Here is a 72,089-nt window from a genome sequence, read left to right on the forward strand (position 1 = left end):
ATGATAATGAATTTCAGTTGAAAAGATGGAAGACAAGAGGTCTCATCACGAGCTGACTTGTTCTTTCTTGTTATTTCTTGTGAATAACATTGTCTTTGGCTACTTACCAAGCTAGGAAAACGACCTTCAGTTAATTTCTAAGCCAATTTAAATGTTTCTAAATGAATTTTAATCTATATCTAATATATGGGACACAAGGATTTCATAAGGTTAAAAGGAATCCCTATTGAGGCTATAGATCCGTGTTGGCAGCAGGGGCCATGCCTATGGTATTAAAGTTAATTTTATACTATGATTAACTTGGTCATTTTTGTCTTTGCCTAAACTCATTATCATATCTCTTTGAGAATGGCTTTAAGATCCTTTCAATAATGTGTTTTGGAGTTCTATCTTTCAAATTTAAATATGAACAAATCCATTTTGTATCATATTGTTCAGCGAAGGCCATTTCAGACAGTTTTGGGCTAGACCATTTCATTGATTTACAATATGTGTAGTTCTAAGCATGCACTTTGAAGTTCTTTTAATTACAATTGAGGTTGCATTATATCCATCATAATTTAAAATTTGTATTGAAGAGTAAAATTAATTGTATCAATAGTTTATGAGTTGAATTACATTTATTTCGATATTGGAGAATGTGTAATGACTTGAGCTATGTATATATTGTTTGTTGGGCTTACGAATTTCCCAATTGTGGCATTTTAAAAGGTGTGATGTGCTAAAATAGAAGTTGCAAATATATATGTCTTGCGCACAATATGTCTTGCTATTTTGAGGTTTCACAATTGTATATGTGATGGGTTTTTCTCAGTGTGTGGTTCAAGGAATTGTTCAACTATTTCTCCAAGAAATTTTGAGGGATGGTTTATGCTCTATTTTTTAACACTTTTATCCTATGAGCAGTGACAGAGTATTGTTTCTAGATTTTCTTATTTTCTTATAAAGGTGTGAAACCTGTAAAGAGCATGAGTTGATTTGTTTGCAACTTTTATGGTATATTACTGTGAGTATTTGTCATAATGAACTAGAATGCACCTGGAGTATTCACTGTTAAAATATGATACATATTTTTTCCAACCTTGAACATGCTATATTAATCTTCCTATATTTACACAAGAGTTCAAGTATACATGCATTTCTTAGTGGTTGGAAATTCACATTTTCACATTTTGTGCCCTCACCCTTGAGAAAAGGATGACTAAGTACAAGTCTGAGAGAAAAAATGGTTTGTTTGTATAGATAACATACTCATGCTATGAGCATATATATAATATTTACTTGTGGAATCTACACAAAGATGATTAATTATAGGGTTGAGTGTAGATTTATAAATTAATTTCATTGTTTGGTGTTTTGCGTCATGTGGGAATTAATTTTGTGGATTGTTTTGGTTTTTAATCTTTTTTCCAATAGTTTGAAGTTGCTATGGTTTGATTTCTAATAGCTAAGGTTTAATTTTCAATTCCCAATAATTAGGATTTTCTTTTCAATTGTTGATATATTAGGTTTGCTTTCAAATGCTTTCATCAGCAAGATTGGTGTTGTAATAGACAAGGTTTTCTTTCTAATGATTTCTTTTGAGTGCAGGAATCAAATTGATAATTGTTTACAGGAATTTACAAGGAGGTTTGTGAGCAAGTTAGTATAGTAATTTGATTTGTAGGTCGCTTTGGGATTTCTCTAGCATTTCCAGTGTTGTGCCTCAAATTTTATGAAATCTAATTGGATGGACAATCAAATGTTAGGTAATACATTACACCTAACATTTTGGCGTCATTGTCAGGGAGGCACTTAGGGGATTGACCTTGGTGACCTATTGCAGTTTGGTTTTATTTTTACCTAGCTTCTCTTGAAAAATTTTGTCCTTTGAATTTATTTATTTACTGCACACTTTTTTAAAGGCTTTCATTTTTAAGATGTTTTAAGAACCCCTCCTATCTACACACTTACCCCTGTGCTAACATGATATACCAACTTTCTTATTGAACAAAAAAATGGTATTTGGAGGAATATTTCAATGAGGAGTTTTGATGTTGCTGCAGAGATATACAAATCATCCAATAACAAACTTACGAGTGTAGAAATTAGTGTTTTTCTTGAAAATTTTAAAAATGATGTTATTTTTCCTCTTAGTTCATAATTGGATGATTAGTAGGAAGAGCAAAAGAATGATAAAATTGAAGAACCATTGTTTATCTTTTGTGGAAACTGTAGAAAGCACTTCCTCAGAAAATATCCACTGAGCGACCTAAAAGTTTTCAAAATTTGTGAGGAGGGTCACTCAATAGAACATTTTAAATCACTGCCAGGATTACTAATGGTACTCAGAAAATCAAGTAAGGAATCGAATTAACCACTAGGTATAACTCAAAAACCATCATCATTTAATAATTGGATTAATAATTATTATCCTTAACAGGTTCCTCAATATATTTACAATCTTGCATCTTCATGGAAAAAAATTTAGTCCTCCTACCATTCAATACCCTACTTCATGGCCACAATGGACCTCTCCTTGTCCCTATTCTTCGAGTCATGCATCCCCATGGCCTCAATAATGGTTTGGAGCCTCTTCCCTAGGGCAGTATTTCCTGCAAAATCAAAAACAACAACTACAATTTCCACTCAATGGATCATTAAGTTATCGTCCTTCATGGTCCCAGTTACCTGTGCAACCTTACTTTAATCCAAACCTTAGAACCAATCCTAATCCATACCTAGACCAATCCAAACCCTAGTCCACACCCTAATTTAAACCTTAACTCTAATTCAAATAAGGAGGTTGCACAACAATTTAAAACATGTATTCTTCCCATTGAATCCCCTGTTGAGTTTAATAATATATCTTCGAGGTTAGGGAAAGGGGTGATCTTGGAAACATATCCTATCCCTACAAAACATTCACCCTAGGAAGATATAATTCAAAGACCATCGGAAGAGAAATCTTTGACTGGAACTTGTTATAAAATTGTTTTGAAACTCAAAACCCTAGAATTTCCCTTCATCATTCTTGTCAATATGAAAAGCAGATATTTGAGCCCAAAATTTAGGGGTTTTATTTTTTCTTTCACGATGTTCCTTATGCCTCCAAGAGAGTGATTATTAAGATGTGGATTATTTGTATGAGTTGGAAAAACATAAATATGTGGATCCCATTGAAGCACGGTTTCAAATAATCATTAGCACATCTTATTCCTTCATTATCCAACAACTCTTGATATCATATTCAATAAAGTAGTTGGTTGCTCAAACTCTGTTAGTGTTGAAGTTTATTCTTTAAAACTAAGTGTGAGTATATTGAGCATTCTGCTATGCACATGGCTACATTGGAAGTACTCCTACACTTGAAGGAGATCTTCCTCTCTCTAAATTAGGGTAGGGTAGTATAGGAGCAATGAATAAAAATGCCATCTGAAACAAATTTTCTACAATAGCACTCTTGAAACTGCAATTCCTAAGGCACATTATTGAAATTATTATCACTATGCACTCTCGTCGTAAGACTTGTGAGAAGAAATTCACTCTTAATGCCTCATATTTTATGAAGTGACTTTGATTATTGGTTGAGATTATTCATTGGGTCAGTTGGGGGGGGGGGTTATTGTTATGTTTAATACTTTCCATTCATAAGCTTAAAAACATGCTTCTGGCCTATTCATTCTAATAGATTGTCATCCAAGAAACCTTTTCAAGTTTCTCTTCAAATATATTGACGAAAAGCCTCCTATGGTGGATCACTCTTATAAAACCCTAATGAGCTCTCATGAGAACCATAACACAATTGACTCAAGGAATATTTTGGTCATTATCTGAGATGCATTCTTTAAAATGAGTCTTTAGGGTAAAAGGACAAACCAATAAATATTAGTCCAAAAAAAATTCACTCCATCCCGTGCTCTTAAGGAGCATATTTACCTCCCCGCCTATTAAGCAACCTATCTAAGGATAATCATAATCAAAGATTCTGTTAACATAAAAAGGATTAATTGAGGGATAAGAGGGCTCATTACGATCCGACCTCCTATGATCATGGGTTCTAATGAGAATGACATTACCACTACTAGTCACCAAGGTAGAGTAATGCCTTTCAGTTCAAAAGATGGAAGACAATAGTTCTCATCATGAGTCAACTTGTTCATTCTTGTTAGTTCTTGTGAATCGCACTGTCATTAGTTGGTTACCAAGCTAGGATAATGGTATTTAGTTAATTTCTAAACCAATGTAAATGTTTTTAAATGACTCTAAATCTATATCTAATAGATGAGACACATGAATTTCATATGGTTAAAAGGCATCCCTGTTGAGGCTACAGATGCTTGTTGGCAGCAAGGGCCATGCCTGTGGTATTAAAGCTAATTTTACATTATGATTTACTTGGTCCTTTTTGTCTTTCCATGAACTCATTATCATATCTATTTGAGAATGAATTTAAGATTCTTTCAGTAATGTGCTTTGGAGTTTTATCTTTCAAAAATATGAAGGTTTTCATGGATGTGGGACCTTTAGTGCAGGTGATTCACTTTGCTTGAACAAGAGGATCTTCATCTAAATGCTTGGGTAATGATAAGATGGTCATCCTGGGAAGGTATCATTTTGTAATATTTATTTTTCCCTATTTATATCCATTTTAATTCCTTAGCTTTCAAATAATGTCACATCTATTTATAATAATGAGGTTATTGAAAGTGAAGACCTGCTAATTTGGACAACTCTTGAGATGCTTTGTGGAAATTTTTATGGTTGGCTATTTCATGATAACATTGTCCTTGCAGTAAAAAAAAAATTAGCATTCCTATGGCAGCCCTGGCATCTGATTCTCTTTTGGATCGGTCTTAGTGAATAAAGGATCCAATACAAAAATTGAACCAACTTACATTATCCCTTTAGAACGGCCATATCAAGTAGAGGAATCTTTGTTTACACAAAGTTGTAGGAATATATTTGTAAATGAAAGGCAACCTACAAATGTTTCAATCTTGTTTTTTGCAAGGCAGGGACAATACAACAGTTGATTGGCTTGCATGAGGAAATGCAAGATGATTGGCATTGGGGGATTTCAAGCTTCCATTTTGTCTGGTTTTATATCACTTTTTGCTTAGAAATCCCTCATGATCTTGTTTAGTTTGTATGGCTATTGTCATCATTTTGTGAAATTTTTGTATGATAAGGTAAATATTAACCATTTAGAATATTTCCCTTATTTCAACAAGATTTAATGTTAAAATCACTATTAATGATGGTTTCGCATATGCAAGTTTAAAATTAGAATGTTCTTATGTGGGGTCACTATGTGGCCTGTCGATTACACTTGTCAAAGATAATTTTGAAGATTTGTTCAAGGTAAAATTCACTAAGTCTTTGGCTCTACCCGCACTCAGTTCAGTTCCTGCACCAACAAGGTGCTTCTTGCACAAATTTGGGGCTTTGATAGATTGATGCACTTTCAAAGAAATCTGAGAAAGGATTTTATCCAAAATGATGTTTTAACACCTCCACATGAGTCAAAATTCACCTGGGTCACATGTGTAAGTTTGTAGAAGAAAAATTGATAATTCAGCCCCAAATTTGCACGATTTTCAAACTTCCAACTTCCTCCTATCTTTTTGTGCAGATGAAGGTGGATTTCAAAATTACGAAATGCAAGTTTTGTTCCCAACATAGGAAATTAAGTAATAGGTGGGATTTTTTCCAAAATTCGCCACCATTTGGGAGATATGGAGGGTTCTTTGATGCAGTTTTGTAAAAAAAAAGCAAATTTCCAAAATTCTAAAGTTATGCCCAAATTTAAAAAATTCGTACTATATCTTAATTTTTCTGATTGGATGATGGATGAACCAAATTTCCATTGATGGAAAATGGTTAGCATCTAAGTTCCATCCTGTTTGCAAAGGATTGGCTTGTCTAAAGCCAAATTTGTAATGTAAAAGCTTATAAAGCTTAGATAAAAGGAAGTCATTCGATACCTTAAGGTTGTTGGTGTAGATTAGGAGTGAAATATATGTTTGGTGCTGGATCTTGAGCATCCATGATGTATAAGACTGAATTATATTTTCAATGCAAGAATCTTGTGTCAGGTTTTTAATTTTTGGTTTTTTATGCAACATGTGATCATGTAATTTGATTTATTTTAAAGAGGCAACAAGCTGGTTGGGAGGACCCCAAACCAACCTTGTCATCCTCCTTCTCATTTCCCTTATTTTGTGTTTATTTGGCATTATAGTTTTTATATTTGCACTTATCTTTTGGTATTTGAAAGATTGGTGTATTTAATTTTAGACTTAGTGGTTTATTCCAACGAAAGAGTACATGGTCTTTCTTAATTTCATATATCTGGATCTAGAAACAAGATGATAATAAATCCATTATTATAAATATTAAATTAAATCTAGGTAATTCTAGTTTGTATCATTTTGTTCTGTGAAGGTCATTTCAGACAATTTTTTGGTTAGAGCATTTAATTGATTTACAATATGTGTAGTTGTAAGCATGCACTTTGAAGTTCTTTCAATTACAATTCAGGTTGCATTGTATCCATTAGAATTTAAAGTATTTATTGAAGAGTAACATGAATTGTATAAAGATTTTCTGAGTTGCATTACATTTATTGTGATATTGGAGAATGTGTAATGACTTGAGCTATTTATATATTGTTTGTTGGGCTTAAAAAATTCCCAATGGTGGCATTTTCATAGGTGTGATGCACTGAAATAGAAATTGCAAATATATATGTCCTATGCACTATATGTGTTTCTATTTTGAGGTTTTATAATTGTATATGTGATGCATTGTCCCATTTTTATCAGTGTGTGGTTCAAGGAATTGTTCGATTATTTCTCCAATAAATTTTGAGGGATTGATTATGCTCTATTTCTTTAACACTTATTTCCTATGAGTAGTGACAAAGTATTGTTTCCAGAGTTGTTTATTTTCTTATAAAGGTGTGGAACCTGTAAGGTGCATGAGTTGATTTGTTTGCAACTTTTATGGAAGATTATTGTGAGGATTTATCATAATGACCTAGAGTGCACCTTGAGCATTAACTGTTAAAATATGATATATATTTATTCCAACCTTGAACACATTATATTAATCTTCCTATATTTACACAAGAGTTCGGGTATACATGCATCTCTTACTAGTTGGAAATTCACATTTTGTGCCCTCACCCTTGAGCAGAGAATGATTTAGTACAGGTATGAGAGAAAAAATGGTTTGTTTGTATAGATAACATACTCATGCTTTCCCCGGATGCGGGTGGCGGGACGGCAACAATGGGCATGCCACATGCCATGCATGGGCTGCCCCGTGTAAACATTACGGCCTCCATATGAAGGCCGTCAACCAGAACCTGAACCCACTGCTGCGTTTAATGGAGTTAATGGTGAGGGTGGTAGGTTTATGGGGCTGTACAGAGCACTTAATGCGCGCCTGTATCGAGAGCATGAGGCAGAGCATAACAAGAGCAATGGAGGTTGCAGGGAATGTATGTCGGGCGAATTTGGGGAAAGAAGGAATTGCAGAGAGCCGAGGCGGTGGCAGCTCCATCCGCTTCATCGTCGGGTGTCTGGTGGTTACTATCGCCGCCATAGCCTCTCTGGTTGCTGGTCCTGTAGCCGGAAGCACTTGGCTCAATTGCTGGGTGAGAACCGGAATTGGTCCACCTCGCCACCAAGGAACGGGTCTCAGAGAGGAAATTGGGCACCAGAGAAAGATTTGGGAGGTAATTGGTTCAGTCTTCGACTCCAAGCTCACCTGCACACACACAAGAGCAGATTCAGTTTCACCATGGCTAAACTCCGTCAGCGACAGCCGTGTAGAAGAAGTCCAGCTAGAGGCTCCTCCTCGCGAGCTCCAGCAGTGGACGAACATCACCACTGTTGTTGCTGCTACTGCCATCGAAGAGCCAAAGCCACTCCACTTCCAATCAGCCAGTTTTTGGAGGTTGGAAGTGCTGATGAGGACAAATCAGAACTTCCCTCCTTTGGCTCAGTGGTTTTCACATTGCCGAAGGCTGAGAGCTCCCCAGGGCTCAGTGCCCACATCTCAATTATGTTTACCAGAACTCCGGAAGGAAATGGGGAATCTGCCCCTCAAGACCCGCAGAAGATGCAAGAGGAGGGCAAAGGCAAAGAAATTGTCCATGGATTACCGGAGGCAGGGGAACATAGCTCCGCTTTGGAGCCACCAGCGTCTGAGGCTGGTCAGCACGAAACGTCTCCTCCGTTGGGGCCTGCTCCTCAGGGTATTGAAGACGAGACATGGCGCAAGATGTGGAAGGGTAAACCAGAGGGAGAAGGCTGGGCGTACATCGTGGAGGACAACAGCCTTGCCGGAGAAGCTGATGCCTTCGCGTCCCTTCCTTCTTCCTCAACACATCGAGAGGATCAAAATTGACACGGGTAATTCTCTCTTGCGCTTTCGTTTTGATGGCTGGAAGTGGTTGTCTACCTATTCGCCTGCTGTAATTTTGTTTGGAAGCTGGTCGGGTCTCATTCTCAATGGGTCAATTCTCAATTTCAATTTTGTCGGGTTGCTCAATCAATCCCATCTGGTAATTCGCCCCTGGTTATTAAGTCAATCCCATCTGGCGATACGCCCCTGCGTGGGCAGTAATGTTTTGAATCCTCCTCCTGAGGCTCCAATGGAAGCCCGCTGATGTTTATGTCTGGTTCTGCTTATATGGTCTGGTGCTGCCCCTGCGTGGGAGCGTTATATCAATGCCTGGTCTGTTTTGTTTTGTGAAGGCCTTCCCGAGAGGGAGACCTCAGAATTTGGTTTTTGGTTCCCAGCGAGCTCTCAGAAGCCCTGGAAGACTTGCCTCACAGTTTGTAATTTTCACTTGTACAGTTAATATATGAATTAGATAGCTTTTACGTAGAAAAAAAAAACATACTCATGCTTTGACCAGATCTATATAAATATTTTCTTATGGACTCTACACATAGATGGTTAATCATTGGGTTGAGTGTAGATTTATAAATTAATTTCATTGTTTGGTGCTTTGCATGATGTGGGAATTAATTTTGTGGATTGTTTTGGTTTTTAATCTTTTGTACATTAGTTTGAAGTTGCTATGGTTTTATTTCTAATAGCTAAGGTTTACTTTTCAATTCCCAATAATTAGGATTTTCTTTTCAATTGTTGATAGTTCAGGTTTGCTTTCAAATGCTTTCGTCTACCATATTGGTGTTGCAATAGATATGGTTTTGTTTCTGATCATTTCTTTTGAGTGCAGGAATCAAATTGATCATTGTTTGTAGGAATTTACAAGGAGGTTTATGAGAAAGTTATTATAGGAATTTGATTTGTAGGTCACTTGGGGCTTTCTCTGGCATTTCCAGTGCTACGCCTCGAAGTTTATGAACTCTTTGATTGACAATCAAATGTTAGGTCATAAATACACCTAACACTAGCCTCATAACTCTTGGAATTTTGATGTGACCTTTTGATTTCCATGAGACTTTTGGACTTGTCCTAATCACTCTTTTCTCCATATATGACTCTTGGACTTCCACATATTTAAATTTACAACATTTTCCAAAATTACATCATCATGTGATGACAAACTTACATGTCATAGAAATTGATGACTTGGACTCATAGTGAATTGTAACATGGAGTTATTCGAAAAGTGACTACACTACCACTATTTCTTCAATATTTGTAACAAATATTGCATTTTTATTTCCTTCTACCCTCCAAAGGGTCTCGAGATATAATGGAGTCTTGAGAGTCACTTTGATCATCCACATCCAACATTCATTCAATTGTCACATCATATGCCTTTGTTTTCAATGTACTTCCTTGGGCAAAATTTCTTGACAAATCTCATCACAATTATTTTCACTTCTTACTAAGAACACCTATAGATGTAGATCATTCATGGCAAGCAAACATTAACTCAAAAATATCTTAATCTATCATGCTTCATGAAAATTTTATGATTGTGGCTCAACAATGTGCAAAGGAGAATGAAAGATGCATTTTCGGTGCAGAGTGTAGTTGCAGGAGATAGGAGAGAGATTCACTACTCAATTAGACTGCACCATGCACAACTCCAGATGAGGAGGAGGCAAGGTGGGTGCAGGTCGCAGTAGCAACAGGCAAGGGAGCAGGATTGTCTACTAAAACTATACCATGCAATAAGAAGGGAAGCTAGGGCCATAAGGAGGGTGTAGGTCACAAGAATAAGGCACAAGTTTAGGCATCACTTCCCACTAGAAGTGTGCAGTTCACTACACTGGGAGACAAAGACTTGATTGGCGCAGTGAGGGAGGACAAGCAGCAAGGCGGAGGGTTTGCAGATTAGAATTGCACAGTGCACTGGAAGGAGAGAGAGATAGGACACAAGATGGTGTAGGTTGCATTTCTAGATTACAAGGAGGATATCTATTAGACCTTAGAAGTGTGTAGTGTCTTCTTCCTAGCCTAGAGGGAAAGCTTGCAAAGTCAGATAAATGGCTAAGTATAGAATGGTGAAACACGACAAAACACAATGAATAAAGAGGGAAATCAACAATAACACATCTAAACTCATCATAAAAACTTATATAGGACCCATAACTAAGAAATATACATCAAAAATCCAGTTCACAAATAATCTCCAAGTACAACAAACAAAGTATGCGCAATTGCAACCAATAAGTGACATTGTGTGACTAGGAAGTGTATTATGACTCGAAAGTGTGTTATTGCTACTCTTAGTGATTTGATGACACTTAGGAAGGAACACGAACACTTGAAACATGTGTAAAAACATGAAACAACATTTGAAAACCAAATGCGACACTTCACATGACAAAAGGTAGGATCCAAAATTTGAATATAGCAAAATTTTGGAGGGTGTTGTAGTAGTGACAACACTTGGCAACACACTGGCTGAAATTTAGATTATTTATATAGGGGGTATCTTTTAGTAAAGAGTTATCCCTTCAGAAAGTATTGATTCATCAATAAAATTACACAGGATTTCCCACTTAACCTGGTTATAGATGTAGTATCCACCTTTCCTTCCTTGGATTTACACACCAATAAAACTTTCCATTTTTCAATTGTTTCAAAATAGGAGTAGGCCTATTCAGTACCCAATGGAGTCACTACAAGAACACAAGAAAAAATTCGCTACCAGAGAGCCTATTTAATACCCCTGCAAAGTTTCTTGCTTCACTTCTCTGCGCAAGAAGCCTTTCTCTTCTTTCTCCCTTTATTTATTTTATTTGTAGAACAATGCTTAGGAACTTATTATTTCACAAGGGCAAAAGAGGAATCCTGACCTATTGAGATAAAAATAGGTTGTTCCTTCACAAAAGGTTATATATACCTCTGATATTGTTTTGCTTGGCATTGATTTTCCCCTTTCCCTTCTCTACTCAATTGGATTAGCATGTAAAACACCAAGTAAATTCAATACCAGTTAAGGAATCAAGATTATATAATAGATACAAGTATCATGGTTCCACTCAAAGGTTTCCTCTTTAATGTATCGTATTTTCCATCTGGACATTACTTAACGAATTTTCCCTAACAATAAAGGAGAACTAACAGATAGCTAAGTGTTGCAATTATCACAATCCCTATTCATTTAGCCACATAGGCTTTTCAGAACATACATACACTCTCACACAAGGTCTAATTTATGTACACTGGCCCAAAATAAAGGGAAAAGAAACAAAATTTGACGAGAACAAACAACACAAAAGCAAGAAAAAAACTTATACATAGGAAGGAACACAACCCAGGGCTACTACTAAAAATAATGCTTAAGATATCAACCATTGACGAGAAGAGAGTCATTCCTCCCCATTGACGGTGCTAGATCCGCCAACATCAGGGGATCACCTCGGTATAAGTCCCAACTAGACCTCACACCATTTGGTGTGGGAGTCCCATCTGGTATGATGTCCCGTTTCCATTGTCTAAAGGATTTGCCTCAAATCTTGCTTGTCAGCACATAAGAGTGGTTCGCTTTGTCTTCAAGAAGTGAGGTTTGCATGCCTGGTGAGTGTAAGTGTACTTGTGTCAATGGTTCTTTCATTGTGAGGAGAAGAAGGTGAAGATGAGTTCTAGGTTGAAAGGGATCAGTACGAACTCGGCTAGGAACACACAGTAAAAAAAGACATACGCAACTTCCGGTGGAGTAGTCCACTCGGATGCGACAGTCACAACATATGAGGTAAGATAACACATACAACACTCATGGAACATTTTGAACCAGTGCAACAGTTGTTATAGAAAGCTTCAGGTGAAAGGTCTATCTGATGTCCAACAGAGCATTCAACATGGAAGGGACAACATTAACAACATATACAACACATTTCCATTAATAGATTATGCATTACAACAAATGAAATAGTTCAAATGTAGAACACAGGTTAAAGAAACATGCATAACAAGTGTTAAATATCAATCTTGCAAAAGATACAATACATGTGTAAAAATGTGTTGGCCTATTAACAGGCTTATGAATTAAGCGAAAGTTCCAAGACACATCGTTACACCATACATCACTAACCCCATCATGGATCATTGGAGCCTCTACTTACTCCTCAAAGAAAAGATTACAGACTCTCTTGGCTATGTGGGAGGAGCGGAGGTGAAAAATCTTTTGCATATACAAATGAGGGGGTATTTATAACCAAGGGTGAAACTGACCCTTGTGGTTGTTCGACTACCCTCATGACCATTTGACTTCCATGACTCTTTGACTTACATGACTCTTTGTTCAACAAGTGTGTCTCTTGGACTTCCACGTTACATCACATTGATTGATAACAAGCCCATAGTGGAGACGTGGGTGACATGACTCATGACGTGACGTGACATGAATTGACATAACAATGTTGGTACATTCATTCTGCTGCTGAAGTACATGTCGAGCTATAGTGTTGCTGGATGATGGATGTATTCATGGTGTATCATAGCTTCACCTCCGCATGGAGAAGTGTGCGGAGCCTTAGATGGTCCTTACTTCACTTGATGAAGCTTTGGCATGTTGTTCCTTGCTTGCATGTTGGAAGGCTTGACAGGCTCATCTGTTCATGAAGGTGCATGTTCATCACGTTCGTCCACTCCGTAAGCTTCATTCATTCGTCCGTTAGTGAATGTGTCATTCTGCATGTGCTCCCTTCGTTCATCCCATTCGTCATCTTGCCATGTTTGTTGGTGTACATGTACCTGCAGTCACTCATGATGAGATGACATCAAATCCAAAACCTCTTAGTCTACCATGACACATGATCATTAGGGTGCAGGTGATCGAGAGAGGCAGCAAGGCTGTGATGCGGGATGTCGGCTTCGGGTTGTTGGGTTGTGTTATATTCTTTCGACGACTAGCCTACGTAGTTAACCGAGAGGTTAGAGAGGGGGCGAAGCCTCCCCTTCATTGCATTGATTGTGCAGCAAGGGGGTCATAGGGGGGGTTTGAGGGGTTCGGGGCAGCGCCCCAGGAATTTTTTTTTGGGACCCTATATTAGGTTGGGCCGGCCTACCTATGGTTTTGTGCATGGTTTTGGACACGATGGTTTTCAGTCCATGGTTTTGGACGCGATGGTTTTCGGTCCATGGTATTGGATGCTTAGACATGTATAAATATGTATTGTAATATTGAAAGGAACATAATGAAAAATCAAGCTGGCAGTTCTGGTTTTGGAATCCAGGGGAAAATCTTTATGTATATGTGTTTTATGTGTTATTCTCTTGCATTCTTTATTTTCTGTGTTTTAGAATTCGTATGCAGGTAATTTTTGTATAAGGGGTTAAAACCTACATGGGAAACTGCTGATGAAAATTGCATAAGAGTCATTGAGTGATGGATACAGGCAATCTAAGTCGACAACGATTATCTGCAAGGTTTCGCTCAGCCAAGAGGAAAAATTGAGCAAATTTTGGGAGGTACAATGTGGGTTGCATGAAGGCAAGGCAAGCATGCTCTGCACATTTTTCAGAATGAATGGGCAGTAGTGCTAGACAACCAGATTTGCACAATTTTCCAGAGGAACGGGTCGGGCTGCATGAAGGGTCAGCAGGCAGGGATTACGTAGTTTTTTTGGGGAACTACCCAGGAGACTAGTAGCCAAAATTGTACAATTCCCAGAGGGAACTTCCAGTTGGCTGCTCAGGTCACTGGCAGCCAAAACTACGCAATTCCCAAAGGGAAGTTCCAGTTGGCCACTGGGGTCACTGGCAGCCAAAACTCTGAAATTCCCAGAGGGAACTACCAGTTGGTTGCTGGGGTCACTGGCAGCCAAAAATGCGCAATTCCCAGAGGGAACTGCCAGTTGGCTACTGGGGTCACTGGCAGCCAAAACTGCATAATTCCTAGAGGGAACTACCAGTTGGCTGCTCAGGAGACTGGCAGTAGAAACTGTGCAATTCCTAGAGGGAATTGGGAATCTGCTACTAGGGGTTGCTGGCAAGGAAAACTGCACCGAGGCCGGGAGATTGGCCTGCTGATCATCTCTGCACAATTTATGAGATGAACAGTTGGTCGACTGTCAAGATGACTAGTTGGGAAAACTGCACAATTTTCTGAGGGAGACAGGGACAGGCACTTGGTGTCTGTCCATCCTGTCTGCGTAATTTCCTCAATCAGTTGAGCGGGTGAGGATAGTGGCCTCTACACAAATTTTGAGGGGAGTCAGTCCTGGGGTGACTATAAAGTTCAACTGTCTGGGTGACCAGCATGAGATTTGATTGGATTGCTTACATGCATCGCAACTTGAAAAGACTAGCTTGGTGTTTCAGCACTGTTCTAGTTGACAGTTGATCGAGTCGATGGTAGGGTGATGGTTCAGCTATCAAAGGCAAGTATGATCATCAGAACCTTCAGCAAGAGACTAAGTGTGTGAACAATTGAGAGATGCATAGGTGATCATACAAACACACACTCGCATGACTTGACAATGAAACGACCAAACCATCCAGATACACATGTTCAAAAAGACTAACCGACGATATATGTGACAAGCACGACACTCATGATTGATCATTCATTGATAAAGACAACGCTTGCACGATAGTGAATGTGACTTTGTGTGTGAGTGTGACAAATGCTTTCATAGCGAACATAACAAGCACATACGAACTGAAGAATTTGAGCATAACCAGAACATGGTCGCAAGCATGACTTAGACATCAACATGTAGAGACTTTAATGCAATGAACAAGCAAGGTAGATGTAAAGACTCACACGAGCTCATGGAGTGAAACCAAGTGTGTGTATTCATCAAGTGAAACTCTTCAAGGGAGGCTCTGAAATTGGTGCAGGCCAAAATTTTGGAGGGTGGTTGTAGTCGCTACAACACTTGGTGACACACTGGTAGAACTCCAGCTTCTTTGTTTATGTTCATTGGTAGCACAGGGCCTTGGTCTTTCGGGGAGTATTGAATCAATGTGCAAGTTACTTCATGTTCCCCACTTACCCCATAGACATACATGGCTCACCCTTTTCCAACTCAGTTAAACACAGTCAAAAATTCAGCTTAGATCTCAATGTTTCAAATCTGGGAAGGGTAGTTTAGCTCCTAAGTTCAAGATTTTCTAAGTATAAGTTTTCATCTTTGGTGTTGCTCTGCTACCAGCAGGCCTAGATAGTGCCCCGTTGGAGTCACGCAGGAACACACACATTACTCCACTACTAGCAAGCCTGGTCAATACCCCGGTGGAGTTGAATGCTTCACCTCTCTATGCAGGAAGCCTTTTTCTTCTTTCACCTTTATATTTTTCAAGAGGATTGTGCATAGGCACTTTTATTTTTGTGGCGGAAGAGGGATCTTGACTTATTGAGAGCAGGAGAGCTTTTTCCTTCAAAGAAGCATGTAAGACCTATGACATAGGTTTGCTCATTTAGATTTTCCCCTTCTCCATTTCTACTAGTTATATGAGCATGGACACACACAACAGAAGGTTGAGTATAGGCACAGGGCTTTCTAGCGTGGACACATGTTCATGGTTCGACCAAAACTTCCCCTACAGATGGTTCATATTTTCCATCAAGACTTGATTGACCAAAGGTTATAACCAACCACAGAGAAGACAGACACAAGACTGGCCAAGTGTTGCAATGTCACAAGTCTCTTCAAATTTCAACCACATACTCTATTCAAAAGCCAAAACATAGTAGTTGGCGGAACTTATTTTTGGAAACAAAAATAGTAATATACTAAGCAAAAAAAACAAACGTAAACAAAAATAGTAAGAAAAGCAAACAAGGCAAAAACAATAACAAGCAAGCAAAGCAACCAAGTCAGCAAGCAAACAATCATGCAAACTAGAAAGCAAAAACAAGCGAAAAAGCAAACACTACTCCTACTCCTACGTTAAACGGTCAGGGTTACGTGAAATGAAATTTCTAATGAAGCCACTGTAGGCGTACTTGACCTACAATCACAAAGATACAAGCGATTAAAATAGATAAAAAATAGTGTGCAACAGAAAATGAAAAATCTTGAAAAACTTGGACACGAGAGAGAAGGTCTCACCTGTGGGCAGAAGAATGTGTCACAACCACCCAACACACATGCTTACCTCTTCTGTGACTATTGTTTTTCAACAAACCTCGAAGGCCTCTTGTGAGTGTGTGTTATTCTGCACCAAGTTTCTCAATGAATGCGAGGAAGGACTGAAGCTTGTTACTTGCAACATGACTCACCAAGTAAGATTGTTCCAGCCATTCAATGATTGGATCATAAGATTCGTGATGGTTGTTCTGAAAGATTCGTGATCTTTGAGTAGACAGATTCTTGATTCAAGAGAGGGGATCACGATGAGAATCTGATATGGATAGATAGATCTGGTCATCCTCATCAGCCATGTCAAGATAGTGAGGGCCTTTCATAGCCATCAGTGTAGGCCAAAGTGCCTCACTTGCTTTAAAGAAGTCTAAAAATAAATATGTTACATGGTGAAGATCATAGTGCGCGAAGCGACTGTCATTGGATGTATTGTTGGGAAAATGATAAACTACATGAAAGCCACCAAAGATAGAAGATAAATCAGACCAGTCGGTCGAAATGCCAAATTCACAGTTTGACATGAATAAAGAAACCTTTTGAATGATTGTACGAATGCTCTGAATGAGGGAACCAAGTTCGTTATGTGTTAGGCATGATAGAACACCCACCTACAACTAGTGAAAAAGTGTGCAGGCATCATGTTCATCATAGGAATGTAGAAAGGATGTCAGCACTATGAATGTGTGAAACCAACTGGGGTGTGGTGAAATGAGAGTAACTTGATTTGCACGATAGATTGTGCGCTTGTCATCACATAGGGAGATTTCTAGTGTGATGAGTGGGTAGATTTGATGTGCCAAATTTGCAAAAGGACCAAGGAGTTGATTACGAGAGAACATCTGATAAGTATGATTCCGGATAGAGACAATCAACTTTATTATCCCATCGTTATATGAAGGACGGACACTCCCAACCCGAACTGGATGTAAGAGAGGTGCATGAAGGTGGACATGTTGTAACAGACTCGTCGATTTGATCATTAGCAAAAATTTGAAAATTTGAAATATTATACCCTAGAAAATAAATATTCTTTACATGGGAATCCATGTTGAGTGCAACCATGCAGATAGACGGATTGTGCATGAGAAACGAGATCTGATTTGGTTTGATAGGATTACCAGAGTCACAAGGTCTTGACATAACCATTAACGGATGTTGAAGTGCCTCGACTCCCTGGCATGTCCTGAAACTTTCCAGAATTGAAAAATTGCATTTTGTGATGTAAACTAGATCATGCATGGCTTGAGGATGGTTGTTGTTGCTGATTTGAAAACTTCTCTTAGTATGACAACCATCTCTGTCATAGGCTTCATCAAAATTTTCAACGAGCTAATTTGATGAGCTCTCTTCATGCAACACACAAGATGATGACGAGTGGGAAGAGCCCTGTGTGTTGAAACTATTTTCATCATGGAAAACCTCATTTCCTTGTGTCCATTTAGGAGATAAATCTGAACACGAAGAAGCAAGAGAATGCGGAGTGTCTCTAACGCATGTTGATGCACTGTGAATGATAGGACACACAGGAAAGTGAGGTGCAGAGGAAGCTTCGATATGGATGTCTGCTTTGACCAGTGCACATTCCAAATTTGAGTTAGAATGTACATGAGATGACAATAGATCATATGATGTGTTCGGTGTTCATCACAACATACAGAAGCATCGAGGAGATGACAGCCCAAGACTGGAGGTTGATCAAAAGAATTGATTGTGCATGATATTTCACCAAGATTCGCAATCGAGGATCGATAAATAATGGAAGCTCAATGTTTTGAGAGGAATTTATTTTGTCTTCACCATCCTGCTCATCCACCTGTATGATGATACTTCCTTGCACATGACTGCAACTTGAGCCAACAACTCGAGAATCAAGAGAGTGCGCACAACTAGCTTGTGAAGTAGATCGCTCAAGCGAGTCATGGTGAGAGGATTCATGGCTTGTAGATGATGGAGGAAGGAAGAAATACAGATTAGACTCAAGATTTGGGTTAGGAATGGTGATGTCCTCTTGTGGAATGGAGGGATGATTTTTCTCCATAGGCTTTCCTTACCATTCTGGAATTTCCTCTGTTGGGGCAGGATACAGCTGAGCAGATGGATTGGGAATATGCTGCACATATTTCTCAGCTTTGCAACCGTTACAAGGGGGCACCCTCTTTGAGACATGAGGTGTCTCGTGATCCACAAGAGTTGAGGAAGAAGAGAAATCAGGAAGTTCACAGTTTCGAGAGACATGAACCAAGCATTTCAGCTCTTGGCTCATGAATTCAAGGTCCACAAACTGCTCAGGAATTTCGTGACATAGGTGAAGGAAGTGGGTAGCAAAGTCCTCAACTGATTCGCCAGGATTCATTCTTAAACAAGAGATTCTTTCATAGACATCTTGGTGGTCACACTCATCGAAGGCTTGATGGAGCTCCATGGCGAAAGTGAGAAGGGAATGGATGGAAGCAGGTGGCAAGGTCTGACACCACCGATTAGTACGACCTTTAAGGGTGAGGAAGAAGAGTACGCAAGAAAGCTCATCACCATCGATTTAATGAGATTCATAGAAATGAAGAAAATAAAAGATGTGCTCAGTTACGGACGTTCTGTCCTCACCGTCAAACTTTAACAAGGACAAGTGATCGAGAAGCTCATCAGGGATTGATAATTGATTAAGGGAGAAATGCAAGAAGCACCCTGGGAGCACAAATCATGTATTATTCATTAGGTAAGAGATTCAACCCAGATGTATAGGCTCAGCTTGTCATCTGGCCCCCCTTCTAGCACCAAAATGTTGACAGTGCTGGATCCGCCAACATTAAAGGATCACCCTCGTAAGAAGTCCCAACTAGACCTCACACTGTTTGGTGTGGGAGTCCCATTCGATATGATGGACTAGTTGCCATTGTCTTAAGGATTTTCCTCAACTCTTACTTGTCAGCACATGAGAGTGGTTTTCTTTATCTTCGAGAAGTGAGGTCCGCGTGCGTGGTGAGTGTAAGTATACTTGTGTCAATGGTTCTTTCACTATGAGGGGAAAAAGGTGAAGGTGAGTTCTAGGTTGAAAGGGATTAGTCCCAACTTGACTAGGAACACAAAACACAAAAGGACATACACAGCACCTGATGGAGTAGTCCACTCAGATGTGGCAGTCACAACATACAAGGTAAGATAACACGTACAACACTCATGAAACAGTCTGAACAAGTGCAATGGTTGTTACAACAAGGTTCAGGTGAAAGGTCTTTCTAATGCCCAATAGAGAAGTAGACACAGACGGGACAACATTAACAACATATACAACACATTGCCATTAATAGATTATGCATTACAAAAAATGAAATGGTTCAAATGTAGAACACAGGTTAAAGCAACATGCATTACAAGTGTTAAATATCAGTCTTGCAACAGATACAACACATGTGTGAAAACATGTTGGCATGTTAACAGGATTCTTAATTAAGCGAAAGTTCCACGACACATCATTACACCATGCATCACTAACCCCATTAGCGAAGCGTTGTTGCCACTACTTACTCCTCAAAAAAAATATTACAAACACTCTTGGATATGTGGGAGGAGCTGAGGTGAAAAGTGTTTTGCATGTACAAATGAGGGGGTATTTATAGCCAAGGGTGAAACTGACCCTTGTGGTTGTTTGACTGCCCTCATTACCATTTTAATTCCATGACTCTTCGACTTACATGACTTTTTGTTCAACAAGTAGGTCTCTTGGACTTCCACATTAGATCACATTGATTGACAAAAAGCCCATAATGGAGATGTGGGCGACATGACTCATGATGTGACTCAACATTACTTGACATGACAATGTTGGTACATTCGTGTTGTTGTTGGAGTGCATGTCAAGCTATAGTGTTGTTGGATGATGGATGTCTTCATGGTGTATCATAGCTTCACCTCCACATGGCGAGGTGTGCAGAGTCTTCAATGGTCCTTAGTTCGCTTGATGAAGCCTTAGCATGTTGTTTGTTGCTTGCATGTTGGAAAGCTTGACAGGCTCATTTGTTCGTGAAGGTGCATGTTTATTGTGTTCGTCCACTTCGCAGGCTCCATTCATTCGTCTGTTGGTGAACCTGTCATTCTGCATGTGCTTCCTTCATTCATCCCACTTGTCATCTTTCCATGTTTGCTGTTGTACCTATACCTGCAGTCGCTCATGACGAGATGACATCAAATACAAAACCTCCTAGTCTACCATGACACATGAACATTGGGATGTAGGTGACTGAGAGAGGTAGCAAGGCTATGATACGGGATGATGGCTTCAGGAAACTATTGATAAAAACTATGCAAGAGTTAATGAGAGATGGAGAAAGGTAATTTGATTTGACAGTAACCGTCTGTAAGGTCTGGCTTGGTTGGGAGGAAAAATTGCGCAAATTTTGGGAGGAACAGTCCAGCCTACATGAAGGAAAGGTAGTGGGGTTGGACAACCAGATTTGTGCAATTTTCTAGAGCAATGGGCCGGGCTGCATGAAGGGTCAGCAGGTAGGGATTGCGTAGTTGTTTTGGGGAACTTCCCGAGAGACTGGCAGCCAAAGGTGCACAATTCCCAAAGGGAACTGCCAGTTGGCTGCTGGGGTCACTTGCAACCAAAACTATGCAATTCCTAGAGGGAACTTCCAATTGGATGTTGGGGTCACTGGCAGCCAAAACTGCACAATTCCTAGAGGGAACTACTAGTTGGTTGTTGGGGTCATTGGAAGCCAAAACTATGAAATTCCTAGAGGGAACTGCCAATTGGCTGTTGGGGTCACTAGCAGCCAAAACTGCGCAATTCCTAGAGGGAACTGCCAGTTGGCTGCCCGGGAGACTAGTAGCAGAAACTACAAAATTCCTAGAGGGAACTGGCAGTCTGCTGCTAGGGGTTGCTTGCAACGAAAACTACACTGAGGCCGGGAGGCTAGCCTGTTGATCATCTTTGTGCAATTTTTTAGATGAACAGTTGATCGACTGTTAGGACGACTGACTGGGAAAACTGCACAATGTTTTGAGGGAGACAGGGATGGGCACTTGGTGTCTGTCCATCTTGTTTGCGCAATTTCCTCAGTTAGTTGAGCGGGTGAGGCCAGTGGCCTCTACACAAATTTTGAGGGGAGTCAATCCCGGGGTGACTGTTGGGTTGAAATTTCTGGGTGACTAGCATGAGAGTTGATTGGATTTCTTGCGGGCAGTGCAGCTTGAAAAGACTAGCTTGGTGTTTCTGCGTTGTTCTGGTTGACAGTCGATCAAGTCGATGGCAGGGTGATGATTCGACTGTTAGAGGGGAGTTTGGTGATCAGAACCTTTAGCAAAATGCTAAGTGTGTGAACAATTGAAAGTTTCATAGGTGGTCATACGAACAAACACTTGCATGACTTGACGACAAAAATACCAAACCACCCAGATACACATGTTTAACAAGACTGATAGACGATGTATGTGACAAGCATGGACTCATGATTGATTGTTCATTGATTAAGACGATGCTTGCACAAAAGTGAATGTGACTCTATGTGTGAGTACGACAGAATCTTTCATAGCAAACACAACAAGCACATAAGAAGCGAAGACTTTGAGCATAACCAGAACATGGTTGCAAGCATGACTTACACATCAACATGTAGAGACATGAATGTAATGAACAAGCAAGGTGGATGTAAAGACTCACACAAGCTCACGGAGTGAACTCGGGTGTGTGTAGTCATCAAGTGAAACTCTTCAAGGGAGGCTCTAAAATTGGTGTAGACCAAAATTTTGGAGGGTGGTTGTAGCTGCTACAACACTCCCATCTAAGGATTCCAACCTGTAAGAGTGGTGACCAAGCTTTTCAATGATGATGTACGGTCCAATCCATGGAGCTTGAAATTTGGTGTGCTTTCCTTTCTCTTTGTGGGATTTGTCCCACTTCAAGACTAGGTCACCCACACCAAAATGTTTGTTCCTCATAGACTTCTTATCAAGCCAACGCTTGATTCAGTTCTGGTGTGTGGAATTTTTCTATTTTTCTTTGAGCCTTTCTTCCTTATGCTTAAAAAGAGTATCTATCTGACTCTAAAAAAGGAGACATGGTTTTCCTTGATATTCCTAAGAAAGTTGCAAGGTCGAAAGGTATATGTTCAGTGAAAGGATAACAACTTTTTTGTATACAAGGAAATAGGGGAAGGTATTTAGAGAGGGTATGGGAGTGACATGGTTAACCCATAATGCATTCACCAAAGCGTTATGTAAGTTATTTTGTTCAGAGAAGATGATTTTATTAAATTCTTATTGGTAGACTCAACCAAATTGTTTCCCTATGGGTAGTAGTTTGATGCATGCTTTAAAACAATACCATTTTCTAATGAAAACTCATAAAGGTTTAACAAAGAAAAATAAGTTTCATTATTGAAGACAAGCAATGTAGGAATGTTGAACCTAGTTATGATATTTTGTTTAAGAAACTAGATGAATTCTTGATCTTTAACTTGTCTTAGCATAATGGCTTTGGTCCATTGAGTGAAATAATTTGTTGTAGTTAGAATATATCACTATTTCTTTGATGAGTGAGGAAATATTTCACCATTAAAATTCAATCCCCATTGTTGAAAAGATTCCTTAACTACTATGGGTAGCGATGGTGCAACTAACCTCTGATCTTGAGCAACACATCTTTGACAAACTAGGCATTTTCAGGCATAGGCATGACCATCCTTAAACAATGTGGGCCAATAATAACCGACCCTTGTCACTCTATAAGTGATAATATCACCCACAAAGTGTCTACATGTTGGTCCATCATGAAGATCACTTAACACCCTTTTTTGAATATGGAGGCTCTAAGCATTTAAGCAGGATACCATTGTGGTGCTTCCGGAAAAGAACACCATGCACACGTTGGTAAGATAATGCTTTAGGATGTATTTCCATATTTTTTTTAGTCAATAGGTGTGAAGTAAAGGTTTCATGCTATAAGTATGGAAGTATATCTCAATACCAAGATATGGTTGTACTTGTAGGAGGAACCTGCTCAATATTATACATTTATATTTCGTGTTCTGACCCAGAAGGATCTTCTTCCAGTGAATCCATAGCTTTTTTTGTGAACTAATAGATACCATGGACCTTGATAGTATGAACTAGCTTGAATTCAAGCTCATTTTTGTGAAGATAAATCCCCTCTATAGACAGAGGAGATCTCTCTAGCCCAATGAGTGGGTCTAGCAACAAATTGAACAAATTAATGCAACCCTTCCTAGCTTATGTTTAAAAATGTAGAGAGAGAGAAGCCTACCTTGATCTGATGCAAATTTCTTAATCCTTTGATGATGACTTATATCCCTTTGATTCCAAGCTTGTTCCTTGCTTGTTCCTTACATCCGAGTACCTGCAAGAGAGATCAAAGGACAATACAAGATACAAGAACATACATAGTATATGTCAAACATAAAATACTCGATATATCAAGGAGTATCAAGCTAAATGCATAATTATTTAGAAATTTATGGAAAGTGAACATCAGATGTATATATTAATGAATAAAAAAGGGAATCATACAACCATTTCATTGATGTTGGAGACATCCTTTTGGTGGATGTCCAATTCCAAGCCAAGCTCCTTGAAGCACTCCTTCTCCAAGTTAGATGGGCAACATTTAGGCATAATCCCAACACAAGAATGAAAGAAATCAATTACCAACGATTTGGGGATGGAGGGGATTTGATTTATAGGGAGGGAGAGGGATTTAGGGATCCAAAAAAGAGGGAGGAAGGTCCCCATCTAAAGGGGAATGACCTTAAATGTAGGATCAAGAGCTCTAAATGGGAGAGCTCAACCATATCTCTACCCAACATAATCTAGCTCGTTGTTTCTCGAAGTTTCTAGCATATGAAGCTTCTCCTCCTTTTTGAGAAAACTTGCCAGAAGAGGTTCAACACAAGATTTCATATCAAAACTCGTGTTGGAATTGCTAGGTCAAAGAATTGTAGCCTACCATCAACATGGGAAATCAGTGGAGCAAAGAGCGCTGGTAGTGAAATTTAGGGTTCTAGTCAACCTTCTCCATAATTGACTCAAGGAATTTGTTCTTCCATTCTTCATGGATGTTTCAGTATGTGTTTCATGATGAGAATACTTCACAGTTGTCAACATTTTGGCACTTCGGGATGTGGAACAGGAAGTGTAACAAATATTGTGTAACAAATTCCCCCTAGCATGAGGGCGGAACAAGGAGTGATGGGTGAAATGCTTTACAAGTCAAAACAAGGACCAAAAAACACCGTCAGGAGACCTACAAATCAAGGATATACATATACATATTTGACATCTTTGATATAAACATGCTTAATGATACGTGAATAGGCATATAAAAATACATGAATCCACGACATGGGCATAGCCATCCAAATAGAAGGGATCATGTGCATGGATCCACGTTATGGACACAACCATCCGAATAGAAAGGATCACATATATGGACCCATGGTATGGTCACAACCATCCACATAATCATGTGTACAATCATGAATAACTCACAACTCCACGCAACCTATATTTTATTAGATGGAATCCAGGGTCTTGGACTCTGGCCCAATCCGATCAATGTACGAATTCTAGCATGTGAATAGATGTGTCGAAGTCAAACATGATAGAAAACCACCTAATTACTGGTCAATGATGTAAACCATTAACAGGTATGAGAGAAACCACTAATAATGACAATGGCTCTCAAGGTACAATCAACACAACCCACAAGTGTGAATATTGAAGCCGAATTCAAACACCCGTAGAATCATTCGATCGAAGGCCAATGATGTAACCTATCGTTGAATGCGAAGAACTTACCAATGAGGCATGGAAGCTCTAAGGTACTAGAAGGGAATTTATAGATCATCTTCCAGGATAATGAGCTGATGTCGACAGGAAGTGATTCGTCAAAGGAGGGCCATAATGTATCCCACATCATCGACATGAAACAAAGGATATAGTATATTAGGTAAGTTTGATTCAGGACTGTGGCAGAAAATTCAAACAATGTATAAGCAGTAAAAACTGCACATTGGTTCGAATTTCCCGACTCCCAATTTATCATTGTCTTGATCGTATAGCAAGAAAAATTCACCTTTAGCAAGAACACGGGGAGTAACAGTTTTATTTTATTGTGCTTTAACTCGTTTCTTTTGAGCTTCAATTACTAACGCAACAATACGGTGAGTTTCATCAAGCCTTTCGAGGTAAAGTAATTGCTCCTCCTTCGATGAAGTTCTAGGGAGTAATTCGACAGTTAGTTTTAACAAAGGAATCTCACATTCAATCGAAAGGGTTGCCTCTAGACCATACACCAACTGAAAGTGTGTGAATCTAGTTTTTATCTTAGTTATGGTTTAGTATGCCCACAGAGAAGAAAATAGCATAAGGTGCCAATTTCCTTTATGCATCCCAATAGTACATTGAATCAATATTGTAACCAAGACTTTGTTGACTAGCTCAACTTCATCATTGGCCTGTGGATGGTAAGGAGTTGAGTTGTTGTGATGTAGACCTAACTGAGCAGTAAGCTTTGTCATCATATAATTTCGAAAATGAGATCCATGGTCAGTGACGATGGCTTGAGGGACACAAAATCAAGCTATGATATGATTAGAAAATAATTGAGCTATAGTTTTACCCTCGAAATCATATGTAGGCATCGCCTCAACCCATTTAGTGAAATAGTCGATGACCAAAATGATATAACCATCCCCCCCAGCCAAGCAAGGGTTACATGTCATGAAATCAATACCCCATTTGGAAAAGGGTCTGATGGTCACAACTGGGTACAAAGGTACACGTGGGGCACGCTGTTTGCGGTTATAAATCTGGTAGGCATGACATTTTTGGACTAATAAAATGCAATATTTGAAGATCGAAGGCTAGAAATAACCGGCGCAAAGGATTTTTTGAGCCATAGCATATCCCTAAATATGACTACCATAGGACCCAGAGTGACACTCATTTAAGACTCTCTCAACTTATTTAAGCATTAAACATCGACAAAGGATTGAATCGAAACCAACATGGTACAAATTATCCCCAATAATTCGATAAGGTTGGGATTGATGTTGGATGCGTTGACGTTCAGAGTTGGATAACTCTGGTCAAAAGGTTTGGGTCTGGAGATAGGTAATGATATCTCCATATCATGGATCGACAGTACTAATGAGGAAGATAATTTCGCCAGGAATCAACTCATCAGATGCAATAGACGTGGTTGCAGAGGGAAGGACACAAATCAACTCAGCAAAAACTAGTGATTTCTTTGATTTAGCTTTAGAGAATTCCAAATAGAATTATTATAGGATAAAAATCCATTTAGAATACTTCTCCCCCAGCAATTGATGAGTTAGAATGTATGCCATGCAGTTGCAATAAGAAATCACGGTGGTTTTTCGTAAGAGAATATAGTGTTGAAAGTGTTGAACAACGTGAACAACTGCTAAAGCCAGTTCCTTAACATAGGAATATCGCGTTTCAGCATCAAAAATATTTTTAATCAAGTAATAAATCACATGTTCATCTCCATCATCATTGTCCTAAACAAGTACCGTAGCAATAGTACTATCAACGACATCCAAGTACAAGAAATAATCATGGTGGTAATTTGGGGGATGCAGTAAAGGAGCAATAATGAGGGAATTATTCAATGCATCGAAGGATTTTTAAGAAAATTCGTCCCAAATGAATGGGATACCTTTCTTTAACAAGTGAGTAAATCCCTTGGAAAGTTCAACGTAATTTGGGACAAAACGACGAAGTAAATTTACTTTCCCTTGTAAACTCTGCAATTGATGTAAAGAAGATGGAGGGGGGAATTCATGATGGCCTCCACGATCAATCTAGATGAATTCCTTGGATACAAAAAACCCTAAGAAATGACCAAATTCGATGAAAAAGACACACTTATGTGGATTCAAAATAATATTGTAGTGTCGACATCGAAGAAATATCTCTCGAAGGTGATTAGGATGGTCGTGACGCTTAGAAAAATGTGTTGGTAAGTCATCAAGATATGGTTGAATGATATCATTAATATCATGAAAGGCATAAGAAATCACTGGTTGGAAGGTAGCGCCATCATTCTTAGACCAAAAGGGAGTTTTTTGTAAGCAAAGGTTCCCCAAGGAAAAATGAAAGAATTTTTATGTTGATCGATGGGGAGAATGTTAATCAGGTTGTATCCAGAAAAAATAGCTTGAATTCAATCTCATTGTTGTGAATATAAATCCCCTCTAAAGACATAGGCTGTCTCTCTAATCCAATGAGTGGGTCTAGTAACAAACTAAAAAAACTAATGCAAACATTCCTAGCTTATGTTTAAAAATACAAAGAGAGAGAAACCTACCTTGCTCTAATGCTAATTGCTCAATCTTTTGATGATGACTTTGATCCCTTAGCTTCTAGGCTCATTCCTTGTTTGTTCCTTATGTCTGAGTACCTATAAGGAATATGAAAGGACAATACCAGATACAATAGCATGCATAGTATATATCAAACATAAACTATTGGACAGATCAAGGAGTATCAATCTAAACGCATAAATATGTATACATTTATGGAAAGTGAACATCAGATGTATACATTGTAGAATTTCCCACTGTAGATCAATAGATTATGCAATATACTAAAGCAAAATAATTGATCTACTTCTACTATCAAACTTTGTGGAAGCTTAATCAATTTGAGCTAGATCAATCGGAACACATATAACAGAGAAGAAGAAATCATACACATGAAACACAGAAGAATACTCTGGGGAAAGCCTCAGCTAAAAACCCTAATCTCTGTATTATCATAAAAGTGGAAATATGTATGGATTACACAAAGATTTAGCTCACAAGCTATCCGGCTCTCAGTACAACCCCTCTGTTGCTCATAGACAGCCAAAGGCTTCTCACAAACCTTCTCCTTTGCCCTCTAAGCCTCCTATTTCCTTGTGCAGTTTCTCCTGGGGTCCGATGCTGTCACCTGTGTGAATTCACCTCTCACACTGCTCACTAAACTCAGAAGTAACTGCGTAATCCTAAAGGAGATAATTCCTTCTGCATGGTTGAGTTTCCTATATATGAAAAATCCTCCAACTAATAGTACATTGTCCCTTCCTCTGATCTCAACTGGGTCTCTGACTGAACTGACATGCATGAATTATTTATGAGAGAATATTTAGTTATCTGAAGTGCAACAGTTACATGCATGCATGCATTAACTAACTAAACTCACAATTAATTCCACAAACTGTTGGAACCAATATAACTAGACTTAACTCAGTTAACTAAGCTAACTAATTACAAATCAAATTACAACTCATCCTTATCTCTTTAACTAAGGGATAAATTCCTCAATCAAAGGGGAAATTGTTGCATGTCTTCACATAGACTTCATGTTTGATTTTCTACAACTAATTAACTCAAGATGAATTAATTAATTATTTTTCAAACAGTTGCTAAGATCAAATTTGAATTTTAATGCTCAATTTTAGTTCAAGGACTAACTAAAATTGGAATCTATCCCGAAATACTCTTTATAGCAATGTTATTTTTAGCACTTCCATTTTTCATTCCTTGTTGCTATGTCCAACACTGGTACCCGAACTACTATTTTTAGCACTTCTATTTTTAGCATTTCTTTTTGCTATTTTCAACACTCCCTCTCAACAAGAAAGGCATTCAACTCGAACCCGATCCTAAACCTTTGGAATGTTCTGCATGCAACACTTCTCCCTCGTGTTGTTTCTCCAACAACTCTAGAAACAAAAAATCTCCCAACTGACCTCCCTGTTGGGCTAGAAACTTCCTCTGATGCTGAAGCTTCTTCTACTGTTAACAAGTGCTCCCTCTTTGACCTTTGAGCTGCTGCAACACTCCATGCATCTCACACTCTTGCACACCTCTCTGTGTCATCCTGCACTGGTGCAATACTCCTGTGCCTCTCATATTGTTGCAGCCTACTAGCTCTATGTTGTCTTGGGATTCCTGCACTGTAGCTCTTTCTGCTACTCCATCCACATCCATCTCTACCCACTCAGCCAGTCTTGCTACTCCTCGTCCAAGCTCCCATAGCTAGGTCTAGTCCAAGAGGTTGTTTACCTCAAAGATCCTACCCCTATTTCAGCCTTCTCAGGACAATCACTTCACATTGTCCCACCTCACACCTAGAGGTATGGATGCATGTGATCCCTTTACCCACTTGGCTTGAAATTTTCCCCTACTAGAGGTTTCTGCATGAGTGGATGCCTCCACTCGGTCTCCTATATTCTTCTCCAGTTGTGGCTCCTCCACAACCTCCTGAAGCTACTTCACCAATTGTGGCTCCTCCACAATTGTCTGAGACTTCTTATGGCGCTGCATGTTGAGAGGTAATGTACTCTCACTCTCAATCACCAAATCTCCAACATTTTCCTTGCTCCTCAAGGCTTTGAATGCATCTTGTACCTCAAGTGCACACAGGTTCTTGCCTAACACACCAATCTGTTTCATCTTTCCCGCCATCATGAAATTTTTGGGAAAAAGAGCTGATTTTAAATCAACGATATCTCCCTCATCCGAACTCCAATTTAGCCAATTTATTTTTTGAATTTGGGTCTTTTTCTGCAAGGAATCTAGATATGCTATTTGTTTCTGAAAAATTTGCACAAAAATTTTCAGATCTTCTCTAAAAACTCGCGGCCCAATTTATTTATTTATTTTTTTTTTTTTACTTCGAATTTTCTTCTTCATATACTGTTCTCTATTTTGATCACCTTTTCTCCGATACCATGTCAAAATTTCTCTATAGATCAGCTAGCTCTAATACCATGTAGAATTTCCCATTGTAGATCAACAGATTATGCAATATACTAAAGAAAAATACTTGATCTACTTCTACTATCAAACTTTGCGGAAGCTTAATCAATTTGAGCTAGATCAATCTGAACACATGTAACAGAGAAGAAGAAATCATACACATGAAACACAGAAGAATACTCTGGGAAAGTCTCAGCTAAAAATCCCGATATCTGTATTATCATACAAGTGGAAATATGTCCGGATTACACAAAGCTTTAGCTCACAAGCTATCCATATCTCAGTACAATCCCTCTGCCACTCATAGATAGTCAAAGGTTTCTCACAAACCTTCTCATCCTCCCTCCAGGCCTCCTATTTCCTTGCGCAGTTTCTCATGGGGTCCAATGCTTTCACTTGTGTGAATTCACCTCTCACACTGCTCACTAAACTCAGAAGTAACTGCGCAATCCTGAAGGAGATAATTCCTTCTGCATGGATAAGTTTCCTATATAGGAAATATCCTCCAACTGATAGTACATTGTCCCTTCCTCTGATCTCAACTGGGTCTCTAACTGAACTGACATGCATGAGTTATTTATGAGAGAATATTCAGTTATTTGAAGTGCAGCAGTTACATGCATGCACGCATTAACTAACTGAACTCACAATTAATTCCACAAACTGTTGGAACTAATCTAACTGGACTTAACTCAATTAACTGAGCTAACTAATTACAACTCAAATTACAACTCATCCTTATCTCTTTAACTAAGGGATAAATTCCTCAATCAAAGGGGAAACTTTTGCATGTCTTCACATAGAATTCATGTTTGATTTTCACAACTAATTAACTCAAGATGAATTAATTAATTATTTTTCAAATAGCTGCTAAGATCAAATTAGAATTTTAATTCTCAATTTTAGTTCAAGGACTAACTAAAATTGGAATCTATCCCAAAATACTATTTGTAGAAATGCTTTTTTTAGCACTTCCATTTTTCATTCCTTGTTGCTATGTCCAACACTGGTACCCAAACTACTATTTATAGTAGTGTTATTTTTAGCATTTCTTGTTGTTATTTTCAACATATATTAATGAATCAAAAAGGGAAGCATACAACCATTGCCTTAATGTTGGATACTTCCTTTTGGTGGATGTCCAATTCCAAGACAAGTCTCTTCAAGCACTCCTTCTCCAAGTTAGATGGGCAACATTTAGGCATAACCTCATCATAGGAATGTAGGCAATCAATGACCAACCTTTTGGGGATGGAGGGGATTTGATTTATAGGAAGGGAGAGGGAGTTAGGGACCCACAAAATAGGGAGGAAGGTCCACATATCAAGGGGAAGGCCCTTAAAGGTAGTATCAAGAGCTCCAAATGGGAGATCTCGGCTATATCTCTATCCAACAACATCCAACTCATTGTTTCTTGAAGTTTCTAGCATACGAAGCTTCTCCTCCATTTTGAGAAAACCTGCCAGAATACATTCAGCATGGGATTTCATTTCAAAACCCATGATGGAAGCACTAGGTCAAATAACTGTAACTCGCCATCAACACGGTCAATATGTGGATCAAAGAGCTCTGGTACTGAAATTTGGGGTTTCAGTCAACCTTCTCCAGAATTAATTCAGGGCAGTTTTTCTTCCATTCTTCAGGGATGTTTTAGTACATGTTTCATGATGAGTATACTTCACAATTGTAAACATTTGGCACTTCGGGATGTGGAACAGGAAGTGTGACAAAATACTATGTAACTCTCATATTCTTGTAAGCACATAATCCAGTTTTCTCTCCCCTAACCCAACTCTTATTGTAAAAAAAGTGTCCTAACAACTAGATGAGGCACATAGATAACTGTGTGAGATTTCATGAAGTAAAGCCTACAATGCTTAACTGCCTTGTAAACCATGTATGCATTCTTATCAATGGTGGGATAATTCATTTCTAATCCTTGTAAGCCAACACTCATGAAATATATGGGCTTATCATTTCCTTGATTGTCTTTCTATGTTAATACAACTGCAATAGATGAGTCAAAAGTGAAAGCATATAATAGGAAATCTCTGCCAAAATATGTATTGTAGAAGACTAGAGAATAAACTATGGCTTGCTTGATCCAGGCAAAGGCACATTTCTCTTTCTTATCCCATTTATATATAGCATCTTTCTTTATCATCTCTTGTAATGGTTTGACAATTTGTGCATAGTCAATGATGAACTTGCGTAGGAAATAAATCATTCCCAAGAAAGATTGTGTCACTTTCTTGTTCATGAGAAAAAGGATTTGAGCAATAGTTTCAACTATTCCTGGATCGAACATGATTCCACTCTTCGTGACAATATATCTTAAGAGATTACCTTCGAACACATTAAAGATGTCATTTTCCAAATTCAATGAAATCCATATTTGTGACATTGCTCAAAATTTTGTTTCAGATAATGAATATGATTATATCTCTTCTTAAAAAACATTTTTACATAATCCAAATAGACTACTACACTCTATCCAATCAATTCACATAATGCAATCATGGCTTATTGATTGATCAAATGTGGCACCAACATTGATAAGAGTCCAAATGGCATGCGCTTGGAAGAAAAAGTTACCCACTTCATCTAGAAAGTGGTCTTTAATCTGTCTGGTTATGATGACTAGCAACTGATTATATCTAAATGATCCATCTAGTAGTGAGAACATTTCCAACCCATATACCATATGTATTATCTGCTCCATAGATGGAACGAGGTAATTTTACTTATCTAAAGCCCAGTTGATGTTGCGAAAGTTTGTACATAGGCATATCTCTCCAGAATTTTTTATAATAAGAACCAGGTTGGAAACCCATGTAGAATTTTGAACTTTGGAGATGATTTGAGCATCCAAAAATTTCCTTAATTCCTTTTGAATCATGGGTTCAAGCGTTTGATGAAATTTCCTTAACTTTTGTTGAAATGGTTTCACCCCTTCTTTGATAGGAATGACATGCTGAATGATATGTTTATCATATGTCTTTAAATCATCATATGCCCATGAAAATACATCTTAACACTGTTTGAAAAGGAGGATAAAATCTTGTTTTTCTTGAGAAGAATAACATGTACTGAGGTTCACATACTTTGAATCTTCTTTGGTTCCTAAATTAGCATGTTCATGTGATAACGTTGAGCTCTTAGTATTTGTATTCACTAATCCTTTGAAATGGTTTTTTAGTTCATATAATCTCTCAAGAGATACCACACCTTTGGGCATAGTATTCCCTTTTGATTCTTTGGATGCTTCCTTCAAGGCCTTCTCATGCTCATCTTCTTCAATAGTTGTTTCTTTGAACACATCTGCATTGGCCGCGAAGTGCAGTAGTTGTTAGTCATCATTAAATACATGAAATTTAGTGACATTGTCAAGCAAAAATGGGTTATAAATAATTTCAATAGAAAAACCATCACCAATGGTGACATTCTAGAAACTACATTTTCTAATGTATCTATGGAAGCATTACGAACTCTAGGAACATAATTAATATTAAAATATTTAAAGAATGAAATAAGTCGACATACCTCTTGTTGGTAGATTTTCAAGTTACGAGAAAAACAGTGAATGGTATTTGGTACTTGAGGGGTAACAATCTCTGAATCACTAATTATCTTAAATGCTTCCACCTTGAGGTATATGGATTTCTTTAACCCCAAAATGGGTGCTTCATATTCAACAGTGTTTCTCGTGCACTTGAACTGCAAGCAACATGATAAAATATACCTTTTATTCTGAGGGTCGATAAGAATACAACCAGCTTAGGAACCATCCTAAGTCTTAGAACCATCAAAGTATAAGGTCCAAATATCAATAGTTGTCAAGCTAGTTCCTACACTAGTAGTATGTACATATATATTACAGGTTTCATTCGCACTAGTTGGACTGCAAGGAAGGAGCTCCAATTGTGTATTATATGGTACAAAGGAAGGTCGTGCTTGATAACGCCTGTGATCAACCTCTAGAAAAGAATTTCCAAAGATGATATTTGCAAATATGGTTGGTTCGTATTGTCCCTCAAGTGTTGTCACGATGTATTTCATGTAAGGCTCACTTTCCACTTGAATATAATTGTTTTTTCCCTTATAAGGAAGCCATAAATGTTTCCAGTGTATTGAGAAATACCCTTGTAGTTTGTTGGACCTGTCTATACTCAAAAGCAAGTCATAGGCTTCACGAATGTCCACAATAACAATATGAATGCATTGTTGAGCTCTATGTTCAATGAAAAATATATGATAACATTATTAAGTTCACCAATTGCCTAGACCAATGATCTATCCAACTATATGATCCCTGCATCAGTCTTTTCCCATTTAGCATTAATTTTCTTAGCAACAGATAGTGGCATGAAAATTAAAGATGCACCATAATCAACGAGACAATTATGGACATTTTAGTCAAAGATTTCAAATGTTAAAAGAAAAGGGGGGAAAGAGTGTTAGTATTTAAATTAACAGAATTGACTATAGACTCAAGAATGCAACGAGACTTACCAGACATAACTTGAGAAGCAGAAACTTTGTTACTTGACAGAGGTTGTGATGCAAGTGCTTGGATGATCAGTTCATGCTTCCCTATTATATTTGCAAGCTTAAAGATTAAAAAGTTGGCACAAGCTCTTTTCATATCTTCAAAAAAATTATAATAAATTTTATAATTCCTATCAAACAATGTTGAAGTATCTAGTGGTGTAGCTTTGTTTGAAACTTCTCGAGTGATGATCTTATTCTTTTTGTTCGTGGAATTGTTCTTAAGAGGAGGATCACTTCTAGAATTATTCTTCAAACTCTGAGCAGGATTAGTAGTCTATAGAATCCTTCTCATAAATTTCCTTTTTATCTCTTGCTTAGAAATTGGTCCTTTTCTCCTCAAATTATATCACTTAATTGTTTTTTGAGTAGGAGCTTCACTCGCTAGTGGTTCATCAATACTTTGTTTACCAATGTTATATAGGATACCAAATGTATTAATTGGATGCCCAACACATAAAATTTCCTTGGTCACAATAGATTCATTTTCTTCTTCAGTCTTCTGAGGTTTCTCTTCTACTAATAGAGTGTCTACAAGGTTGGTCATTGTAATATTCATGTTGTGGTTAAATTGGGAGCATGTCTTCTCCAAATGGCTCTCCTAATGGAAAGTACAAAATTTATCCATGAGAAATCTTTCAATATTAAACACATCATTGGAACTCTAACTAGATTTAGTCAATTGACTATTGTTATTCTTCTTTATAAATAAAGGTGGTTTGATAGACTTATTGTTGGTAGTTGTCTCACTTTACTTCCTCTTTAGTTCAGATACTTCATTAGTGAGAAACTTCAAAGATTTATCCAAGCTTTCCATTTCAAAAGAATATTTATTTTTGGCTTTAGTAGAAGAGGCTTGAGTTTTCCTACCAGGCCTTTGGAGACTTTGGGATCTTCATGATCATCAATGGCTCCAATGGAATGCAATTCCTTTTCAACAACAATTGATTCTACAAAGTTCAAAGACAATGTATCCTTTACAACTCTTTTAAAAAACATGGAAATATTATTAGGAAAGGAAATTATGTAATAATATTTAGTGATAGTATCATGCAGTTGAAAATATGTGGGAAATTTATTCAACAAGTGTGTAAACCTTTTATTAAATTCCTTCACTTGTTCCTTTTCCCCTCCATCTTAAGATTCTCGAGTTCTTTGAGCAACATGGCAAGAGTCTTATCATCAGAAAATTTATCCAATAATGACTTCTTGAACCCCCTCCAACTATGGATTGAATTAGGCATAAGGTTGTGGTGCCAGATTGATGTTCTACCTTCTAGATTGTACAAAAAGGGTCTACAAGGAATGTCATCAAAACGTACCTCAAGAATTTACAAATGCATGTAGAAATAATCAATATGGTATTTAGTGTTCGTCTTCTTATTAGGATCAAACTTTGAAAGTAGTTTCTCTAGGTGCTTAGGAATGTGATGAATATTTCCTAGAAGAACAAGAGGCCCTTGGGCCATCCAATCCAATTTTTCATCAGCCATGTCCTCTTATTCCTCCTCTTCACCCTCTGATTTTGAAGAGTCTTCCCCTTCGCTATTAAAACCTTCATTATAATCAGGTTCTTCTTCTCATATCAGTTGCTTTTCATCAAAAAATTGAAAATCCTCTCCGCCTCCTTCCAAATCCTCCTCAATAGGTGGAAGATTCTCTTGTTGATGTGTTCCTTCAATAGAATCAGCTAATTCTTCAAGGGTTGCAATAACCAAATCTTCCACCAAAGAAACCAATACGTTTTGATGAGTTGTTTATTTCTTTATTGGCTTATGAGAAATAATAACAACAACACGAAGTAAGCTAAGATCTCTTGCAAACTGACGAGTAATACATCGAATTTTCTAGAGTTGATCATAAGTGACTTCAAAATCCTATTCCAGAATTTGATGAGAGCACTCCCCTATCTCAAGAAAGTGAGTTGGAGATATACTTGAACTTTTACTGCCTTGCATGGATGGTTCATTGTTAGGATGTGGTGAACTAAAGGTTTCCCTCCTTCTAGCCCTAGAATGTTGACGGTGTTGGAATGTTGACGATGTTTTATCCTGCCAACATTCAAGGTATCTCCCTGATATGAAGTCCCAATCAGACCTCACTTTGTTTGGTATAAGAGACCCATATGTAAATGTAGCCCGCCTGCCATTATACTTAAATATTTTCCTTGGTTGTAGTCATTAGCATGAGAGAGAAACACACATGTTTTGAATGAGAAAGTAAGTATATCTCGTGAAATGTTTAATTGTAATATGTATCCAGTTTCTTTCACTGGAAGGGAAGAGAAAGTTGTCCTTTATAAGAAAATTATTAGTTCTATTCCAATAAAGACACAAACATACATATGAAAGAATCATTTACTATCTAGTGAAGTAATTAAAATGGAAATAATGATCATTAAAACAATTACAACACACATTCAACAAGATGAGCACCGAATTTAATGAAATAGTTAAATTTTCTTAGTATGTATGAACAAAACAAATATCGCAAATATATAAAAAATAGTCTTATTACATTCAAAATATATGCATGAAAGTGTGTTAGCTCAATGAGCTTCAAAATATTAAGTGAAAGTTCGAAGATACATTGATACAATGAGACACCACTAGCTCCATTAGTGGAGCATTAAGCCACTACTTTCTATCCAAAAGAACAATATTTCTCTCTAATGTCTAGGTGGAGAAGCCAAGGTGAAAATTCCTTTGCTTGAGTAATGAGTCTTCTTTTATAAGAAGAGGAATGAACTTTCATATTCATGATGAATCTTGGACTAACCTCATGACTCTTGCATTTATAATGTGACATTTTGACTTCCATGAGACTTTTGGAATTTTCTTAATGAATCTTTTGTCTAATATGACTCTTGGACTTCCACATATTTACATTTACAATATTTTCCAAAATTACATCATCATTTTCCACATCATTATGTGATGACAACATGACATATCATAAACATTGATGACTTGGACTCATAGTGACTTGTAACATGAATTTCTTCGAGAAGTGACGACACTTCCACTATGTCTTCAATACTTGTAAAAAATGTTGCATTGTTATTTCCTTCTACCCTCCAAAGGGTCTTGAGATATAATGGAGTCTTCATGAGTCACTTTGATCATCTAGATCCAACATTCATTCAACTGTCATGTCACATGCATTTGTTTTCAAAGTGCTTCCTTGGGTAACATTTATTGAAAATTCTCCTCATAGATCTTTGTCATGCTTATTGAGAACACTTGCAGATGAAGATCACTCATGGCAAGCAAACATTAGCTCAAAAATCTCCACCTCTATCATGCTTCATGAAAATTTTCTAATTGTGGTTCAACAATGTGGAAAGGAGAAATAGAGAGACCTTCTAGGAACATAGTACACTTATAGGAGAGAGGAGAGAGCTTCACTACTCATTGATACTATGCCATGTGAAGCTCTAGAGGAGGAGGAGGCAAGTTGGGCACCTATCACAATTAGAAGAGGCAAGGGAACAAGACTATCTACTGAAACTACGTAATTGGCTATGGATGGAAGCCAGTGCAACAAGGAGGGAACATGTCACAATCACAAGGCACAAGGGGAGGCATCACTTCCCACTGGAAGTGTGCAATGTGCCACACTAGGAGACAGAGGCTTGACTCGCGCAGTGAGGGAGGACAAGTAGAAAGGAGGAGGGTCTGTTGACTAGAATTTTGTAGTGCACTAACGGGAGAGAGAGAGGACTCAGGCTAGTGTAGGTCACAGTTCTAGATGACAATGATGGTATACACTAGGCCTTAAAAGTGTTCAGTGCACTATTCTTAGCCTAGAGGCCAGGCTTTCAAAGTCAGAGAAATGGATAAGTACAAAATGGTGAAACATGGAAAAACAAAATGAGTTAGAGGGAAATAAGGAATAACACGTCTCAACTCATTAGAAAAACTTAGACAAGACCCGTAACTAATAAATATACATCAAAGCACTAGTTCCCAAATAGTCTCCAAGTGCAACAAACAAAGTATGCGTAGTTGCAACCAATAAGTGACGTCTTGTGACTAGGAAGTGTATTATGACTCCAAAGTGTGTTATTTCTACTCTCAGTGATCCGATGAAACTTATGAAGGAAAAAAAAAAAACATGAAACATGTTTAAATACATGAAACGACACTTGAGGACCAAAAGCGACACTTCACATGACAGAATGTAGGCTCCAAAATTTAAATATAGAAAATTTTTGGTGTTGTAGTAGCAACAACAAGAGGAAAGTGAGAAACCTGACAGGTTGGACTTTCCACCTATTTATTAGGAAATAGAAAACAAGGACCAGAGACTCAATGAGTCAATGGATCCTGAATAGATGGATGTAGAGATAAATATTAAAGTAGTCAATATTTCAAACAATGAGCAACTGAAAATAGCCTGACTCATCGACTATTAGTTGGATAAACAAATGAAATTTTTTATCAATTTCATTGAATAGTATCAATATGTATTCTCTTGCAACTATAAATATCTCAAGGGAATTGTAGAAGAAATGGAGGAGATGAAAATCGACCTCATTCCAGGAGTGAAGCCAATAAAAGAGGTTATACAAACTAGCTCACAAATATAATTCAATCATACAAAAGGAGATATAAGGAATTTTGGTTGTCACCATCATCTATCCTATATTGAAAAATCAAAATGGGAAAACCCCATGGTCAAGAAACCTAAGAAACATGACTTTACCATATTGAAAATTTGTGTGTACTTTTCTGTTCTGAACAAATTGACAATAGCTTATCCATTCCTGACTCCATTTGTAGATGAGATTATAAATGATATGGAAGGAAATGAATCTTATTCATTTACAAATGGTTTCTCAAGAGACAACCAGGTCCCCATTACAGAACAAGACCAAATATCTCTTTTTAAATTTAAATGATTTTGATTTGTTTACATATTATGACATGGAAATTATATGAAAAATTCATGGGCAATTTTAGGCTGAAATTTCCTCTAATGAGTACATTTTTTATAGAATTTGGCTCTTTTTCATATAGAGTAATTCCTTTTGGTTTAAAAAATGCACTAGGAATTTTCTCTATAATAGCATTCAAGGAATTTCAGTAATATTATTTACAAGATGATGGCAGACTACTTTGATGATTGGACTCCATATACATTGTTAAAGTTTCATATCCAATGGTTAAAACTCATGTTATAAAGATGTAGACAAATCCAATTGTCTCCCAACATCAAGAAATGCATCTTTTCTACTCCAATAGGATATGATTGGGGCATGTAGTATCCAAAGATGGGATCAAATTTGAAATGGAAAAATTTTAAGTGATCCTTGACCTAAAACTCCTGTTAACCAAAACTAGATAAAGGTATTTCTAGGGCATATAGGATATTACAAGAAGTTTATTTGACATTACTCCAACATTGTTGGCTAGTTGAATTGTTTATTGATTAACAATCAAGTACCACATTAAATTTTCAACCTGGGAAAGTCTTTTATTTCAAAGGCTACTGCGTACTGTATGTACTTAACTCTAAAAGCATTAAAAAGATGTAGTATACGTAATTCTCACGTTATGTCATAACAGTGTACTGTAAAGCAGTTAATTAAGATTATAAATCCGAAAAGAAAAGTGATGGATGCTCTGTTATCAGAGGATCAGGACCCTATCCTCTAAACAAGGACGTTCAGCACCTGCCCCTGTAACCAGATTGCTAACACACACTGCAATCCTAATTCACCGGTGAAGTACAGTTTCAAATGATTAACAAAACAGAGTGCCAGCAAAAAGGAAACTATCAGAGATGATGCTACAGGATACAAAACAGAGTACCAGCATAAAGAAATTACAGAACACACTTACACACTTGACAGAAAAGTAAAAGGGTGAATCTTGTGAGGAAGGTGGGCCCAGTCCCTCTCACAAGATTCCCCAGAACACAACTGCTAGATTAGATGCTCAAAACAGTCTTCTATTCATCTGCCAAAAGATTAAATTACAATGAGAGTTCAGACTTTTCTGTTGTCTTCAAAAATTACCTTTTACAAAACTATTACCTCCCCCCTTCTCTAATGTAGATGTCTCCTCTTTATAGAGGAGACATCTATTACAATAGATTATCACAGTTCATTCAGTTAGCCAAAAATAAGAATTACAGAATGCTGTTATAACAGTGCAACAGTGTATTCTTCCTTGAGTTTATTTCTGTTACACAGCTGGTACCCGAACTTCGCCCGTGCTCTTGGGATCCTCATATTATCCTTCGCCGTTTCCCCATGGTTGCTAAATTAGTAATCCCGTGCTGTTCCTGATACTTTAGCAATCGTAACTGTGTTTTGCCCTTTTTGGGCAGTTGCTGATTATGCCGCGTCATCGTGGAATTCTAGCAGTCTCCAGATAGTTGCCGTTTGTTATTTCCAGTTGTTGCAAAAATAGCATTCTCCTGCTTTAGATGGTTGCCGTTGCTGGCTGTAGCAACTGCGTAGTTGCTGCTTCTGGTGTTGCAGCAACTGCGTAGTTGCTGTTTCTGGTGTTACAGCAACTGTGAATTATAATTCCTGCAGACTTTAGACAGTCCAGCGATTACTTGGCAACTTAATTAACTTTTCTAAGGATAAATATAAAGATATTCATGAATATGCAATGAACAATTAAACATATAGATATGCGGAGAGTTACTTCGTACCTTGGGGTGATTAAGTCATTATACAATCAAAAGATTTCAACCTATGACTGAAAAAGGATAATATTATGGCAAAAATATAAGGTCAAAATTGGTCAATTCTGAGTCCTAACATCCCCCCCAACTGAAGAGATTGCATGTCCTCATGCAATGCTTACTCTGAGTCTGAGTCGGAGTACTGGGATGAACAGTGTAGATTACTGAGACAATAGTTGTAGGAAGTGACATCAAACTTAGCTCTGAACCCACAGACAGTCTGTATTTGCCTCCATGCTGCTGCTTCTTCCTTTTTGGATGATCCAAATTGACCCCTGTATTGTTCACCAGATAACCATAGAAGTGGAAATTTAAATCTGTATCCAATCCAATTCTCAGCACAGTATTGCATGCATCTAACATAATAAGGTACCCTTGAGAGTGCTGCCTGTAGATTTGGTGGATTATAAGGGTGATATTCCTGCCTCTCCTTGGGGCAGTTTTCCCAAAACAAATTATTTGCCTTGACAACCAATGGTGCCTTAGTTCTCACATAGTGCTGACAGTCTCTCAGGACTACTGCTTGTAGTTGCCTGACGTGGTCCTTCATTTCGGGATCACTTATCATTCTCTGATGTTGTGCAATGAAGGTGGCTGCGTTCTGAGGTTCAGCCCTAATCCACAAAAGGCAATTCTGCTCATTATGTTGAGCTGAGATAAAAGCGTTCTGCCATGTAAGTTGGTTAGCTAAAAAGGAGATGAAGGCTCTCAGCTGTATGTCGCCAACGACAGGTATCATATTCATGTTCCTTTCTTCGGACATGGCTTCATTATGGAGATAGAGCTCGCATAACAAATTTTGATCATTTTTAGGTGCCTCTGCAAAGGTTTGCATAAATTGCTCTGATGTAACTACCTGATGAGGTCTACCTTCTTTGACAGCCTTTATCTGTAAAAATGTGAGTCTTTCCCTCAAAAATGTTGCATAATTGAAAGAGGGTTTCCTTGTGGCAAGTATTCTTTGGAATAACTCAAACATCTGGGACAATCTGGCTTTTAGTTCCTTAATTTCTTTGTACTGGGCTCTGCACTGCTCAAGTGCTTCCCAGTTCTTATATGCATAATTGAACCAGATCCCCTTTTGCTGTTGGAACGCTTTGCCTTGAGACAACTCATATTCTCTCCACCATTTTCCTTTTAATTCCTGAAAACTATCCGTTTCTGTGCATGCATCACTAACAGAGGGAAGTTCTGTTTGTGTAAAGGCATCAACAAGGGTAATCTGCTCTGTGATAATTGGAGTAGGCCGGGATGATCCAATGTCTTCCTTTCCATTTCCAGCTACTGTTTCTTCCTCATGTTCTATATTCTGTACTGATTCCTGTGTATCTGCTTCCTCTTCTTGTTCTGTGGCAATTTGGGTAGGCCGGGGTGAGTCCATATTTTCTTCTTCTTTTTCCTCTTTTTCCATTTCTTCCTCTCGTTCCATGGCAGTTTGGATAGGCCGAGGTGAGTCTATCTTCTCTTCTTCCTTTTCTTCTGTTTCCATGGCAGTTTGAATAGGCCTGGTTGAGTCCATGTTCTCTTCTTCGTTTTCTTCTGTAACTATTTCTTCCTCTTGGGTAGGCCGGGGTGAGTCTATGCCTTTTTCTTCATTTCCTGCTGTAACTTCTTTTTCTTCTCGTTCCATGGCAATTTGGGTAGGCCGTGGTGACTTTTCCTCTTCTTTATTCCCTGTTGCCTCCTGCATAGTTTCTGGAGAACTTGCTGGTTCTTGTGTTTCAGCAAGTTCTTTTATTTGCTCTGGTGCAGTTTCTGGAGAGCTTACTGGTTCTTGTGTGTCAGTAAGTTCTTCTGTTTGCTCTGGTGCAGTTTCTGGAGAGCTTACTGGTTCTTGTGTGTCAGTAAGTTCTTCTGTTTGCTCTGGTGCAGTTTCTGGAGAGCCTGTTGGTTCTTGTGTGACAACAGGTTCTTCTTTCTGTTCCTGCACCATTTCTGGAGAGCCTGTTGGTTCTTGTGTGACAACAGGTTCTTCTTTCTGAGCGGAGGGTTGTGGTGTTTCCATCTGTGTAGCAACAGGTTCTTTTGTTTCAACCACAACAGCAGGGTCTTCATTCATTGGTTCTGCCACTAACTTGTATCCTGCTTGAGTATATATGTCACCACAACTGGTACACACATATTCATTATCCTTACTCTTTTCTGCTGCAGATGCTACTCGTGCTAAAATATGCAGGCTAAATTCATTTTGATAAGCTTCCTTGACCCTTATAATTTCCTCCTGGTAGTCCTGAATTTGAGCTTTTAAAAATTCAATTTCTTCCTGCAGAGCCGATATGGTGGGCTGAGCTTGTGGAGCAGCAGGTTCCAGTGGAGGCAGAGGTTGTGTTTCAACATTAATTTGATCCTTTATACCCTCGACAGGTGGTTCTTGTGTGTCACCTGGGGTAGTGGCTGTTTCTTGTGTTGCAGCTTCTTGGCCGATATTACCTTGGGTGTCGGCAGCTGGTTCTTGTGTGTCAGCTGCCTTAAAATATGATGTCACGAAACTGTGAACACTCTGCATCTCAGCCTCCGAGGGTGAGGGAGAGGAGTTTCGAGGGCTGGTGGGGATGCGGGTTTTCAGGGTGATGGGCGGTGAACTGGGAGGGGTATGGCTAGGAGATTCAGCTATTGCAGACGACCGAGTCCTTTGCTTGGGTAGAGAAGCAGGGAATTCAGGCTTTTTTCTTTTCAGACCGGCTTTCTTTAAGATAGGGACGGTGGTAGAAGTAGCAGCTACTTTAGCCGAAGCCCTAGTTCTTCTTCTTTTTGGTGGGGTTTCTATTGTCCTCTGTATTTTTCGTTTGAGCAAGGTAATAGGGATGTTATCATCAGAATCATCGGTAGAAATACCAAGTATGGGAATGGGTGGGTTGGTTCTATCAGGGGATGGGGTAGTTTCCGCGGGTATTTCTACTGCTGATTGTTCATTTTCAGCAACTTGCGGGGGTGTTTGCTGGGGGACTTCTTTGGGAATTTGTTCAGGGATGTCGTCTGCGTGCTGAGGAGTTTCAGGTATTTCCTCAGGAATATTTCCTATTTGCTGAGGGATTTCTTCATCTTGGTGAGGTATTTCTTCATCTTGCTGAGGTATACCTTCAGCTTGGTGAAGGATTTCCTCTTCTTGATGAGGGACTTCATGTTCTGGCTGGGGAATTTCTGCCTCTTGATGGGGATTAATGGGGGGTGGAGGGTTATTTAAGGCGAGGCCTCTATTTATCAGCAATTGGGCTAAACGGTGGTGTTTCAGGGAAAGAAGCGGACGCTTTGCATTAACAGTATAACGTGACATATTTTTAAGACATCCCAATAAATAATATGGCATGTTTATCAACTGACGATTTCTCAAATGATTTAACAAGACGAAATCGTGCTGGTAAATTACCTGGTACCGGCCTTCGCACGTCAGGTATTGCTTTACAAATTCAGCAACTTTCGGCCATGGTTGAGGTAATGACTGGAGTGCTACACCTCTGCCCTTCGGTTCCACCTGCTCGCCAGGTTGAAGAAAATCCTGCTGCACATTAAGGATCAAGTGCTTTCTACTGAACCACCGTGTGCCATTAGCTGGTAGCCCGGTGACTTGGGCTATGACTTCCTCCGTGACTGGGATTTGGACTCCTTGGACAACAGAGAATCCTTCTGTTAAATTGCATGCAAATTCGAGGACTTGCTGCTCGTCGAAGTCTGGAAGTCTCCGGAAATAATCTATCCATCCCGCTTGCAGAAAGATCTGATAAACCTCGGGATAGAGCTCAAGAAGTGCTGTTGTGCCCGGTTCATGTGTAATGAGGTTCCCTCCCATAGCTGTTATCTCAGTGAATTTCACAGTTCAGAGCCGAGCTTCCGAATTCAGTTCAGAGTAAACCGTTGCAAATGGTAACATGCCGTGATAAGGTGACTTTTACATAATGCCGGGAGAGTTAAGGACGACGGCATTTGGCGTAGTATGTAATTATGAGAGCACTTTGGTAATCCCCCCCTACGCGTAAGTGATATGATTGGAAGTACAATTATTTGGTAGTCCTATCAGCTTCTCCGCATTAACTATTATTTAATGTCCATACATAATCATGCGTACCTTTATGTTTTACCTTTTTGGTTGCTGCGTCAAAAAGTCTTGTCTTATCTTTTGCTGGATCATGATGATTACCACGGGTCTCGGAGCATGGGAATACCAGCAATTTCTAATAATAATGACGGGAAGTGATAGTGAAGGATTGTAATTATCACAAAAAGTGGTGTATTTTTATAAAAACTCGTTTCTTGGGGCTGAGGTGATAAGACTGGTGTTTTTGTAAATGAGAGGATTGCTAAAAAGGTATTACGGGATCGGGAAGTGGTGTTGCAGCAACAGGGATTGGTGTTGCAGCCACTGGGAATGATGTTACGTCATCGGGAAAAGATGTTGTAGTAACGTAAAGTGGTGTTGCAGCAACGGGAATCGGTGTTGCAGCAACAGGAAATGGTGTTGCAGCAACAGGAATTCCAAATCCGCAAAGTGATTCCTTTAAAGCTTTCGTTCTCAGCTATTTCCCACAGCTGAAATCTGCAAAATACTGAAACATAATATGGTAACCCTTGGCAGGGATTATTAGTAATTAAATAAAAAGAATATCTAATCTAAAAAAATGCATAAGTAAACAAAGATTTAAGTGCTTTGAGGGACAACAAGTTCCCCCGGAAAAGAATACTGTTTAATTGCCATGCAAGTGGCTTTAAAATCTTCTTTAGAAACAGGCCTCTGATATAACCGAAGTTGATAGCCATTTACTAGTAGCGGTGTTCTGCTTCCATCAATTGTTAAAAGTCTAACTGTCCCATTTGGAAAAACAACATCCACTTCATAAGGCCCTAACCACCTTGTTCTTAACTTACCCTGGAAATTCTCAAAATGGGAATCATAAAGTAGAGCCCAGTTACCTTTCTGAAACTGCTTTTGCTTGATGGTTCTGTCATGCCACTTACTTCTTTGTTGTTGTATCATGGTTGTCTGATGGATGGCATCCAGTCTTTTCTCATCCAATTCTTGAAGTTGCTGTAACCTGGCTGTCTGTGCATCAGTCAAATCAAGGTTAACAGCTAAAGCAGTTCTTAAAGTTTTGATCTCAAACTCTACAGGGAAAATAGCATTCTTTCCAAAAACTAATTCATAGGGTGAAAAACCTGTGGTATTCCTCCAAGTAGTTCTATAGGCCCATAATGCCTCGGGCAATCTTTGAAACCAGTCCCTTCTATTCTCCTTTATTGTTTTTGTTAAGATGGCTTCTATGACTTTATTGGTGCTTTCTACCTGCCCATTTGCTTGGGGGTGATAAGGTGTAGTCATTTTGTGCTTAATATGATATTTCTGAAGCGTATTTTTGAAGCCATGAGAGTTGAAAGGAGGTCCTCCATCTGTGACTAATTCTCTAGGCAGTCCAAATCTAACAAAGATTTCTTCAAATAAAAATGTTAGTACTGCTTCTTCATTAGCTTTAATGAGTGCCTTAGCTTCTACCCATTTAGTCATGTAATCTGTGCATACTAATATGTACACTCTTTGATTGGATGGAGGATTAATGGGACCTATGAAGTCTAATGCCCATTTCTCAAAAGGTTCAAGAATTACCTGGGGATTGAGTGGCATTTCATCCCTGTGATTAGGCTGGCCCATTCTTTGACAGCTATCACAGGCCTTGACATATTTTCTAGCATCTTTGAAGAGTGATGGCCAATAATAACCCATTCTGAGTACCTTGTGTGTTGTTCTTTTATCTGCAAAATGTCCTCCACAAGGGCCATCATGACAAGCTTTTAGTACATCATCAATTTCATCTTCGCCAATGCACCTTCGGATTTCCTGATCAATTCCTGTATGGAAAAGACACCCGCTTATCCAGCTGTACCTAGCACTTTGCTGGATGATCTTTCTTCTTTCCCTGTGTGATAGGTGTGATGGTAATTTTCCTGCGACTAGATAATTGGCAATGTCTGCATACCAAGGTGAGTGAGCAGATACTGCAAATAAGTATTCATCAGGAAAAGAATCATCTACTGGAGCATTTTCATCAGTTTTTAATCGAGAAAGGAAATCAACAACTACATTTTCTTTTCCTGGCCTATCTACAATTGTGATGTCAAATTCTTGCAATAATAACAACCATCTGGTGACTCGGGCATTTGTAACTGATTTATTCATCAAATATTTAATGGCCGAGTGATCAGTATGCACAAAAGTAGTGTAGCCAGTAATATAATGTCGAAATTTATTGATAGCATAAATAACTGCTAGAAATTCCTTCTCAGTAACTGTATAATTCAATTCAGCTGGTGTCATATTCTTACTGATAAAATAAATGGCATAGGGAAGATTATTTTCTTCCTGACCCAAGACAGCTCCAATTGCAGTGTCTGAGGCATCGGAGGATATATGAAAGGGTAGTGCCCAATCAGGTCCTCTCAAAATAGGAGCTGCAGAAAACTGATGTTTAAGTTCATTAAATGCTTTTTCACAATCATCAGTCCACTTAAATTCAGCATTCTTTGTTAATAACACAAATAAAGGAGAAGCTATTTTGGAAAAATTCTTAATAAATCTTCTATAGTATCCAGCATGTCCTAAAAAGCTTCTTACATCAGTTTTTGTTTTGGGGATAGGGAGAGTCTGAATTACCTGTATTTTAGCTGGATCGACTTGAATTCCTAGGAATGAGACAAAGTGACCCAATACAATACCTTGATTCATCATCATATGGCACTTTTCAGTGCTTAAGGCAAGGTGTGCTTCTATACACCGCTTAAGTACTTTTTCAAGATTCTGCAGTGCATCCTCAAAAATCACTCCATAAGGAGTGAAGTCATCCATAAATATTTCTAATGAATCATTTAACATATCAGAAAAAATCCCTATCACTGCTCTTTGAAATGTTGCTGGAGCATTACATAGCCCAAATGGAAGTACCCTGTAGGCAAAGGTCCCCCATGGGCTGGTAAACGTGGTCTTGTCCTGGTCTTGGGGTGCAATCTTAATCTGATTATATCCACTAAACCCGTCCAAGAATGAAAAGAATTTCTTACCTGCCAAATTATCCAATACCTGATCAATGAATGGTAAAGGGAAATGGTCCTTCTGAGTGGCTTTATTCAGTGCTCTGTAATCCACACATACTCTCCATTTACCATTTTTCTTGGGTACAATTACAAGTGGGGAAACCCACTCACTATCAGATATAGGGTATATAAATCCTGCATTCAAGAGTTTCTGAAGTTCCTCCTTCACAATTTCCCTTAGATTGGGGTTCATTCGCCGCTGGGGTTGACAGACTGGCCGAGATCCTTCCTTAATATAAATCCGGTGAGTGCATAGCTCAGGGGAGATTCCTTTCATGTCTGTATAGTCCCATGCAAATGCTTCTTTATTGTCCTGGAGTAACTTTATTAATTGCTGTTTTTCCTTGTCACTTAAATTAGGATTTATATTTAATGTTTTGCCAGGCTCAATTTCTATTGTTGTACTTTTGGAGGGGCTGCCTACTGCTATCTGAAATAAATTCTTATCTTCCAAGTTCTGCTGAGTTTCAGATTCCAAGATTGCAGAAAAATGACTGTACATTTCTGGGTTAACCGAAGAAGGTTCAGAAATGAAGCTGCTGATTAATTCATCTTCAGTAGAATCTTTGAAAGTTAAGGCTTGTCCGATAGTCAATATAGGTTGGGTTTCTTCATCCTCATTATCTACCCAAACAGAATTGTCATTATTAATCATGGGTGTAGCATGAGGATAAAGGGTAAGCTTCTTTGTTTCCTGTCCGTTAGAGATGGTCATTGATCCTGATCTACAGCTAATGAAAGCATCTGTTGTAGCCAGCCAAGGTCTTCCTAGAATCAGCGGATGACCCCCCAACTTAGTTTTAGTCTGTAACACCACAAAGTCGGCTGGGTAATTCCAGGATTCTACAGAAATTATTAAATCTTCAATGACCCCCTCAGGTTTAATTGTAGAGCGATCAGCCAGTTCTAGGATGGTTGGTGTTTCCCTAATAAAGTTTTTTAACTGAAGCAATTGTGCTATTTCCAGTGTCATAATATTTATTGCAGCTCCTAAGTCTACTAGAACTTTAGAGACAAGAGTTTTTCCAACCTGCACTGTTACTGTAGGGTGACCGGGGTCACCATATTTCACAGGAGGATCTTTTTCTGTCATTAAAGCAGTCAGTTCTCCCATCACATGAACTGTGAGGGGATCCTTAGCTTTTCTTCCAGGTTTTTTTATGCAGATATCTCTAACAGTCCTAGCATAAATGGGAACATCCCTTAGCGCTTGCAACAATGGAATTTTAACGTATAAATTCTGTAGTTCACCCAAAAGGTTAAAAGCAGGTTGCTCCAGTGTTTTAGTGAGAGCCAATCGTTCAGGGAATGGTGGGTCTGTTGTTTGATCATTGCTGTTAGGTGTTGATTCGACTGTTTCAGCATTATTGTTAGCAGGTTTTTCTTTTCTAACTTCCTCTTTATCAGAGTCAGTGATGTCATCAATGATGGGTTCAACAATTCTCCCTGAACGAAGATGGATATCGTTACATTGCATGGGGAAGACAGGCTGATTTTGAATATCAATTACTTGCAAGGCTTTATTATTATTTGGGTTAGGATTGGGTTGCACAGGCAGCTGCGGTCTAATTGCCTGGTTATTTGGAGGAGTATTAGATGGTAAGGAAAGAGACTGTTGTTGTTGAGGAAATGGCATCTGTTGGGCTACCCAGCCTAGGTTCCATTGATTGAAATATGGTTGCTGGGGAGCCCACGGATTCCATATGGTAGGATCAGGAAAAGGGAGATTTGGTTGTTGCATAGGTGGAAAATTCATTGTGTTAAAGGGTGGGTACTACATTTGGTTCATGGGTGGGTAATTTGTTTGAAAAGGAGAATGATTATTCCAACGATTAAATGTTGTGTTAGAATTCATACCTTGTCTTTGTGGCCATTGCCTCCTCTGTGTCATCAGGTACACTGCTTCAGCCTCTTCTTCAGTTGACTGCAATGCTGCTTTAATTCCAGGCAGAGAGGGGCATTGCTGGGTCTCATGGTCCTTTTCGCAGATCGTGCAGATTGGTACCTTATCTAGTGGGCATTCCCTGAGTGGGTGTTTTTCTCTGCATTTGGAACAAAAAATAGCTAGGGCAGCTTCTGCTTCTGCCTGTTTCTTCTTTACCTGTAGAGCATCAATTTGTGAAGCAAAAGAGCTTAACATCTCAGTTTTAAATTCTTCTAATAAATTACCTATTTCAGCCCTTGTTGCTCCTCCGCTTGCTGACTTCTGAACTCTTGAGTATACATTGTCCCTGCTTTTTGATCTGCTTACTGCTCCTCTTGAACATCTCATGCAGAGATTGATAATTTCATCAAATGGTTCTTTGGAAATGTCCCCTTTTCCCAGCATGTTTAACATGTCCAAGCAGTCATCTCATACCCCTTTCAGCAATATAGTCTTCATAATATCTTTACTCATATTAGGATGGTCAGACCGCTGCAGATTATACTGCAATCTTTCCACAAAATCTTCCAGATTCTCGTCCTCCTTCTGAACCATTTTAAACAACTCTTCCTTCCTTTCTCTTGTCCGGCAGTAATCTTGATACTTGGCCAGAAAACTTTCTTTCATCTGATCCCAGGTAGTGATTGCCTGAGCTCCTAAGCTCATAAACCACCTTAACGCATTCCCTTTCAGTGTTGCTGGAAATAATTTTAGTTTCTGATTAGCACTCACATAATCATAACTCCTACATAGTATGTCGAATTCAAAGAGGAATTCATCCGGGTCTTCAGAGGATAACCCATGAAAGTTGGGTAATGCTGAGAGTGGAATGTTTTTCATGGGGGTTGCTCCTCTCGGGAGCTCCCCAATAGGGAATTCCAGGGTAGAGAGCGAATTTTCCCCTCTTCCTTCTGTTCTGTTATCCTCCATTGGTCTTTTTCCTGAATCACTTGCTTTATCTTCTGTATCTTCTGTTTCTTCAGGTTCTTCTACCAGTTCCTCAGTGTATTCTAGTACTTCCAGCTTCCTTTCAGGTCCCAGTACTTCCTCCGTCTGTCGATCTGTTTGTGAGGAGTGTTGGATCTAAGGCCTTCGGGAACTCATCCTCTGCGATGTTTCAGCCTTTGAAATGATTTCGTCAATATACGTTTTTCTTCCTCCTCCGCCCTTGCCGCCTGTGAAATTAGGTTTCTTGCGTCCTCTCATGCACCTGTTATTCTCAAAAAGAAATCATTAATGCCTTTAGAAATCTCTAGTTGCCTTCCCCAGAAACGGCGCCAAAATGTTGGCTAGTTGAATTGTTTATTGATTAACAATCAAGTACCACATTAAATTGTCAACCTGGGAAAGTCTTTTATTTCAAAGGCTACTGCGTACTGTATGTACTTAACTCTAAAAGCATTAAAAAGTTGTAGTATACGTAATTCTCACGTTATGTCATAACAGTGTACTATAAAGCAGTTAATTAAGATTATAAATCCAAAAAGAAAAGTGATGGATGCTCTGTTATCAGAGGATCAGGACCCTATCCTCTAAACAAGGACGTTCAGTACCTGCCCCTGTAACTAGATTGCTAACACACACTGCAATCCTAATTCACCAGTGAAGTACAGTTTCAAACGATTAACAAAACAGAGTGCCAGCAAAAAGGAAACTATCAGAGATGATGCTACAGGATACAAAATAGAGTACCAGCATAAAGAAATTACAGAACACACTTACACACTTGACAGAAAAGTAAAAGGGCGAATCTTGTGAGGAAGGTGGGCCCAGTCCCTCTCACAAGATTCCCCAGAACACAACTGCTAGATTAGATGCTCAAAACAGTCTTCTATTCATCTGCCAAAAGATTAAATTACAATGAGAGTTCAGACTTTTCTGTTGTCTTCAAAAATTCCCTTTTACAAAGCTATTACCTCCCCCCTTCTCTAATGTAGATGTCTCCTCTTTATAGAGGAGACATCTATTACAATAGATTATCACAGTTCATTCAGTTAGCCAAAAATAAGAATTACAGAATGCTGTTATAATAGTGCAACAGTGTATTCTTCCTTGAGTTTATTTTTGTTACACAGCTGGCACCCGAACTTCGCCTGTGCTCTTGGGATCCTCATATTATCCTTCGCCGTTTCCCCATGGTTGCTAAATTAGTAATCCCGTGCTGTTCCTGATACTTTAGCAATCGTAACTGTGTTTTGCCCTTTTTGGGCAGTTGCTGATTATGCCGCGTCATCATGGAATTCTGGCAGTCTCCAGATAGTTGCCGTTTGTTATTTCCAGTTGTTGCAAAAATAGCATTCTCCTGCTTTAGATGGTTGCCGTTGCTGGCTGTAGCAATTGCGTAGTTGCTGCTTCTGGTGTTGCAGCAACTGCGTAGTTGCTGTTTCTGGTGTTACAGCAACTGTGAATTATAATTCCTGCAGACTTTAGACAGTCCAGCGATTACTTGGCAACTTAATTAACTTTTCTAAGGATAAATATAAAGATATTCATGAATATGCAATGAACAATTAAACATATAGATATGCGGAGAGTTACTTCGTACCTTGGGGTGATTAAGTCATTATACAATCAAAAGCTTTCAACCTATGACTGAAAAAGGATAATATTATGGCAAAAATATAAGGTCAAAATTGGTCAATTCTGAGTCCTAACAAACATCACTTTCCCAATTGATATTTTACTAAAGAAGGATGTCCATATGTTTGGACCAAATAATGTGACAAGTCTCTCCATATACTTAAAAGAAAGTTTGTAGAAGATTCTAAATTAAAATTCCCAAACTAGTTGAATAATTCCATGTACATTGTTAGGCATCTAATGTTGCAGTTAGGGCCATACTAGCACAACCTGATAGCAATTTTGTGGACCATATCAAGGTGTATGCTAGCCAAAAATTAAATAAATATGAATGAAATTATTCAATGATGGAGAGATTCTTTCCATGATATTTTCTCTCTAGAAATTTCTCTATTACCATCTAGCAAATCCTTTCATATTTTTTACAAACCATCAAGCTTTGAGGTATCTTGTCAATAAACCAGGAATTTGAATTTGAATTTGAAGTAATAGTCAAACCAAGCAAGAAGAATGTTGATATTGATAATTTATCTTGATTGGATATAGAGGAGGAATCAGAAAATCTCGATGATGACTTACCTAATGCAAACATATTCAAATTCAAAGAAATTCCTGCAAAATTTGTAGAAATCACTTAGTTATTGTGTATAAAGAAAATGCCTGATGCATTATCAAAAAAGAAAAAGAAAATTATAGAAATAAAACCAAACCATTTTCACTAATAAATGGTCAATTGTATAAAATGGTAACTGATGAGATACTTCGAAGGTGTGTGTTATAATATGAAAGGAAATTTATCATAGATGAAGCTCACAAAGGAGGTGTTGGTGTACACTATCAAGGAGATACAATAGCAAAGAAAATTCCACAAGCTGGATTACAATGCTCGACCTTGTTCTAAGATGGTTGAATACGAGTCTACCAATGTGATATTTGTCAAATACTAGGCCACTTATTGTCGAGAAATCAAATTCCACTCCACTCCATAAACCCAATGTTACCATTTAAGATTTGGGTGATTGAAATTATCAATTCATTTCCCAAAAGAGCTAAGAGAATGGGTGAAAAATATATCATTAGAGTAGTGGAGTACTTGAAAAAGTGGGTAGAAGTAGTTCCAGTTGAATCTTGTACAAAGGAAGTAGTTACTAAATTGATTTATGAAAACATAGTAACAAGATTTGGATGCCCCATTACCCTAATTAGGGATACGGTTGCACATTTTTTCAATGCTACAATAAAAACAATGTTGCAAAAATTTATGAATGAGTGTAGAAAAACAAAGTCATACCAACCATAAGCTAACAGTGCAATTGATTCATTTAACAAGACGTTGAACAAAGGACTTACAAAAATATGCAATAGGTGTTAGGAAAAAAAATCGTTCCTTTAAATCAGAGCAACAGATTCACTCTTACATTAATTATCAAACAAGGTAGGCTAGAATTAAGGCTATTCGTGATCCTGGTATTGCATAAAGAGTGTTGCAATTTCCCAGGGCTCCTCAACTCAAATTATCAACATGGGGTTCATACAAAATTAGAGGTGAAAATGTTGTATGCACAATAGGTTAGGTTCTACTCATGTCACCCTCAGCCATGAAATCAGATCAGGGTGTACAGAGACCATTTCTCCAACTAACTATAGTGAAAACTTCTTATGAAAGCATAGTTGAACCTAATTCTAACTATGAAAGTGGAAATGTCATTCATTTAATTATAGATTCTAATTGACATTGCATGAAAGAGAAAGGGCTAGTCTACTCGCAAAAGTAAAGCTGCTCTAATTTGCACATTTAATAAAATCAATAACATACTTGCTGTTGAAAATAGCAACAAGAAATGATAAAAATAGAATCCAGTATATTCCAATTTTAATTTGTCCTTGAATTAAAATTCGAATTCAGTCTCACTAGCTGCTTGAAAAATAATTAATTAATTCATCTTGAGTCAATTAGTTGGAGAAATTCAAGTTAGAAGTCTTTGTGAAGTCATGCAATAGTTATCCCTTAAATTAAGGAGATTATCCCTTAATTAAGGAGATAAGGTTGAGTTGTAATTAGTTAGCTCAGTTTACTGAGTCAAGTCCAGTTAAATTAGTTCCAAACTATTTGAGGAACTAATTGTGAGTTCAGTCAGTTAATGCATGCATGCATCCAACTAATGCCTCCAAATAACTAAAGATTATCTCATCATTAACTCATGCATGTCTATTTTGAGAAAGACCCAGTTGAGATTAAAGACAGGTACATTGTATTATCAGTTGCATGAGTTTTCCTATAAAAGAAACTCATCCATGCAGAAGGAGAAGGTTCCTTGAGGAGTGCGCAGTTTTACAGGGTTTGAGATCTGTGTGAGTGATTAATGTTACACTTGGTAACAGGAGGATCAACCAAAGAAATTGCGCAAGGAAATAGGAGGTTTGGAGGGCAGAGGAGAAGGTTTGTGAGAAGCCTTGTTTGCCTGTGGGCATCCAAGAGGATTGTATTGAGAGCTGGCTAGCTGTGAGAGCTAAAGCTTTATGTAATTCTAAGATATTTCCACCTTGTATGATAATACAAATAGTGGGGTTTTTAGCTGAGGCTTTCCCTTGAGTATTTTTTGTGGTTCATGTGTATTGATTCTTCTTCTTATGGTTATGTGTGTTCAACTCTAATTCAGATCGATCATTAAGCTTCTGCAAGCTTGATAGTAAAAGTAGATTATAGTATTTTGCTTTGTTATATATTGCATTATCGAGTTAATCTACAATCATATTTTCTACATAGATCTCAGAGATATATTTGTAGAGAATTTGCAGGAAATTCTACACTTGCATGTATCATTGATCTACTTTACATTTTCTTGAAAATAAGGAATCTAACTTTTAACATGCTTATGCAAAAAATACTAAATCTAACTCTGTTTTGTAGTGAGGAAAGGATGAGGTTGGAGTGGTCTAAGAGCCTTCCTTAATCATGAAATCATAATTTGGGGCCATTATTCAACTTAACTAGGCTAGGGTCGAAGTGGAGAGAAAAACTGGTTGAAAAGAACAATGTTACAGGGGTGCTACAGGAGGTCATGTATTGCTACAAGAAGCCCTATTTTGTTATAGGAGGGGTTCCAGGAGCCTTTTGAGGGTACAAATTGTGCCTTGATGGAAGGAGAAGATGGATGAAGGTAGGAGGAAGTGAATGAAGGTTGGGGAGCCCCCTAGCCAAGCCTAGGACCTCTTGGAGGTCTATCTTACACCAAGGGATATTCCCACAATGCCCTTATTTTCCCTAATAGAATGACCGTGGAAACAGAGTTTGGGAGCAGTGTGAGGTGCAAAGGAAGAAGATCTAAATTGCTAGGTGGAGATGGAAATATGTACCCACACCTACATATCAACACAACCATGAAGCTAGCCAAATACTTGCATCAAATTACCAATAACACATTGAGATAAACTATCATGGAAAAGATGAGTTGAATTTGACTAAAATCTATTCTATTCCACAACATTACTTTGATCACTGAAATAACTTCTAAGTTGTAGAGAATAAACATGAAAAAGGATTATAATTAACAACTATCTATTTCCAAGAAATCATAAACTATTTTTTTTTGGACTGAGATTGTAAATCTTTCCAATTACTCTTCCCACAAGAGAGGTGATAGGCAAGCCTAAAATCATAAGTTTTTATAGCTTAACATCTATTGAAACAAGAGAAAGACATGAAATTATTTGAAATGAGAACAAGAAAGAAATATAGAAGAGGGACTAAAGCCTTTGCGTTGGGCCCAAACCCAAGGGTTTTAGTGCTCTAAAACTAGCTCAAATGCAGATCCATGGAGAACTTCTCACTAGTAGAAAATAGTAGTCTCATACATCACATGAAAGTGAAGAATAACAATGTCAAGCACTAGACTCAGTAGCTACTCTTAGTTGAATCAAAAACTTGAATCCTAATGAGCCTTTTAGTAGATTTATTTATACAAAAAGGAAGTTGGCAGTAACTCCCTTAAAAATAGGAATGATTCCCTCCAAGATCTCAAGAATTTTGGATATGTTTCTCTTTTATCTTCACATGGACTTAGAGTGCCTTGGTTTCTACTGAATTCAAGACATGAGTGAGCATCTTGTGATCCTAAGCTGATTTAGAGAGATAAGAAGGTGGACAAGCCCCATAGATTCTCTCTTAGTTGTCTCCATCAAGCCCCTACACAGTAATACTTCAAAAATTCCTCTTTTTCCTAAGCATATTTTGACTAAGAATGTGAATTAATGTGAGAAAAGGATAGTTTTAAGGGCCAGAGGATGACATAATGAACTTTAGAATATACCTATTAATGGGACCTATCATCACCCCCTTGTTGAAGGTATTTCCCATCTTCTGAGAAACTTAGTCATCCATATGAAGCTCAGTCATGGCCCTAGTGGCCTCTACGACATCCCAAGGTGCCTTAGATGGTTTTCCTTCCTACAGATAAAAACCAACATTTGTCTTTATCTTTGTCCACACCCTTTGTTCTTATGCCTGGTTTCTTCCTTCTTGTAAGCCCAACAATAAGGGTGGACTAAGTTTGAGTCTTATCCATTTGATCTTCAATGTTTGTATGATTCTTTTGTACAATGAGGCTTTTTCCAAGGCATTCCTTAGCCTTTCAGGAGAGTGATACTCTCTGATTCGCAAACTATGGGTAAGGCATGAAACCTTCTCTGACAAGCTTGTAGACTCTTTGTTCCCAACATTCTAAAAGTGTCCTCAAAATTTAGAATGGATTTTTCTTGGGCTTATATGTACTTAGGTGGTAAATCAGAATCATAGGAGATGAGGTTGTGAATATTAATAACAGTTGTAGGGCTTACCAATTCTGCTCTGATGTAGAAGGGCTTTTTCTCTTCCTTTGCCATCACCTTCTTTACCTATGTAGCCTCCTCATGTGTTAACCAAGATGCTAATTCCATGAGTTGCAGGTATCCCAATATTGAATTGGGGTCCCAAAAATTCAGATCTATTAGAATCAAATTATGCATATGAAACTTAGCTATTTTTTCCCTCTCCTCCATACTTACCCTTTTGCAAAACTCAATAAATTGGTTCTATTCTTGGAAATGAAAATACCCATATTGTGCTAGTGTCTTTATTTGGAATTGCATCCACTGCTGCTTGAGGAGAAGAGCATATGATTTGGATGGTTTCCTACATTGTATGAATTCCATAGAGAGAATTTCCATAGTGGCAAGTTGTATTTCCTTCTCTTGCAGTTGTTCTTTTAGTCTTGTATTTTATGCCTGTAGCTACTCCCTCATGGTTGAATCCATTAGTTTTAGGTCACTTAATTACTTTCCCATTTCATTGATATTTTCCTCCATTAGGCCCAGATATTCTACATTTTTGGATTTGGAAATCTGCATCCATCTATGTGTCCTTCCTCTTTCCTTTTCTAATTCAAAGAAGAGTGGGATGGTGAACTTCTAGGGTATAATCCTACCTCCCTCAACAAAATTGTAGTAGGATTCTAGACTAGGTTGTGGCTCAGGATCATGTAGCTCTTAGAGGAATTTTTCATTCTTTCTTGAGGTGAATTGTCCTTCCTATAGCTCCTCTTTCTGCTCCTATAGCGTCCCCGATTTCCCCTATAGTAGCCCCAGTTTCTCCTATAATTTCTTTGTTTCATCCTATATCTCCTCTTCCTCTACTTGTCTAATGTAACTTTGTGCCTTGAATCCCTTGAAGGCGATTTCCCTAGTGGTGGGCCTTCCCACAAGTATCATAGGTGGCTTGGTTTTGTCCTTAGCATTGGTAACCTCCTCAATCTTCCCTTCACTAGGTCCCACTTCTTCCTTTTTTCTTGGTGACTCATCAATAGTGATGAGGATTTTTGAAGGAGGTTTTGGTTTCCATTTCCTAATCCTGGTGCTATTTCTTGTTTTGAAGTGTAGGGTACCTTGCCTTGGCTACCTCCTTTTGGGCTTGAAAAGTGTGCCCAATGTAGCTAATGTTGCAACCACTTCTTGCTCAGCATGTCTTGGAGAGAGATTGGTATGATGTCATTGTTTCTTTGTCTCTTGGGGCTTAGAAGTATTCTCAGGGATCTCTTTTTCTTTTACTTGTTTCTCTCCTTCTTCTTCCTTAATCGCTACTTCCTCTTCCTCTGTATTTTTTTTCCTGCCTCTTCTTCTTTTGTTTTTCCTTCCCTACCTCTAGTGCTATAGGTTTTTGTTTATCCAAGTGTGATGAATTGGGTTTCAATAAATACCTCCCCATCCATGTCTACAAAATCAGTCCATAGCATAGGGTTCCTTAAGTGACTTAAAGAATCCATCACAATTAACTTAAAGAGCCCATGGTGGGCAATCTGTTGATGCTTCCCTTCCCTCACCTTCTACCTTGTTTCAATGATTGATTGTAGGAGGAAATAGGGAAACTTAGTCTATGTGGGATTGATAAGTCTTCTTTGAATCTTAACTCATGGAGTAACCTAAAATGATAGGCATAGAAAATGCTCAGCCTCCCCTCACAACATATTTACTTAAGAACATGATAGGTCACTTCATCCCATCGTTAATGTAGGGTTTATCTTCTACTCCATTCTTATCTTCTATAAGTTTATATCTCTGAGTGAAAAAGGTCTTCCTGCATGTAACACTTAAAGAGGGAGAAAGCCACTTACTCCTTTTTTAAATAGCTTTGTCATGCACATGAAGGTTTGAGGACAACTTTGGGTCACTTTGGCTCTCTTTCACCCTTCAATTTCCTCTTGTAGCTTCTTATCAGCCCTCCTGTAGTAGTTCATACCCTCCTATAGCTCCTCTTGTAGATTATCCTGTAGCCCCTGCAACCACAGTTTGAAGCAACTCAATGGCACCCTAGGAAGTTTGATAGCACTAGCTCATCCTGCCTCTAACTGTCTTTTCTATAAATGAGTGATGGTGCAAATGGAGTCGATCCTAGTACTTAATATTTATTTTTTGGTAAAGTCTCAAAGTGTTATGATTCCATGGCTCATACATTAACTTCCTTTTTTGAATCAATGTCCTGACTCCTTACAATCATTACCCTACTCCTCGTGATTATCACCTCACTCCTTGTAATCACCACCTCACTTAAGCTGACTTTTCCACGTGCATGTCTAACTGAGATGGACTTTAGTTTATTAATCGAAGGTGTTCAAGTTCATTGGCCACCTCTAGCCCATTAAAATTACTTTCTCAATTATTAACACATTTTAGTATTATATGTAGAGGGAATAGGTGATGGTTTTCATACGTAAGCCTACCTGTGGATCGAATTACTGGAGAAGCTTGCATGTTGGAGCTGGATCTCATAACATTGTGATATTCAAGGTGTTGATTTTCTTTCCTTGTTTATGTTCAGTCTTCATAACTTGATGGTCTTTTGACTGATAACTTTTTTGTATGTGTAGGTCCCTTCCCTGTGTCCAGTATGCTACTAGTGGAGTGGATGGAATGCTTCCTAAGGATGATGTTCCTCTTCTCTACTTCATAAATGGCTCCATGACACTCTCTATGAGTGGAAAAAATAATTTTAAGGAGTCATGTTATGACTATACAGGTTTCTACAGGAGGAGTCTCCTTCTTGTTGCAGTGATTTAATCCCCTTTTTCAAGACCTCATTTTTCATGTCAAATTGAGGAAAAGTAATGAAAGCTATGAGGATATGATTAAGATCATGAGGAAGTGGTGTATATGGTGGAAGAATGGAAAATAGAAGTTTTTCTGTGTTTTTTTAGATGCATGACAGAGAGGAAATTTGAGCTAACTTTGGCTAGATGGAGTGGATGGGTGATGAAATTGACATTGGTGGACCTCCCTCAACAATTCCGAAAGAAAGTATGACCCTTTGGTTTCTTTTTCCTATCGGATCTCCCTCCTAAATCATTTCGAGCTCCTCCTATAGCATTACAGGCATCTCCTATAACATTACAACGAGGAGGCAGAATTTGATTCTTTTGTTGGTTGGATGATGGAGAGAGGTAGGTATGTGAGTAGAGAGTGTGGAGATGAGGTGTGTGGTCAGAACAATGGAGGATTACAGTTGTAGATGCTACCCTGTAGCCATGATTCTACTAAATGTTTGAAGTCCTGCAAAGAAAAGATGTTAGCAAAAGTGGTGTAAGAACTCCTTCCCTGTGTTTTTATCTTTTTTCTCTTCTTTTTTTGAGACAAATAGGCCTCAGAGGAGGTTTTCACCTAGGGATTTTTTCATATTTTGTTTTTCATATATATATATATATATATATATATATATATATATATATATATATATATATATATATATATATATATATTTCTCTTGGGATGCCTTAGAGAGGTTTTCAACTCGAGATTTTGCCTCATATTCCTCATGGAGGTTTTCATCTAGGCCCTCTTATTATTTATTTATTTATTTTAGAAAGTTGGTGGACTGAGGGCCATGAGACTCCTAATCACATTTAACTCTATGTTTATTGAATTGACAAACTCTTCCTTGGACAAAGGTTTCTAGTAAGACTTCAACCTATGACCATTGACAAGTAAGGGAATCCATTCCTCATCAATTGTTCTTATTTGGACAGACCCATTCGGATGAAACTTCTCTACTAGATAGGGACCTAGCCATAATGTCATTAACTTCCCCTTGAAATCCTTGAATTTGGAATGATACAATAGGGCCCAATATCCTTCTTGAAAATTCATTTCTCTTATGTTCTTATCATGCCAAATATTCCTTTATAGTTGGATTATCTCAGTGCACAGAAAATCTTGCATTCTAAATTCATCTAGATCATTGAGTTGGAGCAACATTTCTTATTGTGATGTAGTGAGATCCAAGTCTAACTAATTTTCCATCCTCAAGGTGTTGTAATCAAATTCAATAGAAAACAAGGCCTTATTCCCATAGACCAACTCAAATGGAGTGAGTCTAGTGGTGGTCTTCCAAGTGGTGTTGTAGGATGAAGTGGCTTCCACAAGTCTAGCTTCCCAATATTTTTTGTTGTTGCTAACAACCTTTGTAAGAATGCTATCCAATGATTTGTTTGTGACTTGCACCTGCCCATTTTCTTGAGAGTGATATGAAATAGATGTCCTATACTTGATTTGGTGCTTCTTTGTAAGATATTCAATCAAACTTGATATAAATTGTGCCCCTTGATCAATGACTAATTCCCTTGGAAAACCAAATATGTAGAAGATGTTATCTCTCAAAAATTCAGCTACCTTATGCTTAGTTATTTCCTTTATTGCTTTTTTCAGCCCATTTGGTCAAGTAATCCTTGCATACAATGATATACCTTTTCTATCCTAATTTGGGATCAATAGGTCCAATGAAATCCATGCCCCACTTTTTAAATGGCTCTAGAGTCACTTGAGGTTGTAAGGTAATTTCATCCTTGGGTGTTGTCTTATCCATCCTTTGGCACTGATCACACCTAGTGGTGTACCTCCTTACATCCTGAAGTAAATTGGGCCAATAGTAACATGATTGTATAACTTTGAAGGTTGTCCTCTTAGCAGAAAAATGTCCCACAAAGGGTCCATCGTGGCATGCTAAGAGGATTTCAAAAATCTCTTCTTTGCTCATGCATCTTCTCAGGATCTGGTTTGGCCCCAATCTGAAAATATTTCCCCTGATCTAGGTGAATGGGACACTCTTCCTGACAATCTCACTTTACTCCTTGGAAGAGATATTAGGATTGAACCTCCCAGCAACCAAGTAGTTAGATATATTAGAAAATCAAGGAGAAAGCACCGACATGGGAAATAGATGTTCATTTGGAAGTTGATTATCCACCATTTCTTCATTATCTATAGGTAGGGTTAGTCTTAATAAGAAATTTGCAACCACATTCTCTTTCCTTGGTTTATCAACAATAGTCAAATCAAATTGCTACAATAATAAAAAACATCTAATTATCCTAGCATTGACATCAAGTTTATTCATTAAATACTTAATGGATACATGATCAGTGTGAACCAAAGTTTGATAACTGATGATATAATGCCTAAACTTGTTCAAATAATGCACCACAACCAATATTTCCTTTTCAGTGACAGAATAATTTAACTCATCTTTATAAAGGTTCTTACTAATGAAATAGATAGAATAAGGCAATTTGTCTTCTACTTGTCCTAAGGAAGTTGCCCCTACAACTTTGTTTGAGGCATCCGTGTGTATATAGAAAGGTAATTCCCAGTTGGGACCCCTAAGGATGGGTGCAGTGGTAAACATTGCTTTTAGTATTTCGAAGGATTCTTGATAGTTTTTTTTCCAACAAAAATATGAATATTTATCTAGCAATGCAAACTGTAGAATTTTCTCTACAAATCAGCTAGCTTACTGATATCATGTAGAAATTTCACTTGCAGATCAAACTGATATATGCAATGTACTAAAGCATAATACTAGATCTACACCTACCATAAACTTTTCATAAGCTAATTAACCATGAGCAACATCAAGCATGAACACATATAACTGATAAGAAGGAATTAATCACACATAACACAGACGAAGTTATCCGAGAAAAGCACTAGCCTAAAACCCCATCTCTGTATTATCAATCAAGTGGAAATCCTCAACAACATACAAAAAGAATTAGCTCAAAAGCTATCATGCTCTCTCTGTACTTTGATGATGTAGCTCATGGACTATGTAGGCCTGTATATATAGGCTCCACAAGTTCTCCAAGCCCCTATTTCCTTGCGCAATTTTGATTGGGGTCCAATTACATAACATGTGTGAATTGGCCAAATCATACTTGCTGTCACCTCAGGTCCAACTACATAGTACTAGAAGGAATAATATTCCTTCCTCATGCAAGGAATATTCACTAGGAATATCCTAGAAATTGATAGTACACTGTCCCTCATCTAATATCAACTGGGTCTCTGTATGAACTACCATGTATCAATTATCCATGAGTGAATACTCAGTTATCTGAAAATACCAGTTGTCACATGCATGCAAGCATCAACAACTGACTCTCATTAGTTTAACAACTTGTTAAATTAATCTAACTGGACTTGACTAAGTTAAACTAAGTCAACTAATCCTCTCAATATAGAACTCATCTTTAATTCCTCAATCAGTGGAGCAATTCAAGGACACATTCCCCAATCAATGGAGAAATTATTTCATGTTCTCACAAAGACTTCAAGTTTTATTTTCCTTAACTAATTAACTCAAATTGAATTAATTAATTAATATTCAAACTGCTGGTAGGACCAAATTCGAATTTTACTTCCTATTTTAGACCAAGGACTGCCTAAAAATAGGAATCCACATTGCACTGCTAAAAATAGAACTTCCATTTTTCATTCCTTATTGCCCAATCCAGCACTGATACCCAAACTACTATTTTTAGCAATGTTATTTTTAGCACTTCTATTTGTAGCAATTTCTTGTTGCCAATTTTCAACACTCCCTCTCAACAAGAAAGGCTTCCTCTCGAACCCGATCCTATACCTCTAGAATGTTCTGCATGCAACACATCTACCAAGTGTGGTTGCTCCAACAAATCGGAACAAAAAAACTCCCAACTGACCTCTCTGTTGGGCTAGAAACATACTCTGATGTTGAATCTCTACTTTCCGCTGATAAGTGCTCCCTCTTTGACCTTTGCGCTACTGCAACATCTCCATGCATCTTGCATCATTTCACCCTTCTTTGTGCTACCTTGCATTGTGCAACACACTTGTGCCTCTCGTATTACTGCAGCCTGCATGCTCTACATTGTCCCAGGATTCCCTGCACTATAGCTCTCTCTGTTGCTCCATCTGCATTTGTCTCTACCCAATCAGTCAATTCTTGCTACTCCACATCAGGGCTCCTGTAGCAAGGTCTCATCCAAGAGTTTGGGTACTTCAAGGATCCTAGCCCTCATCCTTGGGACAATCACTCTATGTCGCCCCACCTCCTACCTAGAGGTATGGCTGCATGTGATCCCTCAGCCCACCTGGCTCAAAGTTTCCCCCTACTGGAGGTCTCTACATGAGTAGATGTCTCTACTCGATCTCCACTCAGCTTCCCCTATTTTGGCTACTCCACAACCTCCTGAAGCTTCTGCACCAATCGTGGCTCCTCCACAATCGTCTGAGACTTCTTTTGGCACTGCATGTTGAGAGGTAATATCCTCTCCCTCTCAACCACCAAGTATCCATCAGTTGCCTTGCTGCTCAAGGCTTTGCATGCATCTTGAACCTCAAGAGCATACAGGTTCTTGACTCGTGAACTGATCTGGTTCACCTATCTAGTGATGATGTGTCTAAGGAAAACCTTTCCCTTACTAAAGACTACATCATAGCCTCTATCTTCTAGCATCGTGATTGACACCAAGTTTCTATTCAATCTTGGTACATACTTGACATCAGTTAAGGTAAGGTGAACTCCATGCTCCCTTTGAAAAATAACCATGCCTACACCTGAGGCACTATACTTTTCATCATTACCCATCACTATGAGTATCTGGAGATCCTTCTCCTCCAAAGTACTGAACAAACTCTTGTCACCAGTCATGTGGAAAGAAGCTCCACTGTCAAGAAACCAACCACTTCCCACCATGGATGAAACCATGCATGCGAAGAGTGTGAAATCCAAATCGAACTGTGAAGCAAGTGCCTCACCTTGAGATCCTTCCCCAGATCCATTCTTGGATTTCCTCAGTGGACAATTTGTAACAAAATTACCCACCTCATGACAATGAAAGCATCGTACTTTAAACTTGTTAACCTTATTCCCACCATGGGAAGAACTGGATTCAGGAAGAGAAACCTTCTCCTTCCCATTCTTTGCCTTACTTGCTAAGGCACAGTTCTCTTCATCCTCCATGTATGAAGAACTGTCTCTGGTGCTCCATCTGATCTCCTCTCTGGTGTAGTTTCTCTCTTTCATTAACAGTGTCATGGTAGTTATGCTAGCTCTTAGGAAGTCTGAGGAGTGCAAGACTCACCATGTCATCATCAGCTGTCACGACCCCTACACTTGCAAGCTCATCCCTGCATGTGGTGAGCTTGGTCAGATACATAGAGATCATGTCGCCCTTTTCACACTTGATCTTTCAAAGTTCGTCCTTCAATGCTAGCTTCCTCTGATCATGCTATTCTAATAAAGATCTTTCAATGTTTTCCACATCGAAAATGGAGTCTCCTTTCCATGGAGGCTCGAGACTATGTGATCTTGAACTCCCTCCAAGATGATTCTCCTAGCTGTAGCCACACACTTCCTCCATTCCACCAACTCTTGGGCATTATATCCTGAGGGCTTGGGGACTTCTTGATCAATGGAGTCCTTCACCCCATTATCCTCTAATACTACCTCGATGTGATCCTTCTAGGCTATATAGTTTGAGCTGCCATCTAGTGCATATTCAAGCCTCAAAACATAGAATGCCATTGATGAAATCTGAAATGTGATAAGAACTCGATATCTATACCTAGAAACCAAAAACTTCTTCCTTCTTGTATATTGTTCTTCCTTAATCACCTGCTGGTGGGCTCCAGTATTGTAGCAATAATGCTACAACTCCTGGAGCTTCCTTCTTTAGTTTTATCAATCCGGTAGTTCGTAAAAACTTGGAAGCGACGGTGCTGTATGCACAAGTACTAGCTCTTGTCGCAGCTGTCACTTGGTCAGCTGGCACAAGTCCGCTAGGGGCTCAAGCCAACTTCTATGAGCTCTTAGAAGAAGCTTTTGAACTGATGGGCGAAAGCTAATATCAAAAGAAGCTAATCTATTTGCAAAAAGGAACTGAGAGCCAACAAAAAACGCAAACCCTAGCAAACCCTAATTCTACCAGCTAGTCTTACTGATGCAGAGATGGGGGTGCAAACTACTGAAAGCGATGCCATTACTTCTATGAAGGTGAAATGCAGGTGTTTAGACTACCTCTATCTGAAGAAAACACTTTTTGTATTTTTGTTTCAATTATTAGAATTATCATGCATGTGCTTTTAACTAGTTTTTTTCTGTGCAGAGGTGGCTCAAGGAGGAGGAAGGCTTGAAAAAGGTTGGGAAAGTTCAGAGAGGGTCTAAGGGGTCCCTAACACCCTTCCAGAGAGTTTCACAAAGTTTGGCTACCAAGAGGCCGCGTTTATGAGCTTCTACAGGAAGTCTGCAGGGGTTCTACAGGATGTTTCAGAACTTCTACAGGATGTTTAGTAATTCCTACAGGATGTTCTACAATCAGATTTTTGGGTGATGGGTGAGTGGAAGAGGCTGCATGGGTGGATAGGGAGGTAGGAGAGGGATTTGTAATGCCTTAGTGACAGAGAGATGAGATGATGAGGGGGTGTGCTAAGCTGGTTTGTCTAAAGGAGGGTAGAGGGCATGGAAGGCCGAAAAGGTGAGATAACGTGGGTGGTAGAGTGGCTGAGAGACAAGGGGTCTAATTGGAAGATGAGTAGTTGGCCTGGGCACGGCTTAGAAGGATGAGAGAGTGAGGGAGTAGCACTGCACAGTGCAACTGAATCAAATTCTTCCACGTCCTGCATATAATCAAAACATTCCTAACTGTTTAATGGAACCAATGAACATCAGCGTTATTCCTAAGGAAAACCATGTATAGTACTGAAGTAAGGAAATATTCCAAGAGGTCTGAACGCATGGACAACTCCTACAAACAAAAATATTGCACCACAAATTGCATGTACTCGTAAACCAATGTTTTTGGTGGGTAGCACTGTCTGCAATTCCAGCCCCTAGAAAGAGGTGAAAATGAGTGTGCAAGTAACCCTTTTCTGGAACTTTTATCAACTCCAATCTCTTCAATTTATTCTAAACAGCTAAAGCAACTCTATCTTCTACCAATGACCTACTTAACCACACCAAGAAATCTGATTCAACAAACTGTGTTTCAAATGCATGTAAATAAAAACCATAATGCTGAAAGAAAAGATAACAATACAAAGGAAGGAGGCCTTAGGCTCTCAGGTTGGGCCCAACCCCGAGAGCTATGGCTCCTTTAAAAGCTCAGAACTGAGATCAAATCCAACTGCTTTCCATTAAAAAATAATAATCATAAGTCAAATAGCATGCCAATAATGGCTACAAAAGAGCAAAACTAAGCTAGCAGCTCGTAATGCAGGATGTGCAACAATGTTTCAAAAGTCCTTTTCGAAGGCTAAAGCCCTATCATTTATACATCTTGAGGCCCCAAGCTGGCCTCCTAAATCAGTGGGGCTTGGCTGACCAAACTAGAAGTGAACTGCTGCTTCCTCAAAATCCGTTTGGCTGTCTTTAAATCCGGTTGTGGTGGCTGCTGGAGCTCGGAGTTGGGGGTGAAGATCTCGAGGAAGGCCATTTAATGCTGTGGACAACCCTCCTACGAATCCTCAACCCCATCTTGGCTGTCTCCTGGTCCTTATCTGCTCAGTTTTGTTCCAATCATGTGTCAAAAAACCTGAAATGAGCACGTGTTAGCCACCTAGGAATAGTGACTGCCCTTATTCGTACAAATGACATAAACATACTAAAAAATGATGCATAAGTTATGAAAAATGAAGGATTGAGCAAAGGTAGTTAGGCCAAATGAGCCCAAAATGTTACCAAATTTGGGGCTCATCATCACCCCCCAGCTAAAATGATTGCTCATCCCTGAGCAACTAATCCAGCTCCTCGTCCTTCATTGCTTTCACCGCCACCCTCACATCCCAGGATTCTGAAGTGGTCTCTTCCTCACTGGCATGGAACCCAGCCTTCCTTTCCACCTCCTCCCACTGCTTATGGTCTTCTTTTTCTGTGCTGCCTTCCATCAATCCTAACAGCAGAGGTGGGCCTAGCTTGAGGCCAATCCAGCTGGCTTGAAGGCTCTGTATGGACTTTTTGTAGAGGGGCACCCGTGCTAGAGCTTCCCTCATTCGAGTTGGAGTATGGTATTCTCTGATTTTAAGGTTGTGGGACAATGTGTTCCATCGGCCGGTGCAAGCATGAACACAGTTGTCCCCTAATAGTCGCTCCATATCCTCGAAATGTGCTATGGCCTGTGCCTGCTGATCCATGTATTTCAATAAAGTTTGAGGGTTGGTGGCTAAGTGTTGGTGGGCCGATATCAACGCAGTGGGATCCCCTGGCTCTGCTCTGATCAGCAGTGGCTCATGTAATTCTCGGTCCATGACCTCCTTGACTTCTGCTGCCCTCTTTTCTTCATGGTTCAACCATGAGGCAAATGCCATCAATTGCATATCCCCTACAATTGTGTTGGGATCCCATGTAGTCACGTTAGGAAGGGCCAAATTATGGAGATAGAACTCCGAGAGTTTGGCCTTATCCTCTGATGAACTGCTATTACATAACGCTGTGAACTGCTGGGGGTCTTGGAGTTGGGAGATACCCCTCTGTGCCAATGCATTTATCTGAAATTGCAGCCACTGGTCTCGTAGGTACAGGCCATAGGATTTGGCCGGCTGTCTGCATTGTAGAGCATCCATGGCCCAACTGGCCATGCAAGCCAGTTGTGCCTCTTTTTGCTGCAACTGCTGTTTGAGAGCTTGTATCTTGATTTGTGCTTGCAGTTCCCCTTCCTGTAGATGCGAGGTTGGCTCCCCAAGACCAACTTGCAGTCCTTCTCTGCCTTGATGTTCTGTTGTAGTGTCCCCTGAGGATGTGCCCTTTTCCTTCTTCAGCTCCTGTAGCTGCAGTCTAAGTTTCTCGTTCTCTTCCTGTAGGAACACCCGCTGGCAGTTTGCCACGTGTTTAGCCATAGCTAATTCCTTTCTTGCCTCCTTGAGTTGTTCCTCCAAGGGGCCTATATCTGCCACACCTTTTGATTTAGCTATTTTCATCCACGTGTGGGTTCTCACCCTTTCTTCCTCCAACACAAAGAAAAGCGGCACGGTGAATTTTTGTGGAATAATTTTCCCAGCCTCCAAAAAGTTATAATACGAGCTCAAGCTTGGCTGGGGACTTGGTTCTGGAATATGCTCTTTCTCTTCTTCCCTTGGTGGCTCTACTTCGTCTTCCCTAAGTGGTGATGAGGGTGCCTCTCCCTCCATCCTCTCTGTCTCCTTAAGCCGGGCTAGTGTTTCCTGTAGAGCGGCCTCAACATCCTGTAGCCGGGCTTTTGAAGCCAACCGGTCCATCCTCTCCTTCCAAGTAGTTGTCTTTGGGCTCCCCCACTCATAAGTGACCGATATTTTTGAGGGGGACCTCTCCCTTGGTGAGGTAGGGGTATCTTCTATAGTAATTGGGCTGCTGGATGGAGGTTGGGGCTTGCCCGTTTTGATTCTCACACTTCTCCTGGCTTTGAAATATAGAGGGGCCTCCCTCTTTCGCTTTTCCTTTGGCTTAGGAGGTGTACTGAGGGTGGCCAGCATGGCTGCTGCCTCCCTTGCAAGAATTTCGGCTCTCTTTTCCTTTGGTTTTCCTTTCTCAGGGCTTCTTGTAGAAGGCCCTGTATCAGCTGATTTCTGGCTTCCTGTAGAAGCCGTTTTTGGTTTTCCTGTAGAAACAAGTGGCACCGTTTTAGCTTGTTTGACTGAGGGTGCTTTTCCTTTTGACTTGGTTGAGGCTGCTTTCGAGGTGCCTTTACTGACGTGGACGGGTTCAGTTCTTTCCATCCTACTCTGTAGCCTTTTCTCTCTGGGTGTCAATGTGGATTTGTCACCCTCCTCTTCGGCAACCTGGGGTTTCTCTTGCCTCCCCTTTTGTTCTTTCTTCGGTGCTTTGGCCGCGGGTTCTTGGCCTTTCCCTTTCTTCTCTGTGTGTACTGGCTCCTTCTCCTCGCTGCTGGAGGTGGTGAGCTCCTCAGTCAACATCTTGATATCGCCATCCTTAGTCAGATTTCGAAAGGCTTCCCACGAGAGCGGGACTGTGTAGGTGTGGAGTGCATCCTCCACGAGGAGCTTAATGAGCCCATGATGGGCTACCTGGTCTGGCGTGCCCTCTTTTAACTTGGTGGCACATTCAGTCATAGACTGCAGGAGGAAGTAAGGAATACTTAGTTTGTTTTCTGAAGGCAGGTCCATTTGGTGTCTCAATTCAGTGAGTAGCTGGAAATGGTACCCATATACAATGCTGAACCATCCTTCGCATGTGATGTATTTCATAATTTGGAGGCTGACCTCACTCCAAAGTGGCTGTAAGCTAGCTCTGCAAACCCCGTTCTTATCCTCTGAGAATTGCTCCTCCGGAGGGAAGAACTCCTTTTTAGCCTTCTGGCCTAATTTCCTTTCCTCCTTGTCCCATGGTACCCCCATTGGGAGGTCAGTGACCCTGCTGATGAATTGTGGGGTGAGTCTGAGATTCAAACCCCTGAAATTAACAATGGCCAGCGTTTTTGATTTTGGTTTCAACGCTCGCAGGAACTCTGCCACCTCATCATCATAGCCTTGAAGTTTGTCGCAGAACGACATCCATCGCGCCCGAGTGAACAATTCTACCACCTCCGGGTTCTCCCGTAGTTTCTTGGAGTCTGTCGGTTCTTTTCTGATGAATCCGCCCGGCATAGTGAAAGCCTGCTATGTTAGCCAGAGGTGGCAGGTGCGTATCAAAAGATGGTCTTTCAGATTTCTTTGGGACAGAGCGTAGAACTACGCCTCTGTCACGCACACAATTCGTGAATTCTAGGCTAGCTACAGATGAGCCTTGACAGGGGTTCGATTACACACCACATCCTGTAGAAAACCCCGCATATGCTTCGACGACAACTTTCATGCAAAAGGAAGACTGTAGTTTTACATTTTTGAGGACGTCGACTTCGCCACCCTTTAAACCAATTGCATGGGAGGAACAGGTTCAGGCTTACCTTTTCCAATTCGCCACCTTTGACGTGAATAGACCAACTTCCCTTCGTAGCGGTGAGCTTCCTGTAGCGCAGCTTCCTGTAGGAGTTGCGCACAGGTTCCGGAGAGCACGTCAGTGGTCCTGCTCCTTTTGTGCCACCACCAGACGTCTGAACGAGCCGAGGACTTGGAGTAACGAGCTTCAGAGAAATTCGGACGCTACTCGACTGTAAAACGGCTGGTGATAAATGAGTGGAGTGACGATCTAGGCGG

This window comes from Pinus tabuliformis, chromosome 5_2 (assembly GCF_031772625.1).
Source record: "Pinus tabuliformis cultivar Carrire ecotype Pingquan chromosome 5_2, CPIR1, whole genome shotgun sequence".
Taxonomy (NCBI): domain Eukaryota; kingdom Viridiplantae; phylum Streptophyta; class Pinopsida; order Pinales; family Pinaceae; genus Pinus; species Pinus tabuliformis.